This window comes from Sus scrofa, chromosome 8, assembly GCF_054392235.1.
Source record: "Sus scrofa isolate SSC_HxYL_T2T_F1_AM1 chromosome 8, Sscrofa_HxYL_maternal_Yorkshire_Landrace_v2.0, whole genome shotgun sequence".
Lineage (NCBI taxonomy): Eukaryota > Metazoa > Chordata > Mammalia > Artiodactyla > Suidae > Sus > Sus scrofa.
Window position 1 is genome coordinate 2,627,663 of NC_139390.1, and position 60,948 is coordinate 2,688,610.

The 60,948-nt window shown below is 58.4% G+C and overlaps 1 protein-coding gene across 2 annotated transcripts; it reads right to left on the minus strand.

Annotated features, from left to right (window-relative positions):
• Window positions 1-29,499: 29,499 nt before the first annotated feature.
• CPZ (carboxypeptidase Z) lies at window positions 29,500-51,827 on the minus strand. Of its 2 annotated transcripts, XM_021100949.2 has the most exons (11): window positions 51,714-51,827; window positions 47,144-47,176; window positions 45,890-46,264; window positions 43,347-43,559; window positions 39,810-40,006; window positions 39,164-39,325; window positions 38,619-38,777; window positions 35,265-35,400; window positions 33,499-33,638; window positions 30,557-30,656; window positions 29,500-29,947 (listed from the first exon to the last, which is right to left on the minus strand). In XM_021100949.2, exons 1-11 carry the CDS (start codon window positions 51,799-51,801, stop codon window positions 29,598-29,600), a joined length of 1,953 nt encoding a protein of 650 aa, XP_020956608.2. In that variant the 5' UTR covers window positions 51,802-51,827; the 3' UTR covers window positions 29,500-29,597. The 2 variants fall into 2 exon arrangements, with proteins under 2 accessions (XP_020956608.2, XP_084829913.1); XM_084973787.1 differs by lacking the exon at window positions 38,619-38,777.
• Between the last annotated feature and the right edge of the window lie 9,121 nt (window positions 51,828-60,948).

The window sequence follows — 60,948 nt, forward strand, 5'->3', positions numbered from 1 at the left end:
GGGGTCATTCAATTACAAATGAGCACAGTCACGCCCACCTTGCCTCTGCAGGGAAGGGACAGGAGCAGGTGGGCTCAGTGCTTCCTCCCCAGGGGCCCACCCCAGGGGCAGAGAGCCACCCCTGCCCTCCCATGCCCTCCATGCGGGTGGTGGGACCCTGTCTGAGTGTCGGTGGGCGGATGAGGCTGTGTTCTCTTCCTCGTCCCCTGACTGTCACGCTCTGCCCTCTCTTCCAGAAAAGCTTCTAAATTTAGGCCACCATTTTTCCTGTGATGAGAAAGGTGATGCTGGCACCCAGAATAGCTCAGAGCAGGGCGGGAACAGCCCAGGTGGGGCAGAAGGGGGAGCGGCTGATTTCTCAGCCTCACCCTCAGATCAATCTCTGACAAGTTGTTCCTGGAACCGTGGCCGTTTCACACAAGGCCGCCCCCTCCCTTTCCTCTGAGAGTGTCGGCCACAGGCAGGACGCAGGACTGTGCCCGTGCCCGCACAGGGAGCGCCCTTCCTTCTGGGGATTTGCTGGGAAGGCTGCAGACATGGGGTTCAAGGGACCCTCGCAGCCCATCTGTCCCCTAGGACCTGGGCAGGATGACGCATGACATCCTTTCCACCCAGGTCTCCAACTTCTGGAAGGTCTCTGCCTCCCCGGGTGGGGGCCAACCCAGAAGCGTGTGAGATGAAGCACACACTCGGGGTGTCCAGCCCATGCCTGGGGACTTACTTCACTTTCAAACGCACGACACACCCGGAGAGTCGATGCTGTCGCTGCCACTAGACAGACAAGCCCGCTGAGGCTCAGAGAGTTCGCCAGCACGCAGGGGACAGGGCAGAGCTGGGCTGAAGCAGGCCTGTTTGACTCCAAAGGTCTTCCTTTCCCTGGACTCCTCCTGTGCCCTCTTTAGCAAGCTCCTACCAGGAGACAGCCCCTGCGATAGTGTCGGGGACACAGGGACAAGTCAGAAACGGTCCCCGCCTCAAGGGCTGGCAGAACAGAGGGAGACTAATGCTGATGGACCTTGGCAAGGTCGGGACTGGGATAGAAGAGCTGGTGCCGTGGGATGAAGCGCGTACTCCACGACGCAGGCCCCAGAAGCTCAGCAGGTGGCTTTGTTCAGAAGTGGGGTCGTCCGCTGGTTTAATTCAGGTAAAGAGCTCAACATGAGGTCATCCTGGATTAGGGTGGCCTTAAGTCCTAGGATCAGTGTCCTTAGGAAAAGGACAGGACACACAAGGCGGAAGTGGGGGCAGGGGACAGAGGACGGAGCAGACGGGAGGGACTCAGTCTCCCTCCCGGGGGTGCGTGGGCCACCAGGGGAAGAAGAGGCGGGAAGGATCCCCCCCAGAGGCTTTGAGAGACCCTGGCCCCACCAGCATCTTGATTTAGACTCCTGGCCCCCAGAACCATGAGGGAATTGGAGTCTGCGGTTTCAAGCCCCGAGTGAGTGGTCCTTTCTTACGGGACCCCGAGAGCCAGAAGGGGGCTGAGTCGGCAAGTTCTGTCCTCCCTCAGGGAGGAGACCCTGGGCCTCTGTCACTCGCCTGTGAAATGACAGAGGCCGAGGTTAGGGCAGCCCGGCGGCCCCGCGGGGGCGTCCCAGCTCTGGGTGGCCCCAGGGCTCCACCCCGGTCTCTCCTCTGGCCTGAGCATTGCAGGTGGTCTCACCCGTCTATGGTCTCGTCCATTGCCAAAGACCTCCAGGCTCACATCTCCAGCCTGGCTCTGATCTCCAGACCCTCAAGGCCGGCTGCCCACCTGGCCTCCTCCCCTGGTGCCAGCAGACAGAGCTCCTCCTGGTCCTGTCCCGCTGCACCTGCAGCCTCACAATTCTAGGGGACACGCATTTCAGAGACGCCACAAATGTCTGTCCTCCCACCCACGTCCAAGCTGCTGGTCAGTCCTGCTGGCTGAGCCTTCAAAATACTCCCTAAACCAGACCACCCTCATCTCAACCCAGTCATTTGTCTCCTTACTGCGCCCCCTGCTTTATTACTGCCCCCTAGAGACTGTCCTTGAAACAGCAGCCAGCCTGATCCTGATTCTCCCCTCAGTCTCTTCTCTGCCCCAAAGCCCGGCACGGGTGAGTCCTCATCTCATTTGAATAAAAGCCAAGGTCCCTTCCCGGCCTTAGATGGTTACTCCATCTGCTCCCTGTCACCTCCCCGTGGCTCTCCCTGGACCAGCCACTCTGACCTCCTCTCTGTTCTCGGTGCAGCCAGGCATGGCTCACCTCAGGGCCTTTGCACCGTCTGCCCTCTCCATTCAGAACACTCTTGTCCAGACAGGTGATCAAGGCCATAACCCCCCACAGCCACACCCCTGAGCTTCTTCGATCTGCCGGAAATCTGGAAACTTTTCGGTTATGCTACCGAATTTGCTCTCCCCGCTAAACCGTGAGCTCCACTGTGGGTACGGACTTTTGTTGGTGTCATTCTTTGCAGATGTGGCCCCAGCATCTACAAGGTGGTGGGCGCTGGGTGCTCGAATCTGGAGATTGTGTAGAGATGGGTCTGAGGAAAAGCAATGGGGAGGAGGGCAGCCACAAGAGGGGTGCTCGTCCCAGCCCACGGCAGCCCAGGGCCAGCACTCAGCAGCTCTGCTCCCCAGGGCTTCCCAGCATGCCCCTCTCTCTGATGGACAGGGGCAGGGGTTTCTCTGAAGTCCTGCTAACTTGAACAGGCATCACGATGGCCAGGGGTCTGGTCAAAGCAGACTCAGGGCCCCACCTCCCCAGTTTCTGCCGCAGGAGGGCTGGGGTAGTGCTGAGAACTTGCATCTCTAACGCCTCCTGATTGACCCCATCTGCAGAACACTGGGGTTGCTGGGACGTAGGGTGGTGGGTGCGCCTTGGATTGTACCAGAAATTGCTTTTCACAGTAGGTTTCTCCATCCGTATCCCAGCAGCGCAGAATCATAGGGCAAGTTTCCATATACTCATAGGTTTGTGTCTAAGTATTCCATTTAATCGTCTGCAGGCAAGCCTCGTTTATTGTCCTTTGCTTCATTGTGCTTCTCAGACACTGGGCTTTTGGCGAATTAAAGGTTTGTAGCAAGACTACGCTCAACGTCTATCAATGTGCCATTTTCTCAAAAGGTATGTTTCACTTTCTGTCTCTGTGTCACGTTTTAGTAACTCCCACCAGAGTTCAAACTTTTTCATCCTTACTATATCTGTGACAGGGATCTGTGGCTGGTGGTCTTTGCTGCTGGGATCACAAAAAGATTTTGATTTGCTGAGGGGTTGGGAGATGGCCAGAAGTTTTTAGCAATAAGGCGTTTTTAAATTAAGGTATGGGCATCGTTTTTCTGGGCATAATGCTGTTTCCCACTTAATAGACTACCTTATAGCGTAAACATAACTTTTACATGCCCCAGAAAACCAAAAATATTGTTTTATAGTTGCGGTCTGAAACTGAGCCTGCAAAATCTCCAAGGTCTGCTTGTATCGGCCCCTCATGTGCCAGTATCACCCCACTGCTGGTACATAGAACGTTTCAGCACCCATGATACCTAGTAGGGAGAACTGCTAGAACTGGCTCCCGTCATCTTCTTCACTGGCGTCTGGCTAAGGGTGGCGTTTTTGCCGTCCCGCTTAAATTTTACGATTGGCTCACCAACTTTCATTAAAAAGACATCTGCTGGGAATTGATCAGAATTGGATTGAATCTATAGATTCATTAGAGAGTAACTGACCTCTTTATGATACGGAGTCTTTTCATTCACAACATAGCTCATCATTTACTGTCTTCCAGTATATCTTTTGCCATTTACTAAAGTATGGTTGATTTACAGTATCGTGCCAATTTCTACAGCAGAGTGAGTGACCCAGTCACACATATATATTCCTCTTCTTCTATTACCTTCCCTCGTGGTCTGTCTCCAGAGACTGGATATAGTTCCCTGGGCTATGGAGCAGGATCCTACTGTCTTTGCATTCTAAATGTAATGGTTTGCATCTACTAACCCCAAACTCCCCCTTAGCCACCACAAGTCTGTTCTCCATGCCTATAAGTCTGCTTCTATTGTATAGATAGGTTCATTTGTGCCATATTTTAGATTCTACATATAAGTGATATCATATGGTATCATATCTTTTCTTTCTGACTTTCTTCACTGAGTATGAGAATCTCTAGGTCCATGTTGCTGAGAATGGCATTATTTCACTCTTTTTTATGGCTGAGTAGTATTCCATTAATTAGATGGACCTCTTGATGCTTCACTTTTTGTCCCTATTAAAAATGAGCATTTTCTGATGATCATTGTACAACTATAAATGTAATAAAATTCATTGAGTAATAAAAAATATTGAGCATTTTCTGGAGTTCCTGCTGTGGTGCAGTGGGTTAAAGATCTGACTGCAATGGCTCCAGTCACTGCTGAGGCACAGGTTCATTCCCCAGCCTGGAGCAGTGGATTGAGGAGCCAGTGTTGCCACAGCTGTGGTGTAGGTCATAGCTGCAGCTTGGATTCTTGGATTCAACCCCTGACCCAAGGTGTGGACAAAAAAAAAAAAAAAGAGCATTTTCTAAGTGCTGTTTTCATATTAATGCAATCGACTTGAATTCATTTATTGCTGTTCTAGCTACAAACTTTACTAAATTCCCTTAGTAATTCTAATAGATTTTGTGTTATTATTTTGGGTTTTCTATGTAGAAAACTCACACCACAGAAGAAGTCATGACAGTTCTGTTTCTTCCTTTGTAATTGTTATGCTGCTTATTTCTATTCCTTGTCTTATTGGACTGGCTATTATTGTCAATACAAGGTGAACAGAAGTGTGGTCAATGGTTTTCGTGTTACAGTCTAAAGGAATTGCAGTGTTGTTTGGTTCATTATTGAGTAGGATGTTTGCAGTACAATTTTGTTCTGTTTTGTTTTTCTTTTCATTTCGGTTTTTTAGATACTCTGATCAGGTTACAGAAGTCCCAATCCAACCCTAGCTGCTAAAAGAGTAAGTTTTTAAAGGACACAAATGGACTTGAATAATCAATTTTATAAAATGTTTTCCATATCTATTAAAGGGATCATATAACAAACACAAAAATAAATTTTGAAAAAGAAAAAAAACGATCTTGTAATTTTTCTCCGTTTATCTGCTAATATAATAAATTTCATTCGTAATGTTTCTAATGTGCCCATTTTGCATTCTTGGAATAAACCCCAATTGTCTATAACTTAGTACATTTTATGCATTGTAGAATTTGGTGTGGTAGTATTTTGGTTGAATTTTTAAACCTATATTCATGACTGAGATTTTTCTAATCGATCTAATTTTTGTAACAAAAAATGAGCTGGAAGAGATACTCCAGGAACCATCTGTCATCGGGGAAATGCAAACCGAAACAGCTGTGAGATCCCACTCCACACCTGTTAGAGCACCCCAAACCCAGAACACGGACAGCACCCCCTGCTGGCGAGGATGAGGAGAGCCGACCCTCTCATCACTGCTGTTGGGGATGCAGAAGGGCGCGGCCAGGTGAGAAGGCAGTTTGGCAGTTTCTTATAAAACTAAACACGCTCTCACCGAATAATCCAGTAATCTCACTCCATGATGTCTACCCACATAAACTTGGAAAACGTGTGTCCACACAAAAGCCTGCACACAAACGTTTAGAGCAGCCTTCCTCATTATCACCAAACCTTGGAAGCAACCAAGGTGCCCTTCAAGCGTTGGGTGAAGAAATCAGCTGAGGTCCTTCCAGGCAGTGGAATTTATCCAGTGCTAAAAAGAAACAAGTTATCAAGCCACGAAAAGACATGGAAACCGAAATGCATACAACTGAGTGACAGAAGTCCATCTAAAAAGGCTGTGTACTGTACGAGTTCCAGTCTGGGACATTCTGGAAAAGGTCACGTGGAGACTGAGCCCATCCAAGGCGGCCAGGAGTTGGCGGACGCTGGGGAGGAGGAGGGCGGGATAAAAAGGTGGAATGAAGAAGATTTTTAGGACGTTGAATCTCTTCTGTACGATACTAAAGTAGTGGACCCCTGTCACAGTAAGCGAGTCAGAACCCACAACATGTAAGAGCACCCCGAATGTAAGCTGTGGACTTTGGGTGTTACGATGTATCAGTACAGGTCCATTTGTGGGAGCAGATTGTCACAAATGTGCCATCTGGTGGGAGATGTTGATAACGGGGGAGGCTCTGCCTGTCTCGGCAGGAGGGGGAGGAGAAATCTTTGCATCTTTCCTCTAAATTTTGCTGTGCAGCTAAAACTGCTCTTAAAAATCGCCTACTTGTAAAAATGAAGTGGCATGTGTTTCCTTTGTTTCTAGTCTCTCAAAGTATTTGAGATTGATTGGGCTTGTTTGTTCCTTGAATGTTTGTTTGTATTGATCTGCAAAACATCTAAGGGGTGTGGGGGGGTGGGGGGGTGTCGGGGGCTGTTGTGTGTTGTGTTTCTGAGAAGATTTCTTTTTCTGGATCACCTCAATTTTTATTTAAAAAACGTATTTTTTAATTACAGTATAGTTGATTTGCAGTGTTGTACCAATTTCTGCTATAAAGTTTTCTGGGAAGTTTTTTTGTTTGTTTGTTTGTTTGTTTTGCCTTTTCTAAGGCCACACCTGTAGCATATGGAGGTTCCCAGGCTAGGGGTCGAATCGGAGCTGTTGCCGCCGGCCTGCACCACAACCACAGCAAGGCGGGATCTGAGCCACATCTGTGACCTACACCACAGCTCACGGCAACACCAGATCCTTAACCCGCTGAGCGAGGCCGGGGATCGAACCACATCCTCATGGTTCCAAGTTGGGTTAGTTGCCTCTGAGCCACAACAGAAACGCCAATTTTTAACCTATTGATTCTATTCCTTTAATGCTTAGAAGGCCACTTAAATTTTCTATTTCTTCTTGAGTGGGGTGTGTAATTTTACCTTTTCCGAGAAATATGGCCAGTTCACCTACATTTAACCATTTAGGACTATCCCATTGGTCATAACATTCTTTCATTATTTATAATCTGATCTTTGCAATTTATGTCCTCTGGGTTTACGTGGTGTTCCTCGTCCTTGCTTTCGTGCTTAGATAATTCATCTTAAGCTTTATCCTTTTCTAATACAAGAGCTCAAGTTTATCACTTCTTTCTAAATGCTGCTGCAGCTGCTCCCCACAAGTTTTGATAGGTAGTATTTCGGTAACCATTGTTTTCTAATATTCTTTAATTTTCATAATGTGGTCTCGTTTGACTTACGAGCTGACTCTAAGTGTATTTTCAAGTTGCCACATGTATGATGCTATTGATGATAACCTAATTGCATTGTGGTCAGAGACTGCGGTCTCTCTGATACCTCATCCTCGAAATTTGAGGTTGGTAATAGGTGTAAACAAATTTAGAATTACAAATTGAAATTTGTATCTGAATTCGATAACTCTTTTTATCTGTCGCAGGGTTTTTCCTTTAAATCTACCCAAGTGAATGACGTTTAGATCAGCATTGAGGACTTACTGTATCGTAGCGCAGGGAGCTATATCCAGCCTCTTGGGATAGAGCGTGAAGGAAATGTATGGACATGGATGACCGGGGCGCTTTCCTGTACAGCAGAAATTGGCACAGCTTTGAAAACCAACTCTAATAAGAACAAAGGAAAAAATAAATCTATTCAGTTGATATTACTGTAGATAGTCCAGCTTTTTTGACAAGTAATTTCCTTGGGACTCTTCCTTCCTTTCTTTTTTCTCTTTCTTTCTTTCTTTCTCTCTTTCTCTCTTTCTTCCTCTCTTTCTTTCTCTCTTTTTCCCTCTCTCTCTTTTTTGTCTTTTTAGGGCCACACCCACCTATGGAGCTTCCCAATCTAGGGGTCCAATCAGAGCTACAGCGGCTGGCCTACACCACAGCCACAGCGACACCAGATCAGAGCTATGTCTGTGACCTACACCACAGCTCACGGCAACGCTGGATCCTTAACCCACTGAGCGAGGCCGGGGATCGAACTTGCATCCTCGTGGAAACTGGTCGGGTTCACTACCGCTGAGCCACGACAGGAACCCCCAGGCCTCTTTTTCATTACTTTCCTTCCGTCCTTCTCTGTCCTTCGGCTGTGAGTGTGTCTTCCACAAACAGCACGCAGATCTTTCCAGTGCCGCCTGGTCTACTTCTGATGTAACATTTTAACGCTGCCTGATCCTTTGGCTTATTTCCCTCCCCATTCCCTCCGTCTGGAACCCCGGCATCTGTTAGAAACTCTCAGACTTTACCGTTTCTTGACCTCTTCCCGTATTTTCGGTTCGGTCACTGTCTCTTTGGGTTACATCCTGGCCGATTTCTTCACGTCTCTTGACTTTCACAGATTTTCTCTGTAGCTGTACTAACTCTGCTGATTAATTGCTTTTCCAAGTTCAATTTTTACATTTTCCATTTCCAGGAGATCCCTAGTGGCTCGGTGGGTTAAGATCCAACGTTGTCCCTGCAGCGGCTCTGGTGGCTGCTATAGTATGCGTTCGATCCCTGACCTGGGAACCTCCACATGCTGTAGGTGTAGTCAAAAAAATTTTTTTTCCATTTCTAGAATTTCGCTTTGCTTCTTTCAAATGGTTGATGATTTCTTCTCCTTGGTCAAATTTTCAACATCAACTTTTAATTCTTTAAATATATAAAATATATTCTTTTTTCTTTTTCTTTCTTTTTTTTTTTTTTTTTTTGGATTTTTAGGGCTGCATCTGCGGCATATGGAAGTTCCCAGGCGAGGGGTTGAATCGGGGTCACAGCTGCCAGCCGACACCACAGCCACAGCCACGCAGTATCTGAGAGCCACACCACAGCTCACGGCAACACCAGATCCTTAACCCACTGAGCGAGGCCAGGGATCGAACCCGCAACCTCATGGTTCCTAGTCGGATTTGTTTCCACTGCACCACAACGGGAACTCCTGAAATACATTCTTTGATGACTCCACTGCGCAGTCTCTTTGGCTCTAAGTCTGCAGATCTTGAACCCTGGGACTGTTGCTGGGGCATCATTTTTCATTGTTACTTTCTATTAGTTGTCACTTACCCCACAGAAAATGTCTGCGGACTGGCTTGAACGCATCCCTTAGGCGGATTTGCAAGCCCTGCCTGACCCGGAGTCTCCAGGGCTCTAGGACCACTGTAAGCCTCCCTCCCGCTTTACTTGTTTGGTGGAGGGGCTGCACAGCCGCGTGACTTTGGTCCCCGGTGGGGGTCCCTGTGTGGGAGGGAGTCTCAGGGAGCTTTCCTGCCTCCTGGGAGTTCGCCATCTCCCTCCGCTGACTGGTGTCTTTCTCATTCCGTTTCAGAAGGACTGGCTTATGCAGGGCCCTCTGTCCTGACCTACGGCTCTGCTTGGTCCCTTCGAGGCTTATCTCTAAGGCACCTGCGATGGACAGAGGTCTCCTGCACAAACCCTGCCTTTGCACTGACTCATCGTCATGGGTTCCCAGGTCTCATCATCTCTGTCCACAGAGGAGCGTTCGTTTCCCTTTCTTTTTTTTAACTAGCTCAGATATGCATCATAAAAATTTTACGCAAAACGCATCAAGTGTGTGTCTAATGCACATGTATTTCATCCGGCGTTTTAAGTTGCTCTGACCTGGGATGATTTTTCCACACGTCTAGATTGCGACATGGCCAGATGGGAGGGTCTTGTAATTTCAGAGGGAGAAAAATCCACGTATTCATTGAACTGTAAGCGTGGTTGAGCACGTGCTGTATCCCAGGCACTGTGGCTGGGGCTGTGCCTGCCCCCAGGGGCTCCTTCATCCAGGGAAGGGACAGGCAGAACCAGGGCAAATGCACCAGGTGGCTGAGTGTCACCAGGTCTGCGACTTTTGCTGTAACCCGAGGCTCTGGAAGCAGGGAGAAGTGAATCACGGTTACCCCACATCAGGGAGACGCACGAGCTGGTCCCCGCAGGCAGCCCTCATCTGAGCTGTGTGAAGAACCGCCAGCCCTCCCCTTAGCACATGGGAAGGCCACTGTGGGTCACCACCAGGACGCTTACCTGGTAAGGCCATCTCCTGCTCACAGCGAAGTCTCCCTGTAGGAAAGCACTGAGCTACCATAGGAGCGGAGACGGCGGGGTGGTGGGTGCCGTCCACGGCCACCTGAGTCAGTTTCACATCCAACCTTACTCTGCTTCGCCCTCCGAGTCCTTAAGGTGATGGACGGCCCTCCTGGGGGCAGCAACGACTATACGGCCTAGAATCATCGGTACCGACAGTGAAGAGGTCACCATCGATTCCACGAACCAGCAATGGCAGTGGACGTGCACTTGAGATGGACCCACAGTGGCCTTGGGCGAGGCTGAGGATGGGCAGACAGAGAAGAGGCTCCCGGTGCAGGGACTTAGGGCGCCACCCACCAGTGACCTTGAGCGAAGCCCCAGGCTCTGCTCCCTCCTCGTCCGCCCAGGAGGACCTCGCTGGTGGTTGTTGATCACACGCCATCCTGTGTGTGCCTGGAACACGGTGGTCACACAATCGGCGGTCGCCGTCGCGATACTTAAACAGGTAACGTGGGACCTGGGGTAACGGGAAAGCAGCTGCTCTTGCGATGCTGCAGCCTGCATCACAGTGTGGAAACCACTCATGTTATGAGTAGTACAAATGCAGCCTGCGCCGGACTAGATGGAACTGAGCCCGAAGCATGGCGGGCTCTCCCCTTGGACAAGGAGCCCCGCTCGGCAGCCTGACAGGGAAGACAAAGCCTCGCTGGCCTCCGCGCTGGGCTACGGGCCGGCCTTCAGCCTTAGTTAAACAGTTTTTATCTCCCATAAATCCTCGGGAGCTACTTTAAGGCTCATCAGACCCCTCAATTGCCATTTAAGTGTTTTTTTTTTTTTTTTTTTTTTTTTCCCTGCGCTAACTGCTTCTTGTTAAATAGTTTGACATTTATGTGTCTAGACTTCGGTTGTTTTGATATTGATTTGGCCCTGAATGGTAATGGAAGAGAAAGACGGCGTTTGTTTTGCTGTCACTGGCAGCAGCTGTATATCTCAGTTAAGTGCATTACTTCTTTATGTTCCCGCGTCAGAACCCAGAGCAAAGCCCACACATGGTTTGGAAGAGGCCGCACCCTCCCAGATGGCACTCCAAGTCTTCGGGGCAGGGGAGAGGTTTCAACATGGGGGCTGGAAGGGCAGCCCCGGGTAAGGTTTCCTGGCAGGCGCCAGTCTGTGTTCTCTGGAGATCACAGGTGCCCAAGTCACAGGCAGGATAGTGGTGGGCACCTCAAGAGAGGGTGAAATTACGTCTGCTTGCTTGCAACCTCCTGAGCTTGCCAAGCCCTCTCATGCCTCTGAACCTTTGTGAGGTTCTCTCCATCTGGTAAACTCCTACTCATCCCTCAAGACCCCAAGCATAAGCTCCCTTCTCAGCAAGTCCTCCTCAGCTACCCCGTGATGCCTGCGGTGATGTGGGGACATGGACACCCAGGGGTCTCAGCATTGTGCTTAGAGATCAGCCAGACCCTCCTTGTCAGCATGTGGGTGAGAAAGGATGGGACCCCCCACCCCAGCCCGCAAGGCCACCCATCAAGGCTGAGGGGCAGCTGGGCCTGAGAGTGGGCTCTGCAGCTCCCGGCCCCACCCCTCTTCCACCTTGTTCTCTGTACACCCTGCCGAGCTCCCCCTGGTGTGGCAAAATTCTCATGATCCATGCTACTGCTGCAGACACCACCGGGGGAGCTTGTGGCCACAGAGTGAATCTTGATCAATACCAGGGAACCGCATGGAGCCACGGCCGGCGGCCCGGCTGAGTCACGCCTGCAGGGGGTGGGGGAAGCCCCTTCCCTCCCCACCTCTGCTCACGGCCCTCCTGTCCTTCACTCTCCAGGGTCTCTCAAAACATTCTAAAAACCCTAAAAAGCATAGACAAGTTCCTCCCCTTATCATTTGCATTTAGATTTATGGAAATAAAGGAAATAGAAGCCACACATGCAGTTTGCATGTCTCCTGCCCACGCTGCTCCCCAGCCACTGAGGCCACGCTGTTCCGAACGTGGATGCTTCTGGCCTTCGCCTCCGCTTCCACGCAGACGGGCGTTTGGAAGCAACAGATGGCCTTGCAGCTCAGTTTTAAAATGCACAGAAAGCGTTAAAACTCAGCTTTAACTGCCCTGGACTATTTCATCATGTGACCGTACCTCCATTTTCTTACCCAGCCCACACATCGGGCATATGGGCCATTCCCAGGTTTTTTTTTTGCCGTGACCAGCAAAGCAGCCACCAGCCCCTGTATGTGCCCCCCGCTCCCTAGGATCGGGGGCGGCGTGTGTCAGAGCCTCAGAAGGCAGCATTCCTAGAAGGAAAGATCTGGTCTTGGCTCCTTCTCACTTCTGGGTGAGCCAGGCCGACCGGTGCCCGAACACCTGCCTGTTGGTGTGTTTGTTGGGTATGAAGCCTTCCTGCTCTTTCTATCTTTTGTGCGTCTTCTCTGCACCATCTGCCTCTCCCTCACCGCGTCACGGCCATCATCTGTCCATCTCGGGTACCAGTCTTCCGTCGGATGGACAGGCCACGGATGTCTGCTGCGCTAGATGCTTGTCTTTGTTTTCGTGTCTTTTGTCCGACAGACCGCATAATTTTGCTGGAATCGGATCAATCTCTCTTTCTTTTCCGAGGTAGCACTGTTATCTCTCGACTCAGAATTTTCCTGCCCCGAGATTCTGAGCTCCTCCTTATGTATTTTCTCAGAGTTGGTTTTTTGCTTTGTTTTGTTTTGTGTGTTTGTTTGTTTTGCCGCATCATGATTTAATATTCATCTAGACATTTCGTGGACGGTATGGATCCCATTTTTGCTGAAACAACTCTGGGATAAACTTGCTTTTCAATGACGGATTTTTTTCATCCCCTGCTGGGCTGACCTCGCTAATTCTTTTTTTAAATTTTATTGTATTTTTGTCTTTTTGCCATTTCTTGGGCCACTCTCGCGACATATGGAGGTTCCCAGGCTAGGGGTCGAATCGGAGCTGTAGCCAACAGCCTCCGCCAGAGCCACAGCAACGCGGGATCCGAGCCGCACCTGCAACCTACACCACAGCTCACAGCAACGCCGGATCTTTAACCCACTGAGCAAGGGCAGGGATCGAACCCGCAATCTCATGGTTCCTAGTCAGATTCGTTAACCATTGTGCCACGACGGGAACTCCAGACCTCGCTAATTCTTCATTGATGCTTTTCGAACATGTGTAGATTTGGGCTGTGTTCGTCTCTTCTGGTACAAACTGTTGGCAGGTCTGTTGGCAGATGTATCTCCGGCTCAAGCATGGCAACTGCTTTCCTTTCCTTCTCTGCAATCTTGAACGAGGTAGAGGTCAGCAGCTAATTGAAGACGCGTTAAGACTCCCTTTTGAAAACTGTAACTGCAACGTATACATCTAAGGATGACCTGACCCCCTTGCTGTACAGTGGAAAATAATAATAAAAAAAAAAAGAAAGAAAAAAAAAAAAGACTCCCTTTTGAGGGAGCTCCTGTCGTAGCTCAGCAGAAACGGATCTGAGAGAACATGGGTTCGATCCCTGGCCTCGCTCAGTGGTTAAGGATCCGGCGTTGCCGTGAGCTGTGGTGCAGGTCACAGATGCGGCTCAGTTCCCGCATTGCTGGGGCTGTGGTGTAGGCCAGCAGCTGTAGCTCCAATTGGACCCCTAGCCTGGGAACCTCCATGTGCCACGGGTGTGCCCCTAAAAGGGCAAATTACTGACAGGCATTTTAGGAGACCTGATAAATGGAGAAACATACCATATTCATGGAGACAAAGCCGAGCGAATTTAAAGACCTCGCTTCTCCCCAAATCAGTCTGTAGGTTCAGTGACTGTTAGTGGATGTGGGGTTTCTTTGGAGGATGTTTAGCGTGTCCTGAAATTGACTATGATGACCGTGTGAATATACTAAAAACTATTGAATTGCACTCGCTTTTTTAACAGGGGAATTTTATGATAGGTGAGTTCTATCCATTTTGAGGGGGGAAGGCTCTATGTGATGCAAACTAGGAAAATGGACGGGCTTGAGCCCAGGAGGGCAGGGCCATGCAGTTTGCCCCCCAGGCCAGGCAAGCACAATGTCTGATGCAGGCAGCCATGCGGAAAACGTTTGTTGACTGACTGTGTGTTTGGTGTGTGAGTGAGTGAACAAGGGGGCCGGAGTGGTCAGCACCTACCCGGGCCACGCAGCCAGCGGGGGAGCGGAGAGGCTAAGGTTTGAGTTCTGATTGCTCTGCCCTCCCTGCTGCCTCCCTCCAGACCCACTGGAGGGAGGAGGACAGTGTGGGGGGGGGACCGTCGGGGAGGCAGGGAGGTTGCCCGTAACTTGGCCCGTCTGGGGAGGATGACGCCAGCCAGGATGTGCCGGCCAGTGCTGGGAAGGGACCCCGGGTAGCAGGGCTGGAGGGAGGGGGCTGCCATTGCGATGACCCCAGCAACACCTGGCGGGGTCTGCACTTTAGACTGGGGGGCCAGTGGGACTGCGGTGGCTGCGTGGGGACCCGTGGGAACACACAGCCAAACATCTCTGAGGTGGATGGTGGGGCAGACGGGGTTACCTCCACTCACACGGGGAGAAGCAAGGCTGTGCCCCCCCCTCCAGACACCAGAACATTCACCTCCAGGGCTCAGGTGGTCTCAGTTGCAAGAATTCTGAGTCCCAGGCTGTGCTAGGGCGCTGCCTGATATGCAGCAAGGCCCTTGTTACTATAGACTCTTGTAATGAAACCGTTCTTCCCTCACCCCGCAGCCCCCCAGGGACCCACCAGGCCAGGTCTCCTGATCTAGAAAACCTCAGAGTAAAGCTGCACAATGGTCTCCGGTTTCCCTGCAGCGGGCGGGAGGGAGCAGCGCTCAGGAAGGCCCGCGGACGCGGTCAGGGATCGAGGTCGGTGGCGAAGCATTTCTCCTCCTGATGCAGTGGGAGCCCCCCTTACGCAGCCTGAAAAGCAGCTATTTTTGGCAAGTGCCAGGAAAAGCACGGGGAGGCCCTGCGGTGTGGCGGGCGGGCGGCGAGATCCCTCCAGGGGCAGACAGCCCGGCCTGCAGCTGACCCTCGGGGCCCGGGGCCGAGCTCAAGGCTCCCTGGGCCTGGGTTCGCACATCTGGGGCTCATCCAGCCCCAACCCCTGCCCAGGGCTCCCCCAGCCCAGCTGCCAGGCCGCGTGTGGGTGCGAGCAGGGCCCCTGCCAGCGATGATTTCACTCCAGCCAGGCTTCGGGGTCAGGCACCCTCACCCACCCAGGCACACGCAGACCAGCCGACGGGGCTCCCACAGTCAGCTGCCCTTCTGGGGGCTTCGCGTGTTTAGAATCACCCCTCCTCACACCCTCACCCCTTTCCCGTGGGTACCCGCATCGCCCCGCCCACTCTGCAGGAGAGAAAAGTGGGGCACAGAGCAGCTAAGGGGCCTGGCAGCCAGTGGACAGAGTGGAACCTGGAGCTGTGCCTGCTGGTCTGACGGGGGCGACGTCAGACCCCTGCCCGCCAGCTCCTCCAGGCGGCCTGGGGACCCCTGAGGTGGTTGCTCACCCTGGGACCTATTCCCATCCTGGCCACGGATGCCCAACAGGGCTCAGCTCACGCTGCTCCTGCTCCCAAGGCAGAGAGGACAGAAGTGAGAGAGAGAGGGCTGGCCTGTGGGCAGACACCCCGCGGCAGAGACTGAGCATGGATGATTCTGGAAGGCTGGCCTGCCTCCCTGGCCCCGAGGCCCCGGGCTGCCGGGACCACTGTCTCTTCGCTTCCCACCGTGTGACCTGCAGAAAGTCAGCTCACCTCCCGGCCCTGGCCTTCCCGCCTGTGGGGCGATCCTGTCCAGCGGGTGGGCGGGGTCCTGGGTGCTGCCTGCCTGGCTCCCAGGAAACGTCACACTGCGCCATCAGGGGCTCAGACACCCCCTGCCCGGCAGGGCTCCGGGCTGAGCTGGTGCCCGAGGGTCTGCCGCGCCGCGGGCCACAGGGACCTCAGCTCCACGTCCTCTGCTTGGTGGCGCCTTCCACGGGCCTCCCTGCAGACCAGCATCCGCCCTGCCAGGTGCCCTGGAAAGAATTAGGCGCCTCCATCTTCTCGGGAGGCTGGCTTTTATTTAAGTCTCCTTTCGCTGCCTTTGGGTTGTACCTCCTCTGGGGCTGCCGAGGAGGTCTGCTTCCTATTTCGGCAGCGCTGGAGCGAGCTGGAGGCTGAGGACCGTTCTGGTCAGTGGTCAGGAGGCATCCGCGCTCGGCCGCTCACGCCCGGTGGGCAGATGGCTTTGATGTGGGCTGGGTGGGTGGGAAGACGGAGCATCGGGGTGGGGAGAACTGCGGGTCGTGATTCCCGGCCTCGGAACTCCCTCCCAGGAGCCTGGCCCCCTCCCCTCCTGGCCTCCGAGACTGACAGCGCCTGGCTGTGGTGCCCAGGCTAGGCTCTGTCCACCACCTCTTTCCCAGTCCCCGGGAGTGGGTCCGAGGAGCAGGCTGGGCTGGTCCAGGTGGTGAGCACCCCAGCCAGCCCTCCAACCCTCTTAACCATGAGAGTGACGGGACTGTCATGTCACCAATCACCCGGCACCCTACTGCTGGGAACACCAATGCCCACTTCCTGGGGTTTCCCTAGGGGGTGCCCAAAGGGGTCCCAAGGTCAAATAATAAGTTGGGGCTCCGCGAGGTTCGAGTGAGCTGGATTCCTCATGCAGGACTTCTCAGAGCCTTTAACGTGATAACGTGCACCAGGAATCTACACGATAATCCCTCACATTTTGGGGTCCTTTGCTCTGGGGGACATCCCGAAGGCCTGCTCCTCCACAGCGCATGCTCCCGAGTGAAGGGATAAGGCCCAGACCTGCAGGCCGACTGACCCAAGTCCTATATCACCGTCTGGGAGACACCGCCCCTGCTCTGCCACGTCCTCCCAGCCGGGCTCCGCAGACATTTCACACCTCGGCAGCTCTTCCATGGATGCCCTTCTCCACTCGCCCCCACGGAGCTCCTCCTGCGCTTCCAGATCCACCCTGTGCCTCCTCCTCTGGGAAGCCCTCCTTGAATATCTCACCCAACCCCAGGCTCCCTCTTTCGTCTGGTGGCATCTGGAAGCTTAGTGCCTGCTCAGCAGATGGGAGCACAGTGGACAGACCGACCCAGGTTTAAAGGGAGGCAGAAAGCCCCCAGCATGGAAGGCCCACCCAGGGTGACCAGGAATGACCAGAGTCAGGGGACATGGAGAAGCCACTCTAGCTCACGAGCTTTTATTTGGCACAAACCCTGGGTCACAATTCCTTGTGAGAATATTGGAATGAATGTAATTTAACACTTCATTCTGGTGGCCCAGTAGTTAAGGAATCGGCGTTGTCACTGCGGTGGCGCAGGTTCAATCCCTGGCCCGGGAACTTCCGCATGCCAGGGGCTTGGCCAAAAAAAAAAAATAAAAAGAAAGCATTTTACTTTGTTCATTTCTGCCCTAAGTTAGCCCACGTCCCTCGGCCAGCACGTAGCATGGGTGCTGCCTTCTCTCGGAGGTGTTTAAAGACCGATTTCGGCCAGACCAGCAACACGAGTGATGAGTACTATAAACAGCTGTTATTATATCACTTCTAGGACGGAAAGAGAAGGAATCTCATTGATGGGTAAATTTTTATACAAATCGAGGGTCAGAGGAGACGATTGCGCATTTTGGGGGGCTGCTGGCCGGAGGGTGAGCAGAGGCCTTCTCAGCACCCGCCTGTGGTCATGGTCAAGCCAGCCGGACCCCGAGGCTAAGTGGCCTGACCAGGACCCTCGCTACAGAAGGGTCGGAGACGCTGCAGCCGGCCGGCCTGGCCGCAGCAAAGGCCTGCGGCCAGGAAGCGGGCAAAGCCAGGGCCATCGTGGGATCAGTATCCTACCTGACGCCCTGTGAAGTAGTGAGCTCCCCGTCACGGGGCTGGGGGCCGCCTGCCAGAACAGGCCCTGAGGACTGCACCCCCAGCCCCCTGCCCCATCACCTGGCGCCCCTGCACCACCTCCTGCTGGGCCCCAGGGCTGGGGGAGGGGCTGATGCTGACGCTGATGTGTTCGGGCAGCCGAGAGCAGCGGTGGCCGAGGTTCTCGGCCTTTCCGAGTAATGAGTCTGCTGTGATCGCTCTGCTTCCCCAGCAGCCAGGGAGCCGGCCGGCCCCGGAGAGGCCCGCGGCCAGCCTGCAGTCAGCCTGTCTGGCTGCACACTGTTGACCCTGGTTCTCCCCAAACCTTTGCTCACACCTAAAGCGCTGACCTCCGACCTGGCCCGCGGAACCTGATCGGCGCCTCCGGGGTCTGTTTATTTTACAAATTAATTCCGGCGACATGGGCTCATCCCTGAGACCGCCTGACCCCTGATTCCGGGGGGACAGCCGCCACCGCCCTTCCGCGGTCACCCACTGGAAGCCTCGCCAGCCGGGCCGGGCAGGTCATGACCGACAGAACCGTTCCGTCCCCCCTGCGCTCATCGCGCATCCGGGGGGCCAGCCTGGGCTCGCGGCTCGTGTGAGAAGTTCTGCACACAGAGGCTGTGGACGGAAGCCTCCAGACCGGTCTGCTCCATCTGTCACATTTTATTTTACTTTATTTTATTTTATCTTTTTAGGGCCACATCGGCGGTATATGGAGGTTCCCAGGCTAGGGGTGGAACCAGAGCCACATCTGTGACCTACATCACAGCCACAGCAATGCCAGATCCTTAACCCACTGAGCGAGGCCAAGGATCAAACCCGCAACCTCATGGATACCCGTCAGATTTGTTTCCACTGCACCACGACGGGAACTCCCCGTCCGAGAGATTTGAAACATCAGTTATTCAGAGGAAAGACACGGCATCCTCAGATCGGGGCCCGAGGGACGCGGGCTCCGGAGGAAGAGGGTGATTAATGACTGCATCCGGCAGAGGCTTAGGAGGACCCACTATGTGCCCGGGGTTGGGGATCAGCCATGAGCTAATCGGACTCGGTCTGTGGGTGGGAGGGCTCTGTGCCCCCTGTGTTGTTATGTCGCATCTGCTGCTCGAACCCTAACAGCCTTCCTACCTGGCAGCGACCACCAGTCTCACAGGCGACATGTGACCTGCTCCAAGCCACACGGCAGGTGGGAGAACTGGGTGCCACCCAAGCTTCTTCCAGCGCTGCGGGAGGCCAGAGCCCCCGCGGCCCCGGGGAGAGGCTCCCATGGCAGCGGCCCTTGAACTTTCCCGGTCCAATCTGACCAGCTGCACCTGCCTCTCAGAGTTCAGGAAAGTCGTCCTGGGCTTGCTCAGACCCTCCCTCCTTTCAAAGCCTCGGCTCTGATCCGGCTCAATTCAAGAATAAAATGTGAAGGGAGTTCCTGCTAAGGCTCAGCAGGGTAAAAACCCAACTGGTATCCATGAGGATGTGGGTTTGATCCCTGGCTTTGCTCAGTGGGTTAAGGATCTGGGTTGGACCCTGCGTTGCTGTGGCTTGTGGTGTAGGCCGGCAGTTGTAGCTCCGATTCGAGCCCTAGCCTGGGAACTTCCATGTGCTGCGGGTGCTGCTCTAAAAAAGCAAAAAAAAAAAAAAAATGCACGCATACGTAAATCTCTCGGACGTCGTGACCGTGCAAAGATCTTATTCCCATCTTTGGCTTGAAGTCCAGGCTTGAATGCTCAACGCACGTCACGGGGGCTTCCGGCTGGCATTTTGCGCGTTATCCTGCCCTCTGACTTCGTCGTACTCTTCTGTTCCTAGTTCCCCTTCGCCCTGCTGTCCTCAGTTGTTAATTTCTCTAAACTATCTCAGACGTTTGGGGACTGGGGACAGAGCTTTTTTCCATCTCGTGGATAAATCCTCAACGGGCAGCTCGGTCTCAACGACCAACCCGTACAAAGGAAAAGTCACAGAGACGGGGGCCCCCAACGTGGGGCGCATGTTCCTTCTCAGCCCCACGCTGGTGAGGACGCTCCTGGGGGTCAAGCCACTAAGACCAAACGGCAGTTGCCAGTGGTTGAGGACCTACTATGTGCTAGACCCTTAGTGACATTGACTGAGTGGATGCAATGCCAGTCTGATGGGATCTAGGGAATTCGAGCACCTTCTCCAGGTGGAAGGCTTGAAGGGATTGGAATTTGAACCGGAGTTCACCCACCCCCGAGGTCCTCTCCCGTTCATAAATGCCCCCGAGAAGGCCTGAAGCGGTGCGTGTCCCCAGCCTTGCAGCGGACAGACCATCCGGCTCACAGCCACGCTCCTGCCCAGCTGACGTTGCCTGTGGGGCAACCAAGAGCACAGAAGGGGGCGCTGCCAGCCCCCCCCCCCCCGCCCCCGCACGTCTCCAGCTCGGGCCCAACTCAGAAACAGGCCGACACACCCCCTGGAACTTGGAGTTAAACTAATCACTCATTCCTCCTGATGTGAACGAGCATAAACATTTATCATAGAAAATGTGAAAACTGGAGTTCCCGTCGTGGCACAGCGGTTAACGAATCCGACCAGGAACCATGAGATTGCGGGTTCGATCCCTGGCCTCGCTCAGTGGGCTAAGGATCTGGTGTTGCCGTGAGCTGTGGGGTAGGTCGCAGATGTGGCTCGGATCCTGCATTGCTGTGGCTGTGGTATAGGCCGGCTGCTGTAGCTCTGATTAGACCCCTAGCCTGGGAACCTCCACATGCCGCGGGAAGCGGCCCTAGAAAAGGCAAAAAGACAAAAAAAAAAAAAAGACAAAAAAAAAAGAAAAGAAAGAAAATGTGAAAACTTCCGAGGTGGAGCGGCATGAAGGAACGTGACGGCTCTGATGACACCCGCGAGACCAGTGCCAGGACTGCGGCCATGGACCTGCTAGGCGCCCCTGCGCCTTCCACGAGGCTCCTGTCCCTCTGCTGTCTTCCCTCAGAACCAACGCGGAGGCCCTTCCCACGGCCTTAGGTTTCTCATCCGTGTTCCTTCCAGAACACAGAGGAGGCCGCGTCTGATGGGCGTAAGGGCCCCTGGGGAGGTGAGGTTGGATCAGACCCGCGAAGAGCTGGGCCCCACCTGGAGGAGGAGAGGGCTGCTCGGACCTTCCTTCCGCTCGTCGCTGTCCTTGTCTGTTCCTTTGGACATGGCGCTTTGGGGGTCTCAAGTTGCTCTGCTCTGTGTGAACAGTGCCCGATCCTGCCTTTGGCACCACCCTCACCCTCCTGGTAGCACTTTCCGGAACAGTGTCTGTTTGCCAGGAGCCCACAGCCCCGCTCAGGCTGCCGCGTGGCTCTGCTCCTGCGGCCCTGGGCTCAAACCCGGGCTGCAGCGCACACGTGCTCAGCCCCAGGCCTCGGCACACATGAGCTCAGCGAGGCACAGGCCTCCGAGCAGGTGTGGGTCCCGTGATTCCCACCCCTCCCACCCCCAGAGGCCTTACCTGGAGTGTCTGCCACCGCCGGCCCTGCCAGAGCCCGCCCTCCCTTCACTCAGCAAACCTTGTCCTCTCAGGAGACAGCCGCCCCCCAGCGACAGCCCATGTCCATGTACAAATCAATTTGTCTCCACCGAGGGGAGAGAATTGCAAAGCAAACCGATTATGCTCGTCCCACTGGGCGCGGGGCACGCGGGCCAGAGGGATTTGCGCCCTCATCTCTAGAGGGACCGCCCCGGGGAGAAACGCGATGCTCTCGGCGCCCGGGGAATAACTGCCCGATTCCTTTTCCCTCCATTGGTCCCGTCAGCAGGCACGGATGGACGACCAGCCTTGTAGGCTCCCAGGCTCGTCCTCACAGAGAGCTGCCAACTGGACGTCTTCAAACAGCAGGGATTCCTTCTCACAGTCTGGAGGCCGGGAGCCTGAGGCCAGGTGTGGGCCGGGCCCCTCCGAGGCTGTCGGGGTGGGGGTGGGGGTGGGGTCCCCGCAGCCCCTCGTCCTTCCTTTTACGGCTGCATCACCCATCTCTGCCTCTGTGGTCCCAAGGCCCTCCCTGTGAGCCTGTGTCTCTCCTCTTCTCAGGACACCGGTCACTGGGTTAGAACCCTTGCCGGCCCAGCGTGGTCCTGCAGAGCCCCTAAATAAGCCCCTGGGGCTGGGACATGGGCACAGCCTGTGAGGGCACACCCTTCAACCCACGGCGGGACCTGGCCACATCCTCCACCCTGTGGACCCTCAGACACAGCCAAGCCCCCCGGTCCCCAGGGGCGGGGGAGGGGGCGTGTGACTGCACCTGTCCCCTGTGGACCAGGGAGGCAGGCCACGGCCTCGCAGCCAGGCTGGGCACTCAGGTTCCCAGTGAGGGCGGCCGCCAACTCCCCGCCCTCAGCCACATCCACGTGCCAAATGTCCCCGGGTGTCCGGCCCCCTTTGTCATGGAAGATTCCAGGGAGGGCGAAGTCATCCACCCTGAACCCTCCAGCCCAGGAAACAGGGGCCGCTGGGAGCAGCTGTGGTGAAGCCTGAGCTCCAGCCTCCCGAGCCCTTCCTCTCGCCTGGGACTCTCCTCATCCCCAGGGTCAGGGGATCCGCTCTGCTGGGTGGACGCAGGGCGGGTGTGGACAGAGGCATAGCCCGGGCTGGCGCTAGTCGCCCGGACCGTCCCCACACACCAGGGCCCAGTCATCCGGACGCCGCTGCCATCTGGCTAAGACATTGGGGTGGTGTCTCAGCTGAGACGCAGAGCAGCTATAGCAGACTCCCGTTCTCTTTATTGAATTGGGCGCTATTGGATTTATGAAACTCAACTTTCCGATGACAAAAAAATTATCTGCGCGACCAAATAAAGAGGAGCGGAGCTCAGAGCCAACTCCAAAGGCAATTTCGGCCGTGAACCCAGCTCCTGGGCGGCTTATCGCCTCGCCCTGGGATGGTGTCATCCGCAGGGCTGGCATATAAAGTGCCCTTTCGGATTTTTCTTAAGCCAACATTAGAAAATTGTGTACAAATTTAATCTCAGCTAAAAGGTAAAGATAGTCCACAGCCAAGGGCAAGGCCACCAGCCACTGCTGTGCTTTATGTCCCATCAGACACAAACCGAGAGGGGAAAATAGGCTTCTGTAGACTAATCAATTACATTTGAGTAATTGATCGTATATTATTATTGATGAAAGCTCATAATATGTGAGTTAGAAGCGAGTAGGTTCTCAAAAGATTAGATTTGTATACGAAAATGGAAGGGGAAAGATGACAGTCATAAAATCATGGAACCGTGGTTGACGGTTTAATGCACAGTGGAGCGCGGACCCTGGCCCCGACGCGTCTCCCCTCTCCCCGCGGGCTGCCCACCTAGGGAGGAGGGGACCGGACGACAGCCGAGCAGAGAGCGGTGGCCGGGAGCTGCTGGGCAGGTGGAGAGGATCTGGCAGGTGTAGCCCCAGAGGGTCGCATTTAAGGAGAATTTTCTCACAAGGGGAAACCTCGGGGCAGGGGGCGTAATTCATTTTCCTGCCCCCCCCCCCAAGGCATTTAAGCAAAGACTGTAAGACTGGCTATCAGGCGGGCTGGAGAGGAGATGGGGCTCAGGCAGACATGCCCCCAGGAGACCCTCAAGATCGTGCGCCCCTGACACGGTGAAGCCCTGCCGCACAGCCCCTGAGTCTGGTTCAGCTCCCACCTCCCCTCACTCTCAGCCGATAGCTTCTTCCTCTGCTTCCCCCTTAAGACTGAGCCCCTGCGGCTTGAGGATACCCCCAGCCTCAGCAGGGACCAAGCCCCACCCCCACCGGCTCCCACCCCTGGGCTCTCCTCTCCCCACTTCATCCCAGTCCCTAAAATAACACCAGCCAGGAGGGCTCGGGCCCCAAGCTCCCCTCCTGGAAAATGAGAACCCTCATTTGACCCGGCTCCATCCTCTGGCGAGGGGGCCAGCACCCACTCTCTTCACAGACAGGCCAGGAGGGCGAGGCCCACAGCCCAGGGCACCCTCAGCCACACCCTGGCGCTTCCAGCTTTCCGCCGCCGCCGTGTCTCACTCCCCGACTCCGTGGCCAGCGAACGAACGGCAGCGATGCCCTAGCCTCTCCCAGGACCTGGGATGGGGGACACGACATGCCGTCCCTGCGGCAGACGCCGGGGGGAGGATCCAAGAACAGGTGTGCCCCAGACGCACCCCCGAGGGTCTGTAGCCCCTCCGCCCTTGGCATGCCATCAGGGAGCACTGTCACCTGGATGTCACTCGCTGTCACCCACTTCCTCTCTGGGTGCCACCTCCAATGAGCCTTCTCTGTGCCTTTTTTAAAAAATAACAACCGTAAAAACTCAAACAATAAAAAATCACCATTTTCAGCATTCTAAAGTATCCAGTGGGTTTTAGGACATCACAGAGGGGTGCAACCATCCGCACTATCTAATTCCAGAATGTTCTCCTCACCCCCGAAACCCACACTTAGGCGTCACTGCCCTCCTCCCCAGCCCTTGGTGCTCATCCTTCCATCTGCCCTGTGCCTCGTGATGGGTTCAAGTTATCTGCTTCTTAGGTTCAGTTTTATAATTCGTACTTATGCTTTTATATATTTTATATATTTAATTTTACCTTTTTTCCAAGACGCCGTCTCTCTTTCTCCAGGTCTTCTACTTTATTGCCATCAAGTTACTCACAACCTTCTGTTAAAAAAAAAAAAATTAAATCTCTTCCAATTGTTTTATTATGTCTCTTTTCTCATTGTCCATCATGTCTCTTTTCCTCCCTTTATTTCTTAATCAGGTTTGTGAGAGATTTATCTGTTGTGTTGGTCTTTTTAAAGAACCATCTCTAAAGCCTGCGAATACTTTCTACTCTTTGGGGTTCTTTTTTTTTTTTTAATCTTTTTTCCTCTATCATTTTCCTTTTCTCCTGGGTTTTTTTAAAATACTTTCTTCTGGTTCTAAATTCATTCCTATGTTTTTAGTCTTTCCTTGTATCAATGATAAATATACCTAAAGCTTAAATTTCTCCCATGAACAAGCTTTGCTCTGTCCCACCGAGACACTTCTCTTGCCACTGCTCTCAGATTAGTTTCTAATTTCAGTTTTCATTTCCTTTTTACACCAAGGATGTAGTACAGAATCTAATTATCTTCCAAAATATATTCTCTTCTTTTCTATGGTAACAGATTCCTCAGGTTTTATTGGGCACATTCCCACCCCAGAGGAAAACTACAACTCCCAGCATTCCTTAGTCTAGGCATGACCATGTGACTGGGTTCTGGCCAATGGGATGTGAGCAGAAGTGATGAGGCTAAGTTGAGGACCATGCGGATGAGGGCAGCCCTGGGATGATGGAGCAGCCAGACAATGGCTCCCGGGCTCTCTTGGAGAATCCTGCTGTCTGACCAAACTTCCACTGTGTTAACTCACTCTTCCGTTGGTTCTCTGCCACGCAGCTAAATCTGTACTCTAAGACAAAGCGTAATATGAAAGGGTGCATCTAACTTGCCAACTGGTAAAAGATTGGGTATTTTGGGGGGTAGGAGTTTCAAAATTTTATTTATCATTTCTTGTTTTTCTAGAATATGGCTAGAGAACATATCAACACTTTAAATTTTTCTAAAGATTTACTTTGTGACTAAGCACATTGCCGATTTTTCTAAATGCTCAGTGCAACTTGGAAAGAAGGTGTAAAGTGTTTGAATTGTGAAATGTTTTGTACACATCTAAGAAATTGAGTTTACTGATTATGTGACTCCATGTCTCTCAAACTTGATTTATTTATCATCAACTAGACTGGTCTGATCCTGAAAATGGTACATTGCAATTCCTGTTGGAATTCTGCTTTTATTACGTTCTCCTGGTATTTTTAAATAACTGTTTTATATGATTTGCTGCCAGGTTGATTAGTGTATGATACAGAGGCATTATTTTGGCTTTCTCATGAATCGTCCTTTTAATCCTTCAAAATGCCTCTTTCCCATCTAATGCTTTTGAGTTTCATTTCCACCTTCTCTGGACGAAAAATGACACCCCTGTCTTCGTTTCATCTGCCTCTCTTGGCATCCCTTATTCTCAAATATCCTTTATCCCTAGCCTTGAAGCATGCTCCTTTAAAATACACAGTCTTTTTTTTTTTTTTAAACCCAAATCGGTCATCTCCCTGTTTTTTAACAGGGAACTCAGTCCATGCTCCGTTTGGGTCTGCATTTCACACCGTCCGTGGGGCTCATCCACCCTTTGCTGTGTGGTCTTTTGCCTTTTCCTCATTCTGGTTGCTCTTCCCCCCCGCCTCCTCTCCTCTTCAGCATCTATGAATGATCCTGAGCTTCTCTTTCCACCAGGGGTCACCTTCCTGTTCCTGTCTCCACATCAAACCCGCTGTTCTGCAAGACACCCCCCCCCAACCCGTGACCCCACCCCCAGCCGCAGCTCTGCTCCCTCGGGAAGCCCCTCCTCCACGGGGCCCAGCTCACAGCAGGACACCGAGGACCAGGTCCCGCAGCCAGGGGCTACGAGGAAGCCCTGAGGGTGGCTCTCTCCTTCTCACTGCCTCCTCATGGTCCCCACACCTCACATCTGCCTCAGGCCCACCACCATCACGGCAGGAGGACCCCGCATCCAGTCTCGTCTGCGTCGGCGCTCTGTCTTCAGTTGGGGATGTATTCCCTTGGGCCTTGCAAATCTGGAAATTTCCTTTTCTGTGACCAGTGAATTCTGTCTGAAGAGGCAGTAAGAGGGTGGGCAAGTGCACAGATCCATCCTGAAGCCAGGGTTCCAACCCTGGCTGTGTGACAGTGGATGAGTTACTTAACCTCTCTGTGCCTGTCAGAGTGGATACTTCTAATACTCCTCAACGAGAAGTAATCAGTTAAGTGAGCTCACACGTGTAGAGCCCTGTGAGCAGTGCCGGGTGGAGAAAACTTTCCGTGGGCATCGGCTTTGTCACTGTCACTTTGGACCATCATGCACCGGGCTGCAGGCGTGCCAGGCAGGGAGCCCTTCCTCCGAGCGCTTTGAAGGCACCTGTCCATCATCTTCTGGCTCCAGAGGAACCAATGAAGATGCTTTTCCTTTAGGGACTCATGTAAGACTTTCGCTTCTTCCTCAGAGGTCTGGAACTGCATCCAACCCTACGTGGCGCGTTTTCTCCACCAGTGCCATCTGGAACCCACGAGCTCTCTCCATCTGTAGCCGTGAATACACCATCAGCTCAAATTTTTCTATCTCTTGTTCTTTTTTCCCCTAATATTTGCATTCAGGGTTGCTGGGTCTGTCCTCGAAAATTCTCCTCCCCAGGATGTTCTCTTGGTGATAGTTTTGCCTTTCGGTTCATTTCGATTGTAACATTTCTTTGCACCGTTGTTGGGAACTGGGGTTCTCAGGGTGGGACGGGCGGCTCAGCACATCTGAACTGGGGTTGGGACCATGGACGTGAACTATGCTCCCCCTTCAAAGGAAACTTATTTCCAGCTCTGTCCTCTGCCAGACCTGCAAGTCGTGTCCTTCCCTCCTCCCCCGCCCCTGGCACAGCTCCCCGTCCCCCTCCCCCAACCCACCTTGTGCTCATCCAGGGGGCGGTGAGGAATTGGGGCCACTGGTTTCATTCTCCAAATACCATTTCCCACGATAGAAACCAGGAGAGTGGTGAGGACGGGACGGAGCCAGAGGAGCAGGCTCTGGGCACTGCCAGAGGGCGAGGACCTGGGAGCCTCACCACAAAATCTCCACTGGCCGCAAATGGATGATGTGACCTCAAGCAAGGGGATGGGGTCGGGGGAGCTGCTCGGATGGTCATCTCCACGTCTGGCCCTGCCCTCAGCTCCTGGCGTGACCCAGGCGCTGGGCCCAGGGATGCCTGCCTCTCACACCGACTCTGGGAGGCAGCTGTGAACAATGGAGTGGGACCCGCACACATTCCTCCTGCTGGAGGGGCCGAGCTGCCGCCCACAGGATTTGAGGTCCACAAGCTCTCTGGGCGCACCCACATCTGTGCAGCAAAGATAGAGTGCCTGGTACACGTGGGGCCAGATACACGCCGGCGTTCAGAACCCCTGACATGCGAGTGGATGTGGGGTGGGGGGTCTGAAAGCTGGGGTGCTTGGCAAAAGCTGGGGAACACCCTTGGGCCCACACGGGCCTCGCTTTGCAAACTGTGAACCGAGACACTGAGGCCAGACTGGGTGACGGAAGGAGGCCCTCGCCCCCCTCCTGTACCTGCCCCCCAAACATCATCTCTCAGTGTCGGAAGCCCACCTGCTCCTGTCGGCCTTGGCCCAGGCCAGCGGGAAGCCATCCAACAACCTTGCTGGCCCTGGTGGGGCTCCGGCTGGTGTCCTGCTGGGGTCGGGGCACTGCTCCAACGGGACACCTCACCTGCGTGTGGGGTCAGCCCTGCTCAGGCCCAGGACACCGGACGCAAGGGACCCCAAGGACACAGCCAGGAGGAAGCAGGGAACCCACTGCATTGCAGACAATCCTTCTCTAGTGGGTTGAATTGTGCCCCCCACCCCAGGAATTTTTTTTTTGTCTTTTTAGGGCCACACCTGTGGCATATGGAGGTTCCCAGCCTAGGGGTTGAATTGGAGCTGCAGCTGCCGGCCGACACCACAGCCACAGCGACGCCAGATCCAAGCCGTGTCTGCAACCTACCCCACAGCTTATGGCAATGCCTGTTCCTTACCCCAGTGATCAAGGCCAGGGATTGAACCTGCATTCTCAGGGATCCTAATCGGGTTCATTACCGCTGAGCCACAACGGGAACTCCCAGATTTACCCGCCGACATCCTTATCTCCAGCACCTGTCAGCCACCGTCTTTACAAAGGTGGGTGATTAAAATGAAGCCCTCAGGGTGGGCCCAGGTCCCATACGACTTACAAACAGGCGACATTTGAGAGAGAGACGGGCGTGGAGGAAAGGGGGCCTGCAGAGGCGCGGGGCGGGGGGTGTCCAGGAGCCAAGGACGCAGGCCTGGGGCAGACCCTCCCTCACCGCCTCCCAAGGGACTAGCCTGCAGGCACCCTGACTCGGACTCCCAGCCTCAGGACCAGGAGACGAGTGTCCGCCATCTGAGAGCACGCAGTCTGCCCCGTCTTTGTCACACAGCCTCGCTGACCAGCACACCCTCTATAAGCCTCACTGCCAGGCTTCCTCACTCCCCACCCGAAAGACCCACCGGCTCAGAGAGACAGACCCGGAGGGGCTCCGCGGGAGGTTGGGGCCTGCTGTCCCTGGTGGCCTCACAGGACAAGGAGGGGGCAGAGGGAGACCCTTCTTCTTGGAGTCAGCACCCCCCCCAAAATCCAGGAGCCTGAGTGTGACCCTGGGGTAGTGCTTCCTGCCGGCTCGCCTGCCCTGGAGGCTGTAACCCCAAGAGTGCCACCTGCTGTGCATCTCCCCCTCCCAGCAGCCAGGCTCCCCCCACCTTCCCCTTGGCCTCCTGCCCCTCTTCCCAGACACACAGCCCTCAGCTTCAGACCACGTCTCGGCTGCCAGCCTGGCACCACTCTCTCCACGTGGGACCTGGGGATCACAGCCCCACTGAATCTCAGCCTGGAAAGTAGAGACCCCTCTGGATGCGAGGCCTCGCGTCCTGGGAAGGGGCCACACACAGACAGACAGGTTTGAAGGGCGGTCCCACTACTGGCGCCTGTGGGACGGAAGAGCCCGCACCCCGGTCACGGCAGTGGACAGGCTGGGGCGCACCTGCTCAACCAGGGGCCACTCCCTCCTCCGCAAGCGCCTCGCACACAGAGCCCTCGTCCCCTAGGGAGGTGGATGAAACACTTTAATACAACGGAAACCCTTGGCTGGACGGCTTTGGAGGAGGAGGCAAGAGCAGGAGCCCCGGGCCAGAGCGCGGGGCTAGTACTTGAGCAGCCAGCGCGGCTGGTGCTGGCCCAGCGACCTGAAGTAGGACCACCACCAGGGCTTGCTCCCGCTGGCCTCGGGCAGTCTCCGGGCCCCCAGGGGCTCCTGGCCAGGCTCCTCGGGCTCCCCGTGTGGGCCGGCACCTCCGGGCCCATTTCTCCTTGGCCCAAGAAGGAAATTTTTGGGTCCGGTCCCCAGAGGCTGGAGGATGAAGTCCACACGGCCAGCCCTCTTCATCCGGGCAGGGATGGTGACTTTCTTGATGACCTTGGAGTAGCCGGGGGCTTGAGCAATGACGATGTGGGACCCTGGGGGCAGCAGTCTCCAATAGTCACCATCTGGGGCTGTGGACGATATAGGATGGAAACGGCTCTCGGACCTGGGCTCAGACAGCTTTGACATGATGGGTAATGGGGGGCAGAGGGGGCGGCAGCCTGGAGGGCAGACAGACCCCAAAGTCGCACTCGCCTGGATCGTCCTGCCTGCAGCCTTCCTTTATCAAACTCCTATTCACCCCTCAAAGCCCTGCTTAGGCACCACCTCCTCTCTGAAGCCTTCACAGCCCAGCCCAGCCCCACAGAGTCTGGACCTTGTTTCCACCAGGAACTGGCATGACAATGCATGATTTTTTAAGTCAGCTGTGAAATAAATCCCTGAGGGCACCCAGAGCCCACTTGGACACGTAGCTTATCAATGAGATGCAAGCGCTGGGATAGGAACCAACAGGCCCCCTCCTTTCCTCTCTGAGGAGGTGGCGTGGGTCCAGCAGTCTCTTCTGGGGGAACATGAAATCCACAACGACTGTGGGTCGCCTGAGTGAGCTTCCCCTGGGGCAGCGCTGCGGGAGACACAGCTGGAGGAAGCAGAGCCCAGGCCCCGGCTCAGCCCCACCCACCGAGCTGGCGGAGGGTGGGTGCGGGACCCAGCCACGACGCGGCCGCAGCGGTGCTCACCCGTGGTGATGTCGTGACGGATGCCCTTGACTGAGATCCGGGCGTTTTTGACCGGCTTGCCGAACTTGTCCATGACCACGCCTTTGATGCCCCGGTGCACCTGAGGAGGCCCGGAAGGGTGCGGGTGTGGCGCGTGCCCAGCCCCGCCCGGCCCTGCCCACCCCCAGGGAAACGCCTAGCCCTGCACCCCTCGCCTCGTCATCGCCTTGCGTAAGCCACCCCCTCTGGGCCTCCGTCTCCTTGCGTGAAGTGAGAGTGACCAGCAGGCCCATCTCTGGGGTCCCCCCAGAGCCCAGCTTGCGGGGGGTGCTGGCTGACGACACCTCCTGTGCCCCCTGCTGAACTCCTGTGAGCACCTCTGACCCCTCCTTCACAGCCAGAGCCAAGGCCCCCCGGCAGCGTGGGGCAGCGGGAGGACGGGGGCCCAAGGGTTTGGACCAGTCCCAACCTGCTCTCTTGAGCTTGGGCGAGCTCCCCAGCGTCTCAGCCCTGCCTGTCAGGCTGAGAACAACTAGAGCTCAGAAGCTCACCGTGAAGGAGCCCAGGACACCCCTGGTGGGAGGGGACACGTGAGGCGGGGGTGGGGGTTCTTTTCTGTCCCTGGAGGCTGCCCCTCACACCTTCAGTGTCACCCAGGACCCCCAGCCCCCATCCCGGCCCTTCCTCTGCTCAGAATGCCTGACCCACCCCCTCACCCAGCCCAGTCCTCTGCCCTTGGAGACACAGCGCGTGCTCCTCCTCCTCCGGGAAGCCCTCCCTGGTGATCAGCCACATCAGGGGCCCCACAGCCCTGGCTTCCACTCTCCCAGCCCTCCCCTCACTGTCCCGTCATGGTCTGCCCTCCCTCTGCCTCCAGCCTGAGAGCAGAGGCCAGACACATAGTAGGGCCTCATGTCGTGCCGGCACACACCGGCTAGATTCTGGTCCGTCCTTGCTCTGGGGCTGAGGAGAGGGCGCCGCCCCTCCCGCCCGACCAGGGGAGGTAGACACGGCCTCCCCCGCCACCCCCGCCGTCGGGCCTGGTCAGGATCACTGCGGAAAGGCCTCAACGACCCGACAGACTGATGCTTATCAGCGGACCCGGGCAGCTTTCCTGGGGGGCGGCCTGGGGGGCGGCCGCGTGCTGCCCAGCCTCCCGCGGCATCCTGCCTGCGATTACATCTTTAGACCCGAGACTTCACATACAATATCCACGGAGCAATCCCAGCTCCATTTAAGCCTCCTTAAAACTCATTTTCACAGACGGCCGTAAAACAGAACGAGCGAGGAGGCCTGGCCTTCAGCAGCCACTGATGTTGATGGCCCACGCGGCGAGGCGGCTGGCACAGCCGCGGGGAAGAAGCTCGGCACGAACAATGTCCGGTGTTCGGCCGGGCCTTGCTCGCTTCCCGTTGCCGCGGCAGCCGACCCGGAGCCCCTGCTGCTTCCTTCCTGGAGGAAGGTTCCTGATCTTTGCAGAAAGCGGGGGGCTCGATAACAGAACTGGGGTTTGGGGCAGGCGGATCTGAGTTCCAGCTCTGGGCAGTGGCTGGTGACATGGAGCAGCTGGCTCACTCTCTGACCCTCTGTCTCCTCCTCTGGCCGCCTCACAGCCCCTAAGAGAACAGGAGGCCGTGCATGGCCCAGCGACCCCCAAAAGCACAATCCCTCCCCAGGGCCCCCATTCCTCCATCTGTAAAAGGGGCACCTGCCCACGGGCCAGGGCCGGCGTCAGGATTCGAGGCCATGTGTTGGGGAGGGGGTACCAACTGTAAAGTGCTGTGCACATGCAACCCTCACGCTCGCCCTCAGATGATCCCCTTAGGACCTGCGTCTCGTTGGGACGCTGTGGCAACATGCAGTTTTTATGATTCTTAAAAAGGCTCGGGAAAAGTAGTTCCCATTGTGGCACAGCGGAAACGAACCCAACTAGTATCCATGAGGATGCGGGTTCAATCCCTGGCCTCGCTCAGCCGGTTACGGATCCGGCGTTGCCCTGAGCTGCAGTGTGGGTGGAAGACAAGGCTCGGACCTGGCGTGTCTGTGGCGATGGCCCCGATGTGACCCCTAGTCTGGGAGCTCCCGTGTGCCGCAGGTATGGCCCAAAAAAGCAACAGAAAAAATTAAAAAACCTTGGGAAAAAGGAGAAAGCAGAAGCCCCTATAAAACCACTATTCTCTGCATCGGGACCTCCCGCCGTCTTTCAGCAGCCTTACCTCATTCAGAACCACATCCCCGGGTTGGAGCCGGGCTGGGGGCATTGAGGGATGGGGCCGGGCAGGGAGAGAGGCAGCGGGACCTCTGGTCTGGTCCCCACGTGGTCCCCAGGCCACCGAGAGACTCAGCCCTCTGGGTCCAGCGAGGGGCGACTTTAGACATGTTCTCTGAGGCCCCCCGCTCATGGCCTGCCTCTTCTGCCCACCCCTGCGACCTCACCCCCTGGCTCCGCTGCCCCACTCCCGCCCCAGCAGCCTGAGCCCTCCCCTCTGAGTCTGAGGACAGACGTGGCCTTGCCCGGACCACTCGGCCACGCTGCTGCCCAGAGCCCTCACCTCGGGGTCCCCACGCCGTGCCCACCCTGCCCCAGCCCCACGGCCACACTCCTCACGGGCCTTCAAACACCCCAGTGAGTTCTAACACCAGCGGGGTTCCTTCCCTCACCGCATTTCCCTACTCCTCCAAGACGCAGTCCAGATGCTGCCGCCTCCAGGAAGACCTCCTGGCCTCCGATCCTGGGTCAGGCGCCTTCCCTGAGCTGCCTTGGTCCCTGCACTCCCTGGTTGAGACCCTTGTACCAGGGACCGTGACACAGGCCCCCGGGTCCCCAGCGCCCCCAGGGAGGCGGGTGGCCAGTGCGCCTTCACGCATAGCACGGTGGTGAAGGATCGAACACGGGACATGTGACCGTGACCGTGTCCCGGCCGAGGGGGTCGGGCCTCCCACGCCAGGCCCCGGGAGCTCACCATCTCCACGAAGTTCAGGAGCGGCTCCTTGTTGTGCTGCCAGAGCGTGTAGAGCGCCTCTTCCGGGGGGAACTTGACGCAGCCCAGCTCCACCGTGATCTCAAAGCAGTTGCTGTGCAGATAGTTGAAGTCGGACATGCCTGCGGCACCGGGCGGGGGACGGGGGCGGCTGAGCAGGGGGGCCTCAACCCCCCTTGGCTGGACAAGCCGGGGGGTCATCCTAAGCCCACCTCCCATATGAGCAGCCCGAGGCCCGGGCCTCCACGGCTCCCACCCAAAGTCCCAAGTGGTTTGGCGCCCATGCACGCGGGCTCTCCCACCATCCATGCAGCCCCTGGGGGTAAGAAGAAGCCCAGTTCCAGGGGAGGTGCTGGCAGCACGCGGGCCACATGGGGCCCTGGGGTCCGAGCCACTGGCCCTGCCCTGGCCTGGACCCGACTGACTATAAGGTCCATTCCCCTGCTCAGTCCCCAGAACAGCCTGGAGGGCAGGTCCTCTTACCTCCGTCCCTGGGGTGGCACGGCCGAGCCAGGCTGCCGGCCGGCCAGGGAGGTGGCAGAGGCTGACCCCCTGTTCTGCCTTTCCCTGATCCGCTTCTGGAGGACTTGTCCAGCTGGAGCTGAGGCCACGCTCCAAGACAGGGCTAGAGCCCTGAGGGGGCCAGTTGGCCCAGCCCTTCTGAGCCTCAGGGCACCTTGGAGCCCTAGTACCCAGCAGCCACCCTTCCCAACTTACTGTCACACTCCCCTGCACCTGGCACCTGGCCCTGGCCACCAGCCGCAGGCTTGCCCTGGGCCCAAGTCCGCGGGAAGGGAGCCTGGCCGGCCTTTCCGAGCTCAGCCCCCAGCGGGGCCTCTGCAGACCCCGTTCATGGGTCATAACCGAGACTCGGCGCCCAACCTCTGAAGGTCAGGGGACCTGTGTGTCTGGGTCCTGGGAGGGAAAGAAGCCGCCCTGCCCGCAGGAAGGACCACACACGCCATCATGGGCAGCAGGGGTGCTGAGCAGGGGGCGGCCGTGGCTTCAGAACAGGAGCTGAGGGGCCGCCCTCCCCGCCCCACAGAAGCAGAGGGCAGGGGGTGCGAGGCCCGGCTCTGACGGGAGCCGGGCCCTCGAGCCGGCCCTTCTCCGTCTGAGCCCGACCCCCTCGTCTGCGGAATGACCTGGGTAACAAGGGTCATGCCAGCAGGGAGGAGGGGCTGGCAGCTTGCGGCGGCATCTGGGCCCAGCCCCCAAAGCCCCCGGGCCAGGGCGTCACCTGCTCCCACACTTCAAAGAAACAAGGAACACGGTTTTAGTGTAAGTGCAACCCACGCATCACTGGGGCGTCCTAAAGCCCCCTCCGACTTCCCTCAATCGGATCTAACGGGGGTCCTGCATTCCATCAGGCAGCCCCGCGAACCCCCAGGAGGCAGACGAGAACTGGCCACGGGTGGACGGGTGGGGTGTTAAGCGATCATTAACCAAACGACAGAGAGGCCAGCACGGAGTCCGGGTGGAGCCCTTCCACCCCCTCCCCGCGCCTGGACGCTCCCTAGGCAGCCACGAGAACCGAAGGCGGCCCACTCCCGAAGTCTCCCACCCGGGGCGGCAGTTCGCCCCACGCAGCCTCTGCTGCTCTCCCACCTTCTACAAGTCCTAGGAGTTCTAGAAGTTCTAGAAATCCCTGCAAAAGCCACTGGGAGGAGCTCCCAGGGCCCAGCACCCCCGCCCAGGGGGCACCTCCCGTGAGGCCCCTCCCCCAGCGCCGCCCCCGGGGGGCGCACCTCCCGTGAAGCTGTACCAGTCCGCCCCGTTGATGATGCTGCCTCTCTTCAGGAAGTTGCCCCCACACCTGTTCTCCGACCTGTCCATCATCATGGGATGCACGTCCGCATAGGCTCTGGCCAGCAGCTTGAACATCTGGGAAGGAGACGGGGAGAGGGGCCCCTGCGAGGCTGAGAACGGAAGATGGGGCTCACTTCAGGATGCCCGCGGAGCAGGGGGCAGTGGGTGAGGCGAGGCCTCCCGAGGGAGGGGACCGCCCTGGGGGCACACCTGCAGCTCCGGTGGGAGAGGGACCAGGGTCCACGCAGAGGGCCCAGCCTGTGCAAAGGTCCAGGGGTGGGAGGTCAGAGCTCAGGGCACCGGTGGTGGGTGTCTGGGTGCAGCACAGAGCCCTGCACACCTGGCTGGGGAGCCTGGGCTTCCTCTGGAGAGAGGCTCCTGCGGGGATGCTGGCAGGGCACCTGGCTGTGCAACTTATAAAGCACTTGCTGCCCTGGTGCAGGAGGTGGGCCTCCGAGAGACAGGGAGGCCGGGGTGGGCTTCATTTTCACCGACTTCATCTCCCAAGTGAACTCCTCTGATAACCGTCACTCCATTTCCCCAGGGGACAGCCAGCCCCCGCGGGCGCCACCTGCCAGCTGCCATTACGGCATGCATTTCCATCGAGGTTGGTGGCAGGACAGGAGAGCAGCTTAGAGGGGCTGCCACCCTCCTTGGGGGAGCCTCGGAGACAGGGCTGGGACGTGGCCAGCATTCCTGTGCAAAGCCCCTTCGCCACGGGACCCCCAGCCCAGAGCTCCCCCACCACGCCCCCACCCAGGCAGGACTCAGCCATCTGACCCCGGCCATCTGACTCGGACGCGGGTCTGACCCCGGGTACAGGCTCCAGGCAGGGTCCGATGGATGAGGGGCTCCCCGGCCTGGGAGAGGTCTGTCCTGGGAAGAGGACCCCTCTTTAAGGAAGGGGGGTCGGCAGTGGGGAGCTGCTCCCGGCCAGAGAGAGGGCCTCTCCTGGCGACTCAGCCCCCAGGACCTGGGGCCGGGAGGGATGGGTCCGGTCTCTCAGGGATAGGATGGCGGTTTCAGCCGGGTCCCCAGACACAAGCCCCCGCATGTCCTTCAGTCACGGAGGTGGGCAGTCGGGCACCACGGGCTGCCTTCAGCATCGGCCACCTTCGGCCAGGTGTCCAGGTGCTGACAGGGCTGTTTCTAGAACACTGCCCTGGCCCCCACCTCTCTGGCCTCCACCATCGGTCTGCAAAGTGGGACCTAGGCTGGTGGGGGGAGGTGGGCCAGCCCCTCTGCTCCCCTCCACCGTCTCCTCTCTCCTTCCTGCCCTGGGGCTCCCTCCTGTCACCTGTCCGTCAGCACCCCCCTCCCCCAAAAGGCCCAACCTGGGGGCGGGCCCGGGAGGAGCTCCGCCCAGAGGCCAGGCTGGTGGGGGAGGAGAGGAGGGGTGGGCAGGCAGCCCTGCCAGCCTGGGGGCCATGAACGCAGCCCCTCCTCACGCCCCCCCACTCCCCAAGACTCCCCTGGGACCCCGGTTTCCACAGAGACCACCACAGGCAGCCAGGCTGAAGGATTATCAATGGGTGATTGATGGCTGGGGGGACGGACCGCTCCCTTTTCTGACTCTGCAGGGACTCGTTGCGGCAAACTCCCCCTCCCAAGATTCAGAAACGCCCAGCTGGCGCCCCAACAGCTCCCACTGCCCGGAGGACTCAGGCCTCACCCAGTCATTGGCCCAGCTCTCTGATGGCACAGGGAACAAGGCGGGGCACAGCGGAGACCACCCAGCTGCCCTGGGGGCACCTGCTGAGCACAAAGCACAGAAACTGGCAGCCCTTCATGCCCCAGGCACGTGCTGGATGCTGGAGTGAGCAAGTGAGTGAGCAAACGAGTGGATGAATGAGTGAGTGAGTGAGTGGGTGAGTGGGTGAGGGCCAGAATGAAGGGGTGCAGGAACCATGACGGGGGACACAGGCGCTGCTCCCCCGGCTCTGGAGGAGGCAGGCTCGCCATCTCTGCTCAGCCTCCCCAGCTCCCTCTGCTCCCTGACTCCTGAGGCTCTGAGGGCATCTCCACCCGGCCCTTCAGGGACACCCCTCAAGGCCTATCTTGAGGCTGAGGACCTAGCCGCCCCCACATCCTGCACACGCGCACACGCACACTCGCCACACCACACCCTGCGTGGCCCAGGTCACCTGGGCAGCCCCTGTCCTGGCCAAGGCCACTCTTTCTCACCCTCGCCGTTTCCGGCTCCTTCTCCCACCAAGACAGGGCTCAGGGCTCCGTCCTGTTCACCTTGGCAGCCTCAGGACCAGCCACACACAGGGAACGGCTGGCTGCGGCCAAGTTGACCCGCGAGTGGCCGCAGGAGGAGAACGAGGGAAGCCAGCTCTGGACAAGGGTCAGTCCAGGCCTATCCTCCCTGTCCTGCCCCAGTATCAGGTGGAAAGTTCCAGAAGGTGGCAGGGGCAGGCTGGCTCTCTGCCCTGAGTCTGGTCCACCAGGGGGCCTGCTGGGAGACCAAGCAGGCAGCTCGGACTTTTCTAAGCCCCTGAGGCTGGTCAAGGAAATACCTTCAAACTCTGTCTTCCCCGGGGAGTCGGGAAGCTCCCCCCGCCACTGCCTCCCGATGGGGGAGGGTGGACAGGAGGTGGCCTCCGCAGCTGCGCGTCATCAGAGCAGTTTGGGCAGCTAAGCTCCAGTGCACCTGGCTGTGACCCATCAAAGATCACCCCCTCCCCACTGCAGCTTTCTCAGCTCCCGCGGCCTTCCCAGAAGACCAGCCTCAGGATCAGGCACAGGGAGGGACCCCGGCAGGGCAGGGGTGCCCCCAGGAACCAAGTCTGCTTAAGGGAGGAATGGGGTTGGAGACGGTCTGGCCATCATCACATGTTCCATCCCCTGCTGGTCTGACCAGTGAGGGAAACAGGCCCGGGGCGGGGAGGGGCCAAAATGCCTACTTCTACCCCAGGCAACCCCTGGTCTCAGGATCCTGACCCTTAAAGGGGAGGGAAGCGCCAGGTGCCAGCCAGCGGCCCTGCGCGGTGCAGCACTGCCCTCTGCCGGCGGCACTCGGAACCCCACCCTCCCCAGGACAGAAAACGCAAGGGGCCTGGGGGGAGGGCACTCCACCAGGGTCCCCAACCCCGGGCGCTCCAGGGAGAGACACAGATGGAGGAGGAGGTGGCCAGGGGAGGGAGGGGGTGCTGCCGGCTGGCTGGAAGGCTTCCTGGAGGAGGGGGTTTGGAGCTGGGCCTAGAAGGCTGGGGATGTGGGCTTCGCTGGCCTCAGAACAAGAAAGGCTGTTCCCACAGCCGCCTCCTGCCCCCCCAGCGCACCCTCACCTTCTCATCAGGCGTGGGAGAAAACATCTTCTCCTCCTGGGGATGCTTGGAGAAGTCGAAGGGGTAGGACACCACCAGGTCGCCCCCGTGGAGGCTGGCGGAGAGCACGAAGGGGACCGCCCGCATCCACTTCATTATTGCCTTCGTCTCGGGGGCCACCTGCCCAGGCGGAGCGGTGGTCCTCAGGACCAGGGACGTCCCCGCCGGCCACCCAGCCCAACGCCCAAGCTAGGATCCTGTTCAGGCCCCGCGGGATGTGCACACATGCCCGCCCCCCCACCCAACTCATCCCCCCCTCCTGGGACGCCACCGCCTCCAGGCAGCCTTCCTGGGCCCCATCACTGAGCACCTCAGACGCTGGGTGCTTTCTGTATGTGCTCCCTGGATCCCACGACGGCCCAGTGAGGGTTATTCCTATTTCACAGGAAGCCGAGGCTGGGGGGCTAAGGCTGTTAAGCGCCTGGCTCTCTTGCCCTGGGGAAGGGCAACACCCGAGGGTCAGAGTAACCAGGACCCTCAGGTGCATCAGGGGGCGCGGCTCCTACCTTACCCCACCAGTAGTGCTGTGGGATGGCGATGTGGTCGCTGCGCGCGCCGCGGGCCGAGGCCGTGCGGTAGTACTCGGACGTCAGGTCGGGGAAGTTGCGGTTCAGGTCCAGGTTCTGGGCGTTCTGCCTCCCGCTGGTCCACCCGTTGTAGCCGGCGCCCTGGACACACAGGCCGCCCCCAACCAGGGGTCAGCACGCCCACCCTGATCCTTCTGAAGGAGGCGCAGCGCTGGGCTGAGAGCCGCAGGCGGGGCGGTGGTTCCTCTCTGACTTCATGTGACGAATTCGGGAGCAGGCCCCCTGGGCTGCCCTTGACCCCTCTGCCGTCTCTGCAGCCTCCAGGCTGATCTTCCAGCCTCAGGCTTTGCACGGGCTGGGCCCCACCTGGGGGGCCCCACTCAGGGTCACCCCCACCCCTGGAGCCCCCTCCTCTGGCTGGGCAACACCAGCTCCTACCACTCCCTTTCATCTTATTTCCGCGGCAAGCATCACTTTTAACACCAAAAACTGCCAGTGTCTGTCCCACCCCCACGCAGGACCTCGCCACCTAGGATGGTGGGTGCAGAGCCTCCACGACAGCTAATGGCTGAACAAATGGGGGTGTCCAAGGCAGGGGCCATGGGACCTGCTGAGAGGCGCTTACCTCGGCAGCCGCCACCTCATAGCCGTCGGGATTCATGGAGGGCAGCAGGTGGATGCGGGTGGTGTTGAGCAGACGCTGGATGCGGTCATTGCCCAGCAGGTACTCAGAGCACAGGTATTGGGCCAGGTAGATGAGCATCTCCCGGCCGGCCACCTCGTTGCCATGGATGTTACCAATGAGCTTCACTTCCGGTTCCACTAGGAGGGATACAGTGACCTGGGGGTTGTCTCAAAGCTCCGGGGTCCCCAGAGATTTGAGGGCCCACAGGGCAAGGGTGGCCGGGTGTACTGGAACCTAGGCATACTTGTTTGGGGCCAAGTGTCTCTGTGACTAATGAGGTCTCATCAAGGTCATCCCTTTGGTTGAGCTCATCTGTGAGGCAGGGCAAGCATTATTAGCATGATGGCACAAAGATACTGATTAATAATAATGCGATCATTGGCCTGTGTGAATTTCTTCCATGGCCACTCTTCATGTTTGTGCAGTAAAGTGGGGCATACACTGGTGCTCAGATGGGAAGGCAGCTGGTCCTCAGATGGATGGATGGAAGGAGAGTGGAGGGATGGATGGGTGGGTGGATGGAAGAAGGATGGAAGGATGGATGGATGGATGGGTGGATGGACGGATGAATGGATGGATGGTTGGATGGAAGGATGGATGGATGGAAGGATGTGTGAATGGATGAATGGAAGGATGGATGGAAGGATGGATTGATTGATGGGTGGGTGGGTGGATGGATGGATGGTTGGGTGGATGGATGGATGGTTGCATTGATGGATGGTTGGATGGATGGATGGGTAGTTGGATGGATGGGTGGGTGGGTGGATGGATGGATATACATATAGATGGAAGGAGGATGAAAGGATGGATGGATGGGTGGAAAGATGTGTAGATGGAAGGAGGAAGAGGGTGGACAGATGGGTGGGTGGATGGGTGGATGGAAGGATATACATATAGATGGAAGGAGGATGGAAGGATGGATGGATGGATGGATGGATGGAAGGTTGGATGGATGGATGGATGGATGGAAGGATGGACGATGGTTGGATGGATGGAGGGATGGAAGGAGGATGGGTGGTTGTTTGGATGGATGGATAGGTGGGTGGATGGATGGATGGGTGGTTTGGGTGGATGAATGGATGGATGGTTGGATGGAAGGATGAATGGAAGGATGGATGGAAGGAGAATGGAAGGATGGATTGATTGATGGATGGATGGGTGGGTGGGTGGATGGATGGATATACATATAGATGGAAGGAGGATGGAAGGATGGATGGATGGATGGATGGATGGATGGAAGGTTGGATGGATGGATGGATGGATGGAAGGATGGACGATGGTTGGATGGATGGAGGGATGGAAGGAGGATGGGTGGTTGTTTGGATGGATGGATAGGTGGGTGGATGGATGGATGGGTGGTTTGGGTGGATGAATGGATGGATGGTTGGATGGAAGGATGAATGGAAGGATGGATGGAAGGAGAATGGAAGGATGGATTGATTGATGGATGGATGGGTGGGTGGGTGGATGGATGGATATACATATAGATGGAAGGAGGATGGAAGGATGGATGAATGGATGGATGGATGGATGGAAGGAGGATGGAAGGATGGATTGATTGATGGATGGATGGATGGGTGAGTGGGTGGATGGATGGATGGTTGGATGGATGGATGGGTGGGTGGGTGATGGATGGATATACATATAGATGGAAGGAGGATGGAAGGATGGATGGATGGATGGATGGGTGGGTGGGTGGGTGGATGAATGGATGGATGGATGGATGGATGGAAGGATGGATGGAAGGATGGACGATGGTTGGATGGATGGAAGGATGGATGGAAGGATGGACGATGGTTGGATGGATGGATAGGTGGGTGGATGGATGGATGGATGGTTGGATGGATGAATGGATGGATGGAAGGATGGTTAGATGGATGGATAGATGGGTAGATGGGTGGTTGGATGGATGGATATATAGATGGAAGGAGGATGAAAGGACGGATGGAAAGATGTGTAGATGGAAGGAGGAAGGAAGGTGGATGGATGGATGGATGGATGGATGGATGGATGGATGGATGGATGGAAGGAAGAAAGGATAGGTAGATAGTGCATGAATGGGTAGGAGAGTGGACCAGAAGCCTTGCAGTCCTGCTAACTGTGTGACTTTGGACAAGTCACCTCTCCTCTCTGAGAAGCAGGAGCTCATCTGGAAAACGGCATCTCCCTCCTGGGCTGTGCACGGCCCCAAGGACCTCCAGCCATGGGAGCGAGTGGCCATGGCCCCCCCACATTCCCAGGATATATATGACCCTGAGGCTTTCCACACCAGTCCTCTCCCTTGGCGCTCTTGGAGGTGACACCCCTCACCCACACATTCCCAGGCTTCAGCCAATCCCGTAAGGGGGAGTCCTGTCTTCAGTACAGAGTAGGAGGCAGGGCAGGCCTTGGAGGCTTGGATGGGGTCAGAAGACCTCTGACCTTGACAGAGATAGACAGGACCCAAGCCACCAAGACGGAAATCAGGCTGAGTGTGGCCAAGCCAGCAAAGGGGGCCAGAGCCACTTAGCCAAGATGAGGTGTGTGTTTTGTAACTTTAAGGACCAGGGTCAGATGGCCCTGCTCCTAGACACAGTCCTGGGGACAGAGGAATGGAGGGACCAGGAGAGGAAGGACTGGGGCCCTCACTCATCGACTCCCCCCGCAGAGGCAGAACAGGCCCTGCGCCTGGGTGCTCTGTGCCCTGGAGGGGCCTGCCGCCATCTTCCCCTCGCCACCCAGGGCACTGAGTCTTTACTAGAACATTTGGATTCCTGGGCCAGACTCCCGAGCCGCCCCCCACCCCCCGGGGCCCCTGCCTCTCCTTGATCTGCCCCTGAAGCTCAGTTTCACAGGAATTTTTCTCCGTGCTGGCACTGCAGGCCCAAATGGCCCTCTCGGCTATGGCAGGGGAGCCGACCCCGACTCAGCCCTGCAAGAATGGCTCCAGGGACGGCAAGGTCTGGCATGTTCCACCTGGGTCCCCGTCTCAAAACAGGACCTCAGCCTCACACGAGCTCAGATGGCCGGAAACACGGCTGCATTCACATCAACAGACCAAGCAACGTAAAGGGGCGGGTGTGAAGAGCCAGGACCCAGCGCCCACACACCTGCCTGGGTCTGGACGGGCCAGGGCGAGGCGGCAAGAACAAAACGCACAAAGCAGTTAGCTTTCAGTCTAGACGACGCACAAGGCACGACGTGCCTCGGCCACCGCCCACCCCTCCCCTCCTGCCTCCCAACCCGTGCCCCCCACGTCTCCAGGACCCTGCCCCCTACCTCCCCCACCGCACCTCCCGTGGCACGACTGTGACAGAGGTCGCACACGCCCCGTGGATGCAGCAGGCCCCCCGGTGGGCCACGCACACCCCGCAGCCCCCTCCCACGCCCCATCACCCAGGCAGTGGGGCTTTGATGAGGACCCCGGGCCCCGCAGGCCGGAGCCTTCGGCCAGCAGTCGGGCCTCTCACCCCGGCGCCTGAGGCCACAGCGGCTTACTCAGCTCGTGCTGGCCGGGCCGGCTGGAGAGCTCAAGGACCAGCAGCTCCCGGCCGTCGAAGCTGCGCCCGATGCTGTAGGTCTTGGCGATGTGCGCGCAGCGGGCCGCCGTCCGCTTCAGCACGCGCACCATCTGGGCATACGAGTGGTGGGTGAAGTGAATGAAGGTTGCCGGGTGGCCGGAGGGCAGCGCCTCCTCCTCGTCCAGGCCTCCTGGGGGAGGTGGGGGGGGGCTGGGGTCAGCACGGGGCCCCCGCCCAGCCCCCAGCTCCCTTAGGACGACGACAAAGGACCCTCACCACTCCCAGTGCCCCACCCCTGCCACACTGGCAACGGGGGGAGGGCAGGCTCCCTGTGTCCCCCTCAGACGGCTCCCCAGCCGTTCTGTGTTGGTGTTTGTAATTGAAGTCTTCTTTATAATACTTAATTTTGACAGCTGATGACAGTATCCCACAGACATAAGGCAACGCAGCTCCTGAGGTCACGGTGAATAATTGTGTGTGTGATTAGTTGGGAGATTTTATAAAACACTGAACAGCAGAACAGACAGGCACGGGGACAGAATCCTCAACCCAGAGAGCCACTGTCAGCTGCCACCTCCTGACTCTGGGTGTTTCTGGGTGCCCTGAGCCTCTAGCTGTAAGGAGCCGGGGTGGGAGGCGGGGGGGGGGGGGGCAGCAGGGAGATGTGAGTCCCCCTGCGGCTGTTTCTCAGCATCGTGATGGAAACAGGGTCAACGTTTTGCCAGTGAGGCCACGAGCTTCTGAAAGGCCCCGACGTCCACTTCCCCAAACTACGATGATGCCAAATGTTTGCTGTCAGAACCAATACAGCCCGGCGCAGGGCGGGGGCGGGGGCGGCGGGGGGGCGGCTACTGAGGCAGGAAAGAAGCTCTCCCCAAAGTTAAAGTGTCCTCAGGAGAAACGCCTGGGCTCCCAGGCGGAGGGCCGGACGCTTGGCAGCACTGTCCGCAGGCCAGCTGGCTGTCCCCTCCCGCTCACACAAGCACCCCAAGGACAGCCCCCGTGGCTCTGCGCCCCCCCCCCCCCACGACCCCAGGGACTCAGGCTCCAAGGATGCAGGTCCCTGCAGGCTGGACCTGGAGAAGCCTGAACAGTGACTGCGTCTCCCAAGTGTCTCACTTGGCCTGTGGTTTTGTTTCTGCTCAAAATGGTTTTTGAGGGAGAAGAAAGCAGATGGAAGCAGCAATTTGGGGGCGGAAGTGCCCAAAATAATCTCTCTCAAGCCCACTCGGCGGGCTTTCCCAGGGCGGCGGGCTCGGCCCCACGGAGACGTCTGGTTTCCTTCCTCTGCTTCGCGGCCCCCGCCCAGCTGCCCCCACTGCCCAGCTTCCTGCCTCCTGCCTGTCTGTCACATGCCACCCACAGGTCACTGCCTTGCATGGGCCCTGCAAGTGGGGGCAGCTCCCCCTCCCCCAGATTCAGCTCCAGGATTAGAGCAGAGCCCTGCACAGCCCGTCACGGCAGAGCTGGAACCCAGGGCCCCCTGGAGGCCAGCCCCAGGCACCCCTGCGTCCCCCCTGCCACCCTCGGGGTGCCGACCTGGAGCCACCCACAGCGCAGCCCTCAGGAGCTGTCTGGTGACCAGACAGATCAATCCCTCCACCAGCGCCTGGCCTGGAGCTGCCCCCTGCTGCCCCTGGCCTTCGCAGAGCCTCCACTTTGCCACCTATAAAGTGGTTACACCAATGCCCCGGGTCACTGTGGGGTTTTCATGAGACGACACATGTGTGGGCCTCGGCCCCAGATCACATAATGTGAGACATGAGAAGCCAGAAGCCAAGGTTGTCTTGTGCCGTCCAATGTCACACTGGCCACATGTGGCCACTTGCATTTAAGCTCAAGTTCATTAAAACCAAATCAAATCCAAACTTAGGTCCCCAGGGGCCGGAGCCACATTCCAAGCCCTCAGCAGCCGTGTGTGACTGGTGGCTGCCTTCTGGGACAGAAAGGTCTCTTCTCGGCGCTGCTGTGGGCCATGCTGCGCCTGGAGACGCCCCTTCCCACCCACTCAGGAAGCCCAGCCAGGGGTCACGGAGCCTCGCGGAGCGCTTAGCCCACACCCCAGCATCGTCGCCAAGCGGTGCCCTGGGAGCTCCTTGCACACCCCTTGATACGAGCAGCTCACCACTGCCCAGAGCTGCCCATTCCACCTGCACTGGTCGGCCCATCTCTGCAGCCCCTCTGGCGGCGTCCTTCACCCCTGGGGCTCCACGGACCCCACTTTGCGGAGACCAGCTGCCAGGCAATATCCTACGTGTGATCTTTCAGGACCGCCCACGGGCTCTAGTGGGCAGGTCTCCCCGGGGGACGCCCCCGCCCCCCCCACCCTACCCCCGCCCCCGGGCCCTGCAGTCCTCTGGGGAGTGGCTGCTGGGCAGGCCTCAGGCTCTTACCCACCCCTGCCCTCCCGGCCCGGGCACCTGCATCCAGGGCCTCCGTGTCGGGACCTCGGCCGAGGCACCTGCCCACATGACTGGCTCCATTCCCCACCGCAGTCCTGGCCACAGAGCCCGGGCCCACCTCGCAGCTTCTCCAGGGGGTCGTAGCAGCCTTCTTGCTGGCTCGCGAAGTAGCGGCCGCAGTCGAGGAAGTAGGGCCAGGCCATGTCGATGGCGTCGAAGGCGGGCTGGCAGGCTTCGCGCAGCCCCTCGCAGACGTGGCGGCAGGGTCTGCGCACCTGGCCGCCCTGGCATCGGGGGGCCAGCACGGCGCAGCCCAGCAGGCGCAGGTCGGGGTTGCACTGGCCCTCCAGGAGGTGGTGCAGCACGCTCAGCAGCACGTACTCGGAGCTGGACTCCACCACCTCCCGGGACCGGTGCTCCAGCAGCGTGGGGAAGGCCGTCTGGTTGTAGGCGGCGTCGCTGCAGGTCCTGAGCTGCAGGTCCACGCATGTGGCTGCGGAGAGGCGGGGTCAGCGGGTCACCCCCTCCTGCAATGCCGATGACCGAGGGCCTGCTCTGCCCGAGCTGCCCTGCTCAGGGCCCCAGGCCCACAGGGACAGGCACCCACCATGTGGCAGGGAGAGCCCGGGACCAGGTCTCCTGGGGAAGGGCCGGACACGGGCTCACTAGTGAGTGGGCCGGGGTGGGTCCCAGCTTCTGCGTGGGCCAAATGGGTGCAGGAAAGCCAGCCCGGCCGAGGGTTTGCCACATTAGGGCACGTGGTTGGCTTCTGCAAGGGGACACTCTTGCCACTTAAAAAAAAAAAATCGAGTCTCTCCACTCAGAACATTCCAGATGCCCAACTCTGGCAACAGGAGACGAAGAAATGTCTGCTTCTGAGCACCTCCGCTGTGCCAGGCCCCACATCCCCTTCCAAACCACCCCGAGACCAGCTTCCCTTTCCTCGTTTACAGAGGAGGAATCCAGGGCCTGAAGGGATGCTGCCACCACAGCCCCGGACTCAGCAGGTTCAGGCAGGCGGCTGAGGGCCAGGGAACGCCCAGGATAAAGAGCCAGGGTGGCGGGCCGTGCACACCGCAAGATGGGACCCGACCCACCTAGAGCCCACCTGCAGGACCGGGGGGTGGGAGGGGCAGGGAGGACCCTCTGCAGGAGCCCGGGGTTCAGCCAGGGTCGGGAGCCAGCGGCACGGAGGGAAGGGCCCCCCGCTTTCATTCGGATTTCTAGCGGCGTGACATGGCTTTGGATTTGATTCATGGGCCATCTTATTAATCCGCTGCTGCGCAACCCTGGGTTCCACCCTCCAAACACGGTGACGGCGGAGGGTCTGCAGCCTTCCTACAGAACAAAACCAGGGGGCCGGGTACCATACCACTGTCCACAGCTGCCAGCCGGGGGCATCCACCTGGGGGGAAAGAGATGGTGCTGTCAGGTGCGCGGATCCCCGCCCACCGGTTGTCCCCCAACGTGCACTAAAGGGGCTCCTGCCTCTCATGGCAGCCCCCAAACACACACACGGAGCGCTTGCTGGGCCCCCAGCGCCCTCCCCACCCTCCCCAAGCATCGTCCCACTCGGCCTTCAGAGCCACCCTCTGATGTCAGCACTGACATTCTCCCCCATTTCACAGGAGAGAAGACTGAGTCTCAGAGCAGTCACAGGACTCTCCTAACGAAAGACAGCCAGCACCAAAGAGCCCTGACTCAGAGTGCTGGCCGGTCGCCATGGTGTCAATACCTCCACGGTGGCCAGTGTCTGCTTCCAGCAGCTGAACAACTAGTTCTCACCAAACTGGCAGATATTTAGCAAGCAGCCCTCGGAGCCCGGACCAGAGGCTGACTGACCCCACCTTATTCCAAGCTCCCCCCAGTCCTGCAGGTGCCGGCACCCCACCATCCAGAACACGCTGCAGTGCGTGGCCCCCGTTCTCTAAAAAAAGGACCATCGCACAGACTCTCCTTGGTGGCTCTGAGGACCTGCTCCGAGGTCCAGACACACGGAGCCAGACAGGCCAGTGCAGGAGCCCTGGGAGGGGCGGGGCGGGAGGGAAAGGCCGAGCCCTCACTCTGTGACATCAGTCAGAGCCCAGGCCTGGACCACAGTCCAGCAAGGGCGGAACTGCTTCCAGGGACTCGCCTTACGAGCGGGGGGTTGTGGGAACCTTCCTGGATGCACATGAGCCCCCAGTGCGGGGATGCAGGAGGCGGTCCGGCGGGGTTGGCCAAGGAGCCCCCACATGGGTCCCCCACCATGGACTAGGCAGCCACAGTCCCTGCCCCTGGGGTCAGCACTCGTGGGATGGAGGCGTTCAAGCCACCAGCGTGGCACCAGGTGAGCCAAGGACCCCAGGCTGTCCTGACGGGCTGGCACCACGTGGGCAAAGTAATGGGCAAAGGACACTTTTCCCGAAGTATCCGGGCCATGAGACTGCCGCCCTAACAGAGGGCAGAGACAGCAGCGTGCCCCAGCCTCTGGGCGATGCGCTGGGATGGGGTCGGTGGTGAGTGGTCCCATCACCGGGCCCCCACTCCCAGCCTGCAGCCCGGGAACTCCCAGCAGGCGCCCGACTCCACGCCTTTATGGTCTAACGTGTCCGGACTTGTGGCACCACCCTCTGCAGAGCAAGGAGGCACGAGGACAAATGAAAACCCGAGGGAAATAAGGCGAGAACAAGAAGCTGGCCCCGGGCTGTGCTTGCAACACGGTGCTGTCCTCAGGCGGGAGGATCCAAGGGGAGCAGGGCCCCGGGGGAGCATCCATGCCCAGCACTCACCCTCAGAATTCACGCTCAAGCCAGCGCCCTTGCAGCCATGTGAGCTCAGACCCGGGCAGATGCCATGACTCAGGAGCATGAGGCCACCCCAGATGGACGGCTCCGGCCAAAGGCACCACTCTGCCCTCCGCCCACATCCCCAGCCAGCGTGAGCCTCAGGGGCCCGGCCCCGAGCTGAGTCAGGGGAGCTAAGGAGGGCTCAGGCTCAGCAGCTGCTCCATGAGCAGGGCTCCCTCGGGCCCTGGGGCCTCAGGAATCGCATGGTGAGGAGGCCGGGGCTCAGCCGCCACGCCCGCCCCTTCAAAGCCCCGGATCTGAGTGGATCTGACAAGTGCGCCCCTCCTGGTTTCACGTGGCTTCAGATCTCCCTAACTCCCAGGTGGGGAGACTGACGGTCAGGGATGAAGCCCTCTCTGTGCCTCAGTCTCCTCACCTGTAAAATGGGAGTGACGATAACAGTGCCCAGTCCGATGAGGTGGTGCTGTGAGCGGGGCCTGCACCCAGGAAGGGCTCAAGCAATGGCAGCTCAGGGACGCACGGGGAGAAGAAGGGGGGTCCCTTGTGACCCTCCCAGCAGACCTCACCGCTCAGTGGGGTGGACAAGCAGGCGGCATCTGCGGCCTTGCCACCAGTGCTTTCGGGTGGCCACCAGGAGCAAGACGGAGAGATGGCTGGACGGGTTTCTGGGGCTCCCGTAGGAAGAACCACAAATGGGTACAACAGGCACGGATGCTCTCCCAGTTCCAGAGGCCAGAAGCCTGAAATCGAGCTGCTGGCAGGCCTCGTCCCTTGGCAGGACCTGGGGGAGGGTCCTGCTCCAGCTTCTGGGGCCCTGGCAACCCCGGGCTGCGGCCACATCACCCCAGTCTCTGCCCCCGTCACATGTCCCTCCTGGTGTGTGCATCCAAACTTCCGGCTTCCTCTAAGGACACCAGTCAATGGATTCGGAGCCCAGCCCAGCCAGCACGACCTCATCCTAATCCGACCATATCTGCAAAGACTCCGTTTCCCAGCAAAGTCACAGCCGCGGGGCAGGGGGGTGAGGACCCAATTCCACCCCCAACAATAAGCAGGATCCAGGGGTGCCTTCGGGGAGCGCAGGCTACAGGGGGGGCCGGGAGAGGGAGGGCGGTTCTGGATGCACCGCCCAATAGGCTGGTCACTAGCCAAGTGTGGCTACTGAGCAGCTGAAATGATGAGCCCAAATTGACAAGTGCTGTAGGTGTAAAATACCGCATTCCAGACCCAGCACCAAAAACCAGAATGTAAAATAGTTCATTCATAGTTTTCATATTGGGGGCGAAATAGTGAAACAATATTTCCAATACACTGGCTAAATAAAATGTATTGTTACAAGTTAATTTCACTTGTTTCTTGTTATCTCTTTCCGTGGCTCCTGGGAAAATGGTGTGTGGGGCAGGCACCGCTCCGTTGGACAGCGCTGGTCCAGACCACACGTGACATTGCACCTCTTGACCACAAGGTGTCAGCACGGCTTCAACCAAGACAGCAAGACGGACCTGGGGCTGGACATTGCCCGGCCGCGTAAAGGAGTAACACCCCTGAGTGAGGTCCGAGGGGCCGACCACCTGCCCAAGACCACACAGCAGCACAGATCACTCAGGATTTGCACCCAGCCCCACCTGGCCCCTAGAAGCATAAAAGGTGCCTCAAACCCCAGGCTCCAGGTAAAGACCTGGTGGGAAGGCAAGGCACAGCCTGGGGAAAGGGGCTGAGCCTCCTGCTCTGGGTCCTGGAACAGAAAGACGGGACGTGGACATAGCAGCCTGGACTCAAGCTGCCTGGCCCTGCCCGCATCAGCCTGCTTTCTGGAAAAGGCACTCGGCTTCCACGGACCGCGTAGGCTCGTCGGGAAGAAGATCCAACTGCGGAAGGAATTATCCTAGAAACAGGCACTGATGCCACCTTGGACCGAAGACGGAGATCCAAGTGGGGAGGGGGTCCCTGGGGAACAGACAAATCAGGGAGAGCTTCCCGGAGGAGGGGACTGTAATCCCCAATAAGCCTATCATTCTAGACATTTCCTGGGGTCTTAGGGGTTCAGAGGAGGATCCATCCGCGGCTCCAGGCCAGTCCCACCTGCATCCTGTGTGTGCACCTGTGCGCACATATGCAGGCACGCCCACTGCCTTTCTGCGGGGGGGGGGGGTGGCGATGGGGGGCAGGGGCAGAGGTGGAGAGAAAATTCAATTTGGGCCAAAAGAGAAGAAAAGGAAAAACCGGGCCTTGGCACACTTGGGCATTTTGCCCCTGGCATGTCCACTAGGCTGGCGCCAGCAAGTTCTCAGGTATCCACAAACCTCCAGCGCCTGATTTGGAATCTGACACATCCGGACCCTGAGCCGGAGGGGCCCCCAAGGCTGCAGCTGATAAGGACCCGAGGGCAGTGGACTGGACGCCCCCTCAGCTTTATCCATCGAACCCGAGTCCCAGCGCTCCCAAGACGCCCGAGATGCCGCTGCACCACGGCGGGAACTCAAACACGCCGTGAGTTTCAATGTGAAGCGGAACAGGCCGGCTCCAGAAGGGCAGGTGTGGTCAGGACCAGAGCCCCGGCCCCCCTGCCCACACCTTCAGGTGCGGTCACTCTCCCAGGCACACAGCCCCTGGGTGGTCCGCGACCCGCTGCTCTCCCCCTCTTCCTGCGCCAGAATCCGCCAGGAGCACCCCCTCCCCCTTTCCCAACAGGGACCGCACCCCCTCGCCGGCCCTCTGAGACCACTTCCGGAGACTTTGCGGCCACATCACAGAGTTGGGAGGGAGGGGTCGAGTTTGCGGCCCAGGGGCCGCCCCCTTCCTGCAAGGACCAGGGACTTTGGACGACCCCCTCTTCTTGCAAAGCCCTGGCACCTGCTCCCTGGGTCCCCACCTGCGGGGCGCTCCCCACCCGCTGTGCTCTGACCAAGAAGAACCCCTGGCCACCGGGCACTGGGTGCCTCCGCTGCCCTCCAGCTGCCTGTGCGCTCCGGCCGGGGGTACCCGCCGGGATGCGCTCGGAGCGCTGGGTGAGCCTTCCTGGGCAGAACCGCGGGTCCCAGGTCACAAGGCGCCCACTTGGGGACGGTCTCCTGGGCCATGGCTCACGCGAGGGGAAGTTCCCGATTACGGGGCGCCGCCTTCCACCCCAGGGTGCGGGCGGTCGGGCCTTACCCGCGGGGTCCCAGGCGGGCTCGCACCCGGGCCGGGCGGCGGCGAGGACCAGCGCCGCGAGGAGGAGCAGCGGCGGCGGGGGCGGCATGGTGGGCGGCGGGCGAGTGATGTGGCACTCGGGCCGGGGCGCAGCGCCGCTTGGGCTCCCGCCCCCCACGGGCGCGGAGTCGGGTTACAGAGCGGCGCCAGGAACCGCGCAAGGCGATGCGGCGGGAGGGCCCGAGGAGCGCAGCCGCTTCCGGGCCGGTGCTCCGCCCCCAGGGGTGAGCAACCCCCTGGGGGGAGGGTTTGCCCCTCCCACCTGACCTCGGGATCCCCGCTGGTCGTGCCTGCAAACCCTGATTCCGGGCCCGGGCGGGGGACAGGCGGCTCTGGGGGCGAGGCGGGGTCCTGGCCCAGCGCCCCACCCCACCGGCCGTGAGCCAGGACCAGTCACCCCCAGCTCAGGACCAGCATCCGGGGAGAGGAGCGGGGGAGTGTCCCCACCTCCCCACCCTTTCGCAGGTCGTGGAAGCACTTGAAGGGTCTCTGGGGGTGTCAGGTACCAGGAAGGGCAGGCCCAAGCCAACTCTGAGGTTCTCTATGCCTGCACACTGCCGAGAAGTCCCCTCCGGGTCTGGCAGGGAGGCTGGCACAGGGGTCCTCGGTGCCACGTGGCAGTTCATGGACTCAGAGAGTGAAAGGAGCCCATCCATGTCCGGTGGTGGCATAAAGGCTGACAGGGCTGTGTCCTCCCCCACTTCACACCGGGTGAGAGGGCAAAGGCAGAGAGCCCAGGGCACACACGTCCCAGGGGGCCTGTCTGCACCCACTCCCCTCCCCATGCCCCGCCAGCACCCCCAGGAGCCACCTGAGCAGGAGGCCTAAGGGGACTGAGAGGGGGAGGTCCAGGCCCCTCGACCCCAAGGGGAGAGGGGAGTGGTCCCTGGAGCCCCGGCTGCTGTCTGCCAGGGGCCACGCACTCCTCCCAGGGTCGGGACTGCTTTGGGGTTCAGCCCATGCCTTTGAAGCCCCCCTCCATGGAGCTGGACAGGTGCTCACTCTGCCATCCAGATGTGCACACATCTGCCTGCCGCCACTTCTCACAGCCCACAGCCGCGGTCCAGCCAGCCTACCTCAGTGTGCTCATGCCAAGGGCCCAGGGATAATGCGGGCCAGACATAGGGTCCACAGCCCAGCATTGTCCCCTGGGCCAGTCCCCTACCAGGCTGGACCATTGTGGAGCCAGGTGCTTTTATGGGCTTCCATCGGCAACTGTGCTGGGAGACAGGGAAGGCTGGACCCTGGAGCCAGATGCCACCCAACTTTAGGACTTGGGACAAGCCACTTAGCCCAGAGGCTGGGGTGACTGTGACAGTAGGTGTGGGAAGAGGGTTCCATCCAGCCCTGGCTCAGAGAAGGAGCTGCTCACTCCACCCACATCAGCCCCTCCAGAGTCTGGCCCTGGTGCTCCCAGCTGCCCGCTGTCACCTGGACAGCAGCCTCGTCCTTCCAGAAGCCCCTGGCCTTGCACTCCTCCGATGTCCCCTCGGAAGGCTTTGGCCCAGGCCGGGCAGATGAATGCAGACCCCAGGGAGCCAGCTGGGGGTGCAGGTCTTTCCCCACCACCCCCCACCCCACGCGCCAAGGTGGGCACAGATGGGTCTCCTCGCTGCCCCCTCCTGTGGGGGTCAGGTCTGAGCTGCAGCCCTTAAGCGGGACACCTTCTTGCCTCTGTTTACAGCCCCCTCATCAGGTTTGTTTTTCTCTCTGAGTGGTGCATAAAAATAACCATACAGCTTTAAGCCAGAGGCGTTTTAGTTTGGATTTTAAAAAGTCCATGTCAGCTGTTGTCCTTTTAAAGACCCAGTGAGAAGAATTTGGGAGTCGGCCCTAGACCCACCCTCTTTCCTCCCCAGCGACATTGAAAGGAACAACCTCTTGCAAAAGCTTTCCAGCCGAGAGAGCCTGACCCACCAAGGCGTGCATCAGGGCAAAAGTCACAGGCAAGGCTAACCTTTTCCAAGACCCCTGCCAGCCAAGCCCACCCACCCACCCAATAATGGCCCGGGAGGTGGGGGGCAGCCCACAGCCAGACCCGAGCTTGGGGATGGGGATGGGCCAGGTGAGCCAGCAGGTGCAGCTGGATTCTGGTGGCTGTTTGTGGAATAAGATGCTAGGCGAGAAGACGCGTGGTATCTTGACAAGAGCTGAGATTCTGCCATCCCATATCTGTCACTTCAGCAGTCCAAGGACCTTCAGCCAGAGATCGACCTCAGCGAGGGGCTCTCAGTAACGGGGTAGGGGTGGCCTGGCAGCCAGGAGCCCGTAGGTGGCTGGGAGTCCACCCATCACCACCCCTCCGCCTCAGGGGTGGATTCCCATGCGCCCGCCCCTCCTTCGGTGCCTGGCTGGAGCATCAAACCCTCAGGGAGCCACCCCACCCCCTACCCCTCCAGGAGGCTTCCTCTGGAACAGCACTTACTTCAATAATCTTCCCAAGTTTATTCCATCCCTGAGGGCGCTCCAACCGCAGACCCGGGCCGCCCCTGCTGGGCACTGATGAGACAAGCTCATCCCACGCAGCCCTTGCCTGGAGTCGCCCAGGAAGAAGCCGGCAGCCACTCTCTGAGAGAGGCAAGTGGTTCCCGCCCCGTGGGTCAGCCCTCAGGGTCTCTGAGCAGCAGACAGGCGCCAGGGACCCTCGCAGAAGAGTATGCACTGTGCTGGGTGCCAGTGGCTCGTGCCCCGGAAAAGCGCGAGGTTTGCAGAAGCAAGCGCCCACCTCCCTCCCCAACCCCTGCACACGTGGTGCAGGGTCCCATCCTCCTGGAAGCCCAGCAGGGACTCCGCCTTCCTGGTAAGAGACAGTTGGCTTCAGGCTAATGCCAAGGCAGCATTTTCTGCTTTCCAGAGAAATGAGTGACCCTTTGAATAAAGTGTTTATTGGTTCTCAAAGTTCTCGGGACAATGTTTTGCAATACATTTAAGTGAACATGAAATTATCTTTCAAAAAAAAATAAAACAAGAAGACCTCAAGCCCGAGGTGAAAGACAGCACAGTGAGTGAGCCACATCAGCTGACAGAATGTTCTAGAATGCCGGGCACAACTAATAACAGCATTCCCCTGAGAGGCGCCTGTGCCTGAGTGGTCTTCTAGAAAATTCCACGGGGGCTTCAGGAGAGGCAAAACAGGAGAGGAAGAGCCACCATCTCTAGCACGTGTTGTCTCTTTCCAACCATGGCATTTTCCACTGGGCAGGACACACATGTTTTTCAAAGGGATTTAAGGCGGCAGGAGCAGATTTTAACATGGCAAGTGCTGTGCCCAGGGCGGCACAGGGTCCAGCCCAGTGGGCAGGCATGCTTCTACCACCCGGGAGAAGTTCCCAGGAAGGAGAGAGGGTACAGCCCAGCTCTGAAGTGGCAGACAAGGGGACCTCGTGCTCCATCATAGGCCCTGGGAGTGCCCAGGGGAGCCCAGGGCTCTAGGTCACGTGCCTCCTGTGGTTTGGGGGGCAGTAAAGCCCCCACCTCCCTTACACTTGTCACCCACCGCCCGGGCTGGAATAATACCTTTCATTGAACTGTCTGGGTGGTTTATTCTTTAACTGCTTCCTGACCAGGTATCTATAGCTATCATTCCCCCAAATATTTTGCCTTATCCGACTTGCACCTTATGGTTTACAAGCACTTAAATACATCCTGCAGGGGGGTGGCACTGGAGAGTCAGGCTAAGTGGCCAATCACAGCCAGTTAGTTGGAAAACAATTTGTCAGGGCAGCTCCACCAGGCTACAAACTGTTTCCCCACCTTGAGAGGCCAGAATTGCTGACTGCTGTGTGCCTGTCTGCAAAGACCCGCCTGTCCCTGGTCCTGGGTGGTGGCCGGTGGCTCGGGCTTTGCAGAATCCCGTGGAAGAGGCTCTATCAGGGAGTCCCTCTTACCACGTGGCGCCCCCGCCCTCACCCCCAATCATGCTCGGGCTGTGGGGGGGTGGCACAGGGCCAGGAGGAGAGAAAGAGTGATGAACGGGATTGGAGAGTGACGAGACCTGCTCGTCAACCCAGGTCTCCAAGTCAGCGGTGCCGCAGAATTCAGAACGAAGAGACAGAGAAAGAGAGTGGGCATCAGGGGCTCCCGCCTTCGAGCGGCAATAGGCGCCCTCTGAGCCGAGGCAGGAGTTTTAGTGGCTCTTTTCTCCTTCCTTGCACGTCCAGGAGCCCACATGGCATTTACACTGGCACTGATCACGGCTACAGGTGTGCAGGCCCAGAGCCTTTGTTCTCACAGAGGCTGTGAAGGGTTACAACCCTCCAGAGAAAGATGACGCTGTTTCTGCTTAAGGCTCTTCCGCCCTTTCCTCCCGCTCCCTCGGGGTTCTGGTCCTGAGACCAAGATGTCAGTGGCGTCGCCTCACGACATCTGGAGTATTCGGCCGCGTGCTTTCAAGCAGCCCTCGCCCGCTGTGCATTTCCCGCCTCACTCCCTTTCCCCAGGGGTCTGGGCAAGTCTGGTATATTTTGCAAGCCGAGATTAGCGTCCTTCTTCAAGCGCCATCTCGTTTCATGATTCGCTGTGGCCTGTGTACACGCATGTCTGGCAAGCCTCCAGCAGAAGAGGGGCTCCGGTCTATTCATTCATTTACTCATTTGCTCGCTCTCTCCCCCAGGACAGCCCCCCTCTGCTGAGGGCCAATGTCTATGTATCTTTCTCCCCTTGAACTGTAAATAGCACAGAACTGCTTGTGATTTCCGGATGCTGTGCCCTGGGTCCATTTGGCAACAGCGACGCAGGTGGCCCCACCCGGGAGTGGCCCCTGACCACCAGACTGAGATGATGCTGCCACTCAAGCGGAGCCCCACCCTCTCTGGGCCCCAGGGCTGAGCAGAGTGGCTGCAACTGGGGAGGGAGCCCCCGCCCCCTCTGGCCACAGCCCCCCACCCCCAGACACCTGGGCTCAACCCGCGGCTGCAACCCTCTTGGCCAAATCGTACCCTTATCAGAGGCCGATGGTGGCCTTGGGAGACGGGACAGGTCCACGTGCTCTTACGTCTTCGTCAGAAAAGGCTGTGACACAGCCATTCGTCACCTCCCTCTCCAGTCACGATTCCGATCCTTTGTAGGAAATAGATTCTTTTGAAAGGGACCCCACACCTGCCCGTGTTGGATCGTCCCACCCTGATCACAGATTGTCAGAGGTGAAGTCTGGGAGCCCCAAACTGGGATGGCTCTGAGAGCGAGGAGGGTGGTACTGCCCCCTAGGCTGGAATGACAGGCCTTCAGCTGAGCCTCTGCAACAGACCCCAAGCAAGCACAGCCACCTTGCCCACAACCACCACTGTCACATACAGGAGACCCACTGCACGCCGGGCACCACACAGGTTGCCTGCTGACCCAGCGCCAGCAGAAAGGTGGGGAAACAGAGGCTCAGAGAGGGCCAGCCGCTGTCTCAGGACCACCCTGCAGCCACGAGGTCAAGCCCAGAACTGAAACCATCCCCAACCGGTACCACCTGCTCCACCCCCCACCTGCCGTCCCCACAGCCTCTGCCCACGGCTACGCTGCTATTCAGGACCCCAAGTGGCTTTTCAGTGGAGGGACCAGTGCCCCATCTGCTGGGCTCCAATGAGGCCTGGCTCAGCCCTCAGTGCGTCCTCTGCAGAAGGAAGCCCTTTCTGTGCCCAGAGAGGTGCTGTGGGCGCAACCAGGACCTGGTGGGACTGCAGGCAGAGCAGATGATGGACACGGAAGGGCTGGGGGCGGGGTCATCAGGTACTTGCTCCGCAGCCCCAGTGAGCACCGATGGTGACCAAGAGCCAGAGCGCCAGCAGCCTGTTGGGGAGTTGAGCTGGTTGGTGGTTCTGCAGCAGTGACCACACTCTCAAACACACACACACACACACGCATGCACACACACACACACACACACACCCACACATCACACACATGCACGCGCACCCTTAAGTGTTGGAAGGTGCTAGAACCTCAGAACCACAGAGGAGTACAAACAGCTGCCCTGACGCCTACCGGCCAAGTGGCTCCAGGCAGCCTCTCAGAGCCTCGAGCAGAGGTCCCCAGGTGGGGGCTTAAGGGACTGAGTCTGGGAGCAGCACAGCGGGTTGGTGTCCAGAGAGGGTCCCCTGGCTGGAGCTGCTGAAAATCAGGCACCTGCCCTGCACATGTGCGCGTGCGGGCGCGCACACACACACACACACACACACGTACCTGCGCACATGGGCTTACATGGCCACGTATGCACACAGTCAGGATTCCGGCTCTGATAAACCACAGCTCATGGGGAAGACGTCACTGCTGTTCTTTCCACCTGCCATGGCGCCTGTGCAGTTTCCTCAAACCAGAGGCTTCGCGGGTTCACGTGAGGAAGCACAGCGCCCGGGATCCAGAAGAAACCCACGCCACATCCTTGAGCCAGATGGGATGGGTGGCCAAGAGCCACGTGACTCAGAGCCTGCAGCTGCTGATTCTCAGCAGGAGCTTGATGCAGAGGAGAGAGCCCACCACCGCGGAAGCTCAGGTGCCTCCCAACGACACCTAAGGACCCCGAGGGGGCCTCAAGAAACAGAGGCCTGAACAGACAGGCTGACCTTGCGGGGTGTCCCGGAGCTGCAGGAAAACCTTGTATGAACAAAGCCGTGAGCATAGCGCCACGCCCGGTGCCTGCTTGCCCTCCTTGCGTGATGGCCTGGACCAGGGGTGACCCAGCCCCATGAGACTGAGGACAATCAGCTCTTTCTGGGGAAGTGAGAACCACCCAGGGAGCCTGACCACAGCAGGGGCCTGGCCACAGAACGAGAATCCCAAGAACCCTGTAGGTGTAGGGTGTAGGCAGGAACCCAGACCCACGGTGTCCTCACTGTAGGACGGTGACAGTGGTACCTAGCAGGCCCTTGACAGACTCTTCCCTGATCTGCAAGCTCCAGGCCAGAGTCTCCAGGGAAAGGGATGAGAGGGGGGGCAAGGAGACCACTCAGCCTGCTGTGACAGTCCTGCGGCCCCAGCCTGGCCCTCCACACAGGATGCCTGCAACCCAGGCCCAGGAGAAGCTGAGTCTCAGGCCCGGCTTGCTCCTAGGTTGAGCAACGAATGTTGAAAACTTCCTAGGATTAGAAAGGGCCAGATCCTGGCCCAGACGGACCCCACACCTGCCTGTGCCCAGTCAGTCTCCCTGGATAGCAGGCTCTTCATTTAAAACATGGGAAGTGGGGCTGGGGACAGCTCAGTCCCATGGCTTTGGGCAAGAGCTGAGACGAGGCCCCTGGTACCTCCGGTGTGGAGGAGGGGCCTGTGGATATGGGCTTCCTTTGGGGTCTCTGGCTGGAGACCACAGGGGCCCTCTGCCAAATGAGCCAGAGCCCCCTCCCCAGCAGCTCGCAGGATGGGGGGCCTGACAGCCAGGACCCGCCTTGTCACAACGAGTGGGGCAAAGCAGATGGAGAAGGACCCACTGGAGATGCTGGTCTTCCTGACACACACACCCCCCTCACTGCAGCCCTGCTTCTGCCCTGCCACACGCTGCTGCAGGGAGGGGAGCGGACAGCCCCGAGGGCAGGGAGGGGGCAGAGCCGAGCCCAGAGGCAAACTAGGCAGGACGGGAGAGAGAAAGAACCAGGAAAGAGGTGAATTTCTTCTGTAAATGTGAAATAGTGGAGGCCTGGAGGGCGGGGGGGGGGGTCCTCCCCCTCCCTCTCCAAGCCCCACTCCTGCCCACTTTTCCTTCCGCTGGATGCAGAGGGAACTAAGATTTGAGGGAGGATCAGGTTGGACCCTTGGTGAGGGAGAAGCCACCTGCACCCGCAGGACATGGAGAGGGGTGTGGCAGGTGGCAGGGGCTGCAGGAGCTCCGTGCACAGGTTGGAGGAGGCAACCCCCGGCAGTGGCCCCAGCTGGGGATTCAGGGGCCATGTGCATGCCAGGTAGTGAACAGACAGAACCCACCAGATCCACCCCAAGACTTGAGTCCCCAGGTCAGTGGGGCAGAAGTGGGAAGTATTCAGATCGACATCCACCTGCCCCAGGAGGGGCATGGCCAAGTCCCCACATCGGGGCAGGGGCAGCCCTCCCCTGCAGCACAGACCTTAGAGCTTGCTTCAAAAGCTCCTGTCCTCTCTGGATGCAAGGCTGAGAAGCATCTGTTCTTTCCAATATGTAGACACGTGGAGAAGTGTACAAACAAGCCAGTGTGGAAACTGGTGAGCAGCCTGCAGAGGAAGCCTCACGAGCGTGGCTGGCCTGAGCAGGTGATGGCACCTGGAGGCTCCTCTGAGCCACCTGCCAGGGGAGTACAGGAGCTCAGATGTGGCCCTCACACTGGGCGGGGCTCGGGGGAGGCTACCTGCGTGGTGAAGACATTGCTGCAGCAAAAGTGGCGGCGTGCCACCCGCAGCATCCTGAGCTAGGCGAGGCTGAGCACCACGAGCTGCAGGCTCAGCTGGTGGCACCGCGCAGGGAGGCTAGAGTGGTGAAGACCTGGTGCTCAGGCTGGGGTGGCAGCCAGGGCAGCGAGCAGGACGTGAAGGCACCTGTAGCCAAACGGGTGAACGCAGGGAGCGAGGGTCAACGACTGTTCCCACGTAGACCAGCACCAGATGGGTGTGCGCAGTCCGCAGGCACCTATCCTAGCGCAGTGGGAAAACCCGCAGCCAGCCACTGGTCCGGGCTCAGCGCCACCAAGTTCAGCACCGCGTTGGACTCCAAGAAAGTGTCCAGGGAGCGGACCGCCTAGTACGCACCAGGCCCCGACCGCGACCACCCGCAGCATGCGGAGCAGCGTCAAGGGCAAGTCCAGGGCCGCAGCAGCAGGTGGTCCAGGGACTGGTTCCCCAGGAACACGCCTGGGGCGCGCGCGCAGCTTGGCTCTGAAGACCTCAAGCAGCACCAGCGCGTTGGACAGCGGCGACAAAGCCGATACCAGAGCCAGCGGCCCCGCCAACAGCGCCTCTCCCCGGCCCTTGGCGCCAGCAGCTCGCCAGGTCCCCGGCGGGCCAAGGGCGGCGGGCGCAAGCGGGAGAAAGCGCCGCGGTGGAGCGGGTGCGCCCGCAGAGTCCTAGAGATCCGGAGGCGGCCGCAGGTCCGGAGCGGCAGGCGGAGCGGCGCAGGCACCGGCCACGGCGCCGCGCGGCGGAACTGCGGAGCCGGGCAGCGCCGGAGCGGGTGGAGCGCAGACGCCGCCGCACAGGCCACCGCCCGCGACGCTGTCCAGGGTGCTGAATGCGCTCACTGTCGCCCGCACCTG

Excerpts from the sequence above, each read along its gene's own strand:
- CPZ (XM_021100949.2), bottom strand. The coding sequence starts at position 51,801 with ATGCCGCCCCCGCCGCCGCTGCTCCTCCTCGCGGCGCTGGTCCTCGCC. Across the intron at positions 40,007-43,346 it reads GCCCGGCCAGCACGAGCTGA|TGGAACCGGAAGTGAAGCTC; the intron begins GTAAGCCGCTGT and ends TATCCCTCCTAG. Across the intron at positions 38,778-39,163 it reads AGCACTACTGGTGGGGTAAG|GTGGCCCCCGAGACGAAGGC; the intron begins GTAGGAGCCGCG and ends CCGCCTGGGCAG.